Source organism: Aegilops tauschii, chromosome 3 (assembly GCF_002575655.3).
Source record: "Aegilops tauschii subsp. strangulata cultivar AL8/78 chromosome 3, Aet v6.0, whole genome shotgun sequence".
NCBI lineage: Eukaryota > Viridiplantae > Streptophyta > Magnoliopsida > Poales > Poaceae > Aegilops > Aegilops tauschii.
The window spans coordinates 495,316,740-495,388,828 of NC_053037.3; the positions used below are offsets into that span (position 1 = coordinate 495,316,740).

At 44.8% G+C, this 72,089-nt stretch overlaps 1 protein-coding gene, 10 non-coding genes and 1 pseudogene across 11 annotated transcripts; 10 read left to right on the forward strand and 2 right to left on the reverse strand.

Annotated features, from left to right (window-relative positions):
- Nucleotides 1-6,397: 6,397 nt before the first annotated feature.
- LOC141043048 (uncharacterized) lies at nt 6,398-13,554 on the reverse strand. The gene is made up of 8 exons (XM_073511965.1): nt 12,660-13,554; nt 10,632-11,377; nt 10,404-10,531; nt 10,212-10,313; nt 9,998-10,164; nt 9,837-9,952; nt 9,495-9,725; nt 6,398-6,712 (listed from the first exon to the last, which is right to left on the reverse strand). Exons 1-8 carry the CDS (start codon nt 13,552-13,554, stop codon nt 6,398-6,400), a joined length of 2,700 nt encoding a protein of 899 aa, XP_073368066.1.
- A 7,052-nt stretch (nt 13,555-20,606) lies between these two features.
- LOC109775168 (uncharacterized) lies at nt 20,607-40,082 on the reverse strand (annotated as a pseudogene).
- Nucleotides 23,128-23,199, forward strand: TRNAQ-UUG (transfer RNA glutamine (anticodon UUG)). The gene has a single exon. It is a non-coding gene; the product is annotated as a tRNA-Gln (tRNA).
- Nucleotides 24,174-24,245, forward strand: TRNAQ-UUG (transfer RNA glutamine (anticodon UUG)). The gene has a single exon. It is a non-coding gene; the product is annotated as a tRNA-Gln (tRNA).
- TRNAQ-UUG (transfer RNA glutamine (anticodon UUG)) lies at nt 25,113-25,184 on the forward strand. Its single transcript has one exon. It is a non-coding gene; the product is annotated as a tRNA-Gln (tRNA).
- TRNAQ-UUG (transfer RNA glutamine (anticodon UUG)) lies at nt 26,134-26,205 on the forward strand. The gene has a single exon. It is a non-coding gene; the product is annotated as a tRNA-Gln (tRNA).
- TRNAQ-UUG (transfer RNA glutamine (anticodon UUG)) lies at nt 27,110-27,181 on the forward strand. Its single transcript has one exon. It is a non-coding gene; the product is annotated as a tRNA-Gln (tRNA).
- TRNAQ-UUG (transfer RNA glutamine (anticodon UUG)) lies at nt 30,128-30,199 on the forward strand. Its single transcript has one exon. It is a non-coding gene; the product is annotated as a tRNA-Gln (tRNA).
- On the forward strand, nt 31,023-31,094 carry TRNAQ-UUG (transfer RNA glutamine (anticodon UUG)). Its single transcript has one exon. It is a non-coding gene; the product is annotated as a tRNA-Gln (tRNA).
- Nucleotides 32,375-32,446, forward strand: TRNAQ-UUG (transfer RNA glutamine (anticodon UUG)). Its single transcript has one exon. It is a non-coding gene; the product is annotated as a tRNA-Gln (tRNA).
- Nucleotides 36,079-36,150, forward strand: TRNAQ-UUG (transfer RNA glutamine (anticodon UUG)). Its single transcript has one exon. It is a non-coding gene; the product is annotated as a tRNA-Gln (tRNA).
- TRNAQ-UUG (transfer RNA glutamine (anticodon UUG)) lies at nt 37,088-37,159 on the forward strand. The gene has a single exon. It is a non-coding gene; the product is annotated as a tRNA-Gln (tRNA).
- Nucleotides 40,083-72,089: the final 32,007 nt, after the last annotated feature.

The window sequence follows — 72,089 nt, forward strand, 5'->3', positions numbered from 1 at the left end:
CCTCCTAAATGGCATAATTACCTAATTTAGATAAAAAAAATGAGCTATACTTAGCTTATTCAGTTCATTTATGACATACTTAGCATACTTAGGTAAAAAATGACATGATAATCTTTGTTAGCTCCAAAATGCTATAGACTTAGCTTATTTTACTCGAAAATGACATAATAACCTTACTAAGCTCCAAAATGACCTATTTACCTAGCTTAGCTCTAAAATGACCTACACTTAGCATTTTTACCTAGCTTAGCAATAAAATGGCATTTTTACCTACCTTAGTTAGAAGAAGAAGATAAAGAAGAGGAGAGGAGAAAAAGAAAGAGAAGAAAAAAAATCTTCTTCTTCTTCTTCTTCTTCTTCTTCTAACTTTCATCTTTCCCAATTTGCAGATTTGCTTTACATGAGGAAGCTTGGATTCATGGAGTGTACTATTCTTCTGGTGCTTCCTTGTTGTTTATGAAAACTTGTTTGGATATGTATGTCATATGTTGTTGGAAATTTGTTTCTGGTTATGTATATATGGATATGTTGGACTTTGTTGAACTATGTTGTTGGATATATATGTTGGATTTGATGAAATATGTTGTTGGACATGCTGTTATATGCTGTTGGATATGTTGGATATGTATGCATGTATATCTGTGTTTGAAACCATGTCTAATTAAATGGATTTAAATAAAAACAGGGGATATATAGCCTCTTTGTCGTCCGCTAGCAGACGGCAAAGAGCTTTGCCGTCTGCTTGCAGACGGCAAAGAGGACACGTGGCAGCTACCTGTGCAACCTGGGAACACTGGCTGCCTATTTGGTCATTTTGCCGTCTGCTAGCAGACGACAAAGAGGGCAATCTATGCCGTCCGCTGGCAGACGGCATAGCTTGCCACGTGGCAGCTTCCCGGTGCTGGCCTAGCTAAGCTCTTTGTCGTCTGTCAGCGGACGGCAAAGAGCCCCGTTAACCCCCTAACAGCTCTCACCCCACCCCACTGCCGTCCGTTATCTTTGCCGTCTGCTGGCCTCGGACGGCTGACGGCACAACCCTTTGCCGTCCGTTTCTAGGAAGCGGACGGCAAAGAAGGCCTTTGCTGGCATGCGTTCAACCGGACCTGTTGCCGTCCGCTGACGGACGGCAAAGGCCTTTGCCGTCCGCCGTGTATGCCTTTGCCGTCCGCCATGGCGGACGGCAAAGAAGCTGATTCCAGTAGTGGATGATGCTGAAAATGGCAATAAGGACACTACTACTGACAGATTCCAGACAGTGCCTAGGGCAGCCAGGTCCTCAGTTGTGCCAGTTGCAGACACCAGGACTACTCACTCAGCACCTGCCGCCACTGCTACAGTGCCACCCCCAGTATCGACACCACCAGCTCAACAGACATCCGCCGAAGCATTTTCAGAAGGAGTTCTCTCAAGCCATCTATGCACACCGGAGCAACAAGCCAGAAGACCCCTTCAGGAGCTCCCGGAGGTCGTGCCTAAAGTGTCGTATTGCACTATACTTTTTCAAGCTTTTTGGCAACTTGTTGCCAAATGGGAGAAAATGTATAGATCATGGGCTGGGAGAGAGAGAGAGAGAGAGAGAGAGAGTGTGTCTCGTTCGTTTGCTCGTTGGTTTTTTATTGCCAGTTGCTACTTTGTCTGTTTGGTTCGTGCTACTTATGGTCTTATGCTCGTGAAATACTTTGTGTGGTTGTGTGTTGGATCATACTATGCTTAATGTGTGACTCATGCTTATCTCTATGAGTTTTGTGTATGATCATTCACTCATGTATTTGGTGATGCGTGCATGTTATTTCACTCTTATCATTTTATGCGCTCCACCAAGATGTATGTGACATGGAAGAGTGACCCATGATCCTAATTGATTGTGCATTTTCATTCAAACACACATCTTAACTAATGCACAAATTTAGGGGGAGCTCTTGCTTATCACACACTTCTCAAAGCGATAATGTATTTCATTGATTTTATCATTTGTCGAAGCTTTGATCTATATGTTGACATCAATTACCAAAAAGGGGGAGACTGAAAGTGCAACTAATCCCTGGGTGGTTTTGGTAATTCATAACAACATATAGCTCATTGAACTAATATCCTTTCAAGATAAATATTTCAGGATGTTCACTCACTGCCCTAACATGGACTAGAGATGTGGACCCCTCAAAATGCTAAGGACAAAGATTGGCAAAAGCTCAAGACTCTTCATCTTTATTTTAGTGATCCATGATCACATTGAGTCCATAGGAAAGCCACTACTACTGAAAGGGGATGAGGTGTTGCTTAATGGTCTACTGCTTAAATGTTTAGTGATATTGCTCCAAAACCCTAAACCACTTTCTCCATCCAAATTTGTCCAAACCCAAAACTCCAACTCAGCCCCACCGATTCTTTTTATCCGGAGCCACCAAGTTCATATGACATAGCCACTTCCAGAAACCCTAACAGTTCGGTCTCATCGGTAGGATCTCGGTCTCACCGAGATGGCCTTGCCAGCGCTCTGTGACTTGTTGCATTCATTTCGGTCTCACCGAGTTATGCAATTGGTCTCACCGAGTTGGCTTGACAGACTCTCTGTTGCTTATTGCTTCACTTTGGTCTCACCGAGTTGATGCAATCGGTGCCATCGAGATGATGTTTTCCCTAAGCCCTAGCACATCGGTCCCACTGAGTTGTTCCAGTCGGTCCCACCGAGATTCCTAAAGTTCACATTTTTGAACTGATCGGTGCCACCGAGTTTAACCATTTGGTCTCACCGAGATGAGTCAAATGTGTGTAACGGTTGGATTTTTTGTGGAGGCTATATATACCCCTCCACCCCCCTTCTCCATTTGTGAGAGAGCCATCAGAACGTGCCTACACTTCCATCATTCATTTTCTAAGAGAGAACCACCTAGTCATGTGTTGAGATCAAGAGATTCCATTCCTACCATTTGAACCTTGATTTCTAGCCTTCCCGAGTTGCTTTCCACTCAAATCACTCTTCCACCATAGCCAAATCTGAGAGAGATAGTTGAGTGTTGGGGAGACTATCATTTGAAGCATAAGAGTGAGGAGTTCATCATCGACACACCGTCTATTACCTTTTGGAGAGTGGTGTCTCCTAGATTGATTAGGTGTGGCTTGGGAGCCTCCGACATGTTGTGGAGTTGAACTAAGAAGTTTGTAAGGGCAAGGAGGTCGCCTGCTTCGTGAAGATCTACCTGAGTGAGGCAAGTCTTTCGTGGGCGATGGCCATGGTGGGATAGACAAGGTTGCTTCTTCGTGGACCCTTCGTGGGTGGAGCCCTCCGTGGACTCGCGCAGTCGTTACCCTTCGTGGGTTGAAGTCTCCATCAACATGGACGTACGATAGCACCCCCAATCGGAACCACTCCAAAAATCTCCGTGTCTCCATTGCGTTTGCCTTCTTCAAACGCGTCCCTTTACCTTCATATGCAATGTTTTACTTTCCGCGCTATACTCTTAGAATTGCATGTGTAGGTTGATTGCTTGACTTGTGCTAATAGCTAAAATCTGCCCACAACTAAAATTAGGGATCGTTCGTGAGAGGTACGCGGGATCGTCCATCTACAGTTCGAGGGACTCCAATTATGATCTACACCAACTCGTCTACTTCCGCTGCACTCCGGAGTCGGTAACGATCGTGATCCAAACCTAATATGCATCTTCATATTGTTCCTAGTTGATCGTAGGGTGAATTTTTTTGTTTTCTACTACGTTTCCCAACAGGAGCCGCCGTCCCCGCTGCGGCGGCCCTACGCACCGCGTAGCATGAGGCGGAGCGACTCCTCTTCAAGCGGCAGCCTGTCGCCGGCAAGGTGTCGCGGCCCTCCGACGATGTACTGCCGTTGGAGGGATAACGACGACGGCACAGACAGCGATGGCGGTGCGGCATGCCAGGGGGCCACGCCTACGAGGTGGTCGTCCGTTATAGAGTTAGGTTTTTTTCTCTAGTTTCTTTAGTTAAACGGTCGAAATATCGACCTTTTTATGTAAATTATGACCGAACTTGAATGAAATCCGTCGTGTTTGCATGAATTTGGTCTGTTGAGTTCAAACAGTGGTTAAAATGTATACGGACAACGTTGGATGGCCGGCTCCCGCATCCGTGTCTGCGGACTGGCCCCCTCCTTTCCGCGGACGGATGCTGGAGCAAATTTGTGGGTCAGCGTTGGAGATGCCCTTGGGTTGTCATGTAGGCTTAGTGCTGGGAGGTGTGTCGGCTAAATATGTTTCTCCTTTTTTTGCTTGCAAAAGTTGCAGATACTGGTGTTTTATTTTTAAATTATATAAAAATTAACATGAAACGAACGCTTAAGTTTTTACTCGTGAGTAGCTGAGGCCGTTTTTGTCAAAAGTTTGACATATATGCATACTTCCGAGCATTTTCATAAAACATTCTAAAATATCACCTTATTTCTATCAGGCCAGTGGGTAGAGAGGGAAGTATTAGGTGACCCCAACTTTTTAAAAGTAAATTTGTACATTTCAAAAATTTATGATTTTTTTAGGGTTCACAAGATACTACTATGAGTTTACGACCTCTAAAAACTTCAGATTTTAATTTGAAATACACATGGCGAGACAAAATAGTGTCACGAAAGGACAAAAGCAAAAATGACAGTATTCACATATGGATTTGTCTTTGTTGTTTCTCAATGTTTATTTTGAATTTGGGTCTGAATTTTTTAGGGGTTCTGTGAGTGTTCCCATTTTTGGTCACTTTTTTTTGAAACATTTAAATTGGTCTTTTTTGAAATGGAATACGGGAGCATGTGGGAGTTGGTATCTTCGCTGGGGTGTAGACTAGTGTGTAGAACTGTAGAGACATACGAGTATGTATGTAGCCATCCATATCTTGTGGGCGTACGTGTGTCGGTGTGTTCCATGCCACATCTAGTATACCTGCTAATACAATTCCTTTATCCCGGAACGTGTTCCACGACGGTCATGTGTTTTTTGGATGCAAATCAGTTCTTCGCCTCCGACTCCGAGACAGTACCACAGCACTGCAGCTACAGGCGTGGTCACTCCCAAGAGGGCACGCACCATTTTTGATTTCCCATACACGAAGCCTGGATATGCAACTGTGGGATACGATACGGTGCAACGAATTTGGCAGAACGGGACAAAACGGAACACAAAGGACAATGATTCCACGGAAGATTTGATCTCCGATCCGCTCCCCTTCGGCACTCCTGCAGTGACAACTGATTGCATCGATCGGCCTGGCAAAAAAAGGCGGGAATCAAAGGATAGCTAGCAAGCAAAGTGACTTGCACATCATCATCATCATCGGAATTGGATATCTCAATGATTGCACGCGGCAGTACCACGGAATCATATGTGGAAGCGTACGCTTTAATTTCCTTATCCGAGGAGGGAGCCGATGATGCGTATCACATCAACACATTGGCGTGGATGAGATCAGATCAGTAGGCATCTCCACCACGAGCTTAGGATGAGTGGATCGCTAGGAATGCCCTGGGCGGGATAAAGGCGGCGATGAAATGGAAGACGGACGATCAAGGGGCCTACGGATCTGCGTGCCAATCTTAGTTTTGGCCACTTCCGGATGGTACCAACCTACTACTCACTGTCGATCTAGTCCTTTGTGAATTGTGATCGATGCGTATGCTGAGGGGCACTTGCGATTGCGGCGCACACATTCTCCTCGTGCGAGATCGACTCGTCGATCGTCCAGCATCACTGCACACAGATTAAGCGACCCACCGAACTGTAGCGGTATCCTCTTTCGGTAGGGCCCCGTCCTGGCCGTTTTTTCTTCCGAGGATTGTGATGCAAGCAAGGGCCAAGAGGCACGCGGGTGTTTGCGAATGGTCCCTACAATAGCTAGGGCATCTCTGACGGCGACTCGTAATTTTTTTTTTCCGCATCTGTCCGCGAACACGGATGCGGGAGACGGCCATCCAACGCTGTTTGCATATATTTCAACAACTTTTTGTATCAACCGGACAAAATTCACGCCAATATGATGGATTTCATATAAACCGGATGATATTCATTACATTTTGGACATTTTTAACTAAAAAATATACCGAACTAAGGTAAAACTAGTCTGCGGCTAGCGCCGACGGATATCCATGTGCACGACACAGACAACCTTGACTAGTCTACGCCCAGCCGCGACGGATCTCCAATGTCTTCCTCATGTCCGGCAGCCCGCTCGACGGAATGCCGTGAGCCCCGGAGGTATATACTTCAGCGCAAAGGGCGGCTCGTTTCCCCATGTTTGGCAGCGCCGCTCATCCGAGTGGAACCCCCGTGATGTGCTTCAACCGGAGGGGAAGGGGACGGCGATGGCTAGCGACCAGGCAAAACACCGGTTGTATACACTGGGTGGACTTCATGGGACCCAAGCGGTGATGGCCTCCCGTGTTCTACTTCTTCTCGATGATGGCGGCTGCCGCGGACGTGTTGGTCACCGTTTCGTCCATCTTCGCGAAGTCGACATCCTTCTCGGCGGGCAGGGCGTGGTTACACGTACGTTGACGGCGGATGGCGCGGTGCCGGGCACGAGAGGAGCGGCACAACACGGCGTTGCCCACGGCAGCCACGATGCCCGTGCCGCCGTGCTCCCCCGCGTGCCGGCCTAGAGCAAATCGCCACTCCTCGGCAAGTTGGCTTAGAGCAGTGAGTTGCTGAGCGACACGTAGTCTTGGAGTTTCTGCATCCGTGAGCTGGCATGTAGCGGCCTACATTGTCGAGGGTGGTGGAGCAGAGCATTGCCTGGATCGTATCCAGCGGGCTCGATGGGCCACCCAGCTGGCTTTTATGCCGGAGAACTCCTCTTCCTGCTCGCCGGATGACATGGGGATCGTGGAGAACCGTTGCAAGGAGGAGATGGGAGCGGAGTGTGGTGCGATTTTTGTCCGGCGTCTCACATCGTTTAAATAGCGGGCGAACAATCGAAGACAACAGGCGTTGTGTTTAATGACGGGCGGCTCGCGAACGGACATGTGACCGGCGTAGGTTTCTCGGTGCACACGCGAGTTTAGTGGTGGAAGGCGGGCAGTCCGTGGCCGTTTGAATGTGGTGAGGAGGCATGTTCAGTGGGGCGGCGATCTCTCGGTCGGCGCGCCGCTTCAATGCCGACAGTGAGAGGTCGTGTCCGTCTGCGCCGCCCTTCCGTCTAGTCAAATCACGGCATAAATGCGGCGCGGCGAATTTTTTTGTGGGCCAGCCAGACAGGGCAGTCAGACGCGGGCGCGAAAGCTATCCGGACACCCATTAAGCCTTATGTTTGTCTCTGATTTATGAAAGAAAATGCATCCGGATAACCTTGCATGTATAAGTCCGAAAACGTATGGCGATTTAAGGGTCGCGGCGTTGGAGATGGCCTTGGCTGGAGCAGGAGTATAGTATGCATGTAGTATCTGTGACAAATTCTCCACCCGTTTCCTTCCTTGTTTGGACTGCAACGGGGAAGTGGTCGCTACCGGTGACGGGGCATGGGGCGGTGGCGACGTACGGTCAAACGACGCCCACCGTCCTCTCCTCCTCGGATCAACGCAACGGCGACCGGCGAGGCGCATATCTTACTGCCTGTCTGACAGGGCACGCGTGCGGCGACGTTCGCGCCCCTCGCCCGCCCGCCGCCGCCCTATCTCAGCAGTGATGCGTGCATTGGATGGGACCTGCTCGCACCTGCACACGAGAGAAGCACATGGGCGTGAGAGAAAAAAAAACAAGCTTGGTGGAATGTCAGAGACGGCTTGACAGGTGGGAGTAGGACAATCATGGAGCGCTTCCGCTTTAATAAGTAGGAGCGCCGCTAATCATCACATGTGGATTTCTCAGTACTCCATCAACCAAAAAGAAGAAGCATGCACGTGGATTTCTTCCAGGAAATATTTCTTTTTTGTTCTACAATTCTTGTTTCGTTTGGTGGCAAAGCTGAACAGACCAGTCACCATCTCAGTCACTTTCACACGGGCAGATACTTTGTATGGGAAGGTCTCGTTTTTCAGTTTTTTGGGGTGCCCAAGTGAATTTCTAGGACGTTGGCATATATCGACTGATTCTATAAAACTTAGGGGGCAAAATAGATCAAAGTTTTGAAACGTACGGGGAAAACCCATGCTTGTCGTTATCAGGTAGAACTTATTCTTGTAAATTTTGGTTAAAAAACATGATTATTTGCGGGCTATGCAAAAATCACAAATAATTTACATTACAATATGTTATAGTACAAGTTGCGTAACTTACTGTACTGAAATTCATGTACCGATTTCTTCACAGGTTATTGTTTTGGAATTGTCATGTTTTTATTTTGAAAAGCTCTGGTGAAGTTTGAAATACGCAAATTTCATTTGAAAAGTATGTGTACTCATATTTTTTTTATATCTAAAAATGATTTTCTTTCAAACCATGCAAGAGAACTGCATGTCATTCATCAAGAAGGAGAGCACAACGCTGAAAACGACATGACCATTACACTGCAACCCTAACATCACCAAAAATGGCGAGACGCAAACAACACAACACAACTAGTACAAAACCGTCTATATATAAAACATTTAAGTTAAATAAAATGTGTAACTAATTTACAGGCTAGGTTGGGAATGCAGCTTGTAGGGAATGGAGTTAGGTTGGGCTAGGTTGAGAATGGAGTTTACATGTCAGGATTTCTGAAGCCCGACCCGAGAGCCAGTCTGACACAAGGTATGAAATGATCAAATCTGCCCATGCCCCAATCCCAAAGCTTTTAAAGCTCAGTTATTTTGGCAGCATAAAAAATATGTCGTCTTTTTTATTCATTTGGTCTTCTAAACTATAGTTATGAGATAACTAATTTAAAAGTCTCAACAATTTTGAGGGGACCGGGAGGGGGGGGGGGGGGTGGGCTTACTTTTAAAGCATGGGAAAGGCAACTTGTTTTTAAGCCGTCCAAAAATACTGACCTTTAAATATGATACTTTTTCTAAGTTATAGCAATCATTTCACTCATAGGGATCCCAACCTATTGTTCTTCAACTAAGGGCTCCGAAAACAATCAAGCAAGGGCCTTGACGATTGAAAAATTGTGCTGCTCTCGGAAAAGAGAGGAAGGAAAATGCTCTCTGTTAGACAAAACTAGGGCTTCGAACAATGCTCGATGTCCTTGGTGGGCACGGCTGTCATATATTTATAAGAGGGAACCGTACAAATACAGGTTATGTTACAACACGTATATCTAATATATACTTAGTCTAACACCCTCCCTCAATCTTAATTATGTCCTGAAACACTCAGAAGGTTAAGATTGCGTCGACATCCTTCAAAAGAAGGAAAGGAAAAGGGTTTAGTGAAAATATCAGCAAGCTGATCCTTAGAAGGAACAAACTTGATCTGAAGAAACTTCCGAGCAACACGTTCCCTCACAAAGTGATAGTCAACTTCGATGTGCTTCGTTCGGGCATGAAACACTGGATTGGATGAAAGATATGTAGCACCGATGTTATCACACCAAAGAACGGGCGGCTGAGTTGGAGAGACCTTCAACTCCCGAAGCAATGACTGCACCCACATGATCTCAGTTGTGGCATTAGCAACCGCCTTGTACTCAGCTTCAGTACTACTCCGAGACACCGTAGCTTGCTTGCGAGCTTGCCAGGCGATCAAGTTAGGTCCAAAGAACACATCATGTCCCCCCGTGGATCGCCTGTCATCAGGACTACCAGCCCAGTCGGCATCAGAAAATGCAGAGATCAGTCCAGAAGGCGCCGACTGAAGATGAAGCCCATATGAACCAGTGTGACGAACATAGCGCAAGATGCGCTTAACAGCTCACCAGTGAGAATCACGCGGCGCATGAAGATACTGGCACACACGGTTTACTGCAAACGATATGTCTGGTCGAGTGATCAGCAAGTACTGCAACCCACCAACAATGTTGCGGTACTCAGTGGCATCCTCAGAAGATAGCAAGTCACCAGCAAGAGCGGTCAGTTTGTCTGTGACAGACATGGGAGTCGTAGCGGGCTTGCACTGCAACATACCTGCACGACGTAGGAGATCCTGGGAGTACTTCTTCTGAGAAAGAGTCAAGCCACCATCAAAAGGAAGAACCTCCAGACCCAGAAAATAATGCAGTCTCCCAAGATCCTTAACAGCAAACTCAGCACCAAGAGAGGACACAAGCCGGTCCGTAGCAGCAGCAGACGAACTAACAAGGATGATGTCATCAACATAGACCAGAATGTACATAGTCACCTCCGGTCGCTGAGAGATGAACAAAGACGTGTCCGCTGCAGAAGGCACAAACCCATGAGCACGAAGAGCGGCGCCAAGACGTGCATGCCACGCACGAGGGGCCTGTTTCAGTCCATACAGAGCTTTGACAAGACGACACAAATGATGTGGCTGAGAAGGATCAACAAAACCGGGTGGCTGACGCATATAAACCTCTTCCTCCAGAACTCCATGGAGGAAAGCATTCTGAACGCCAAGCTGTCGAAGCGACCATCCTCGAGTAACAGCCAAGGAGAGAAGAACACGAATAGTGGTTGGTTTAATAATAGGACTGAATGTGTCTGCATAATCAATGCCATACCGTTGTTTGAAACCCTTGGCAACGAGACGTGCCTTCTATCTCTCAATGGAACCATCAGCATGTTTCTTCACCTTGAATACCCATTTAGAGTCAATGATATTAACACCAGACGGAGGTGGAACTAGACGCCAAGTGTTGTTTCGTTGAAGTGCATGAATCTCCTCCTCCATCGCAGCACGCCAGTGTGGAATGCCAAGTGCTGCCTGAAAATGTCGTGGTTCAGTTGTAGGATCGGCCTCAGTATGCGCCATACAGGCGGCAAGCCACGCAACAATGCCATCAGTCCGCTTCTTCGGTTGGAAGATGCCACTTTTGTTGCGAGTATGAGGACGCAGGACGACAGGCGGAGGTGACGGTGGAGCAGCCACCACAGAGGAGCCACTATCCAGCAGCGGTGAAGAAGACGCGCCTGGAATGGTCGGCGAAGACGAGCCAGAAGAGGACGACCCAGTCGACGCAACAGTCGGCGAGGCCTCCTGCCCAGGCGACAGTGTCGCTGGTGCTGCCGGCCCATGGGGCAACGCCGCGGGGTCGGCCGGCCCAGGCGCCAACACTGCGGGGTCAGCCGGCCCAGGCAGCAGCGAGGCCACGGACGCAGGCGACCCAGGCGGCAACGCCGCGGGCTCGGCCGGCCCAGGTGACAACGGGGCCACGGACACAGGCGACATGGGTGCCTCGTCGAGTCCACCTGCATGTCCCATGCACTCGTGGTCGACGTCGTGAGCAGCCTGCGTAGCAGCAGGCGCAACCGGCGTAGTGGTCGCTGGCTTAGGTGGGGCCTCATTATCATCCTCAAGAAGCTCAAGTCGCGCACCTCGTCCAGTCCCTGCACCATGGTTAGGCAACAACAGAGGAGAATATGCAGCATCCACAAATTGATCAGGCAAAACTGGAAAAGAGTGCAACTCAGTGACGGGGGTATCAGTGGATGATGTAAGCGTGGAAAAAGGGAAGACAGTCTCATCGAACACAACGTCACGGGAAATGTAAACGCAATTCGTCGGAATGTGGAGACACTTGTAACCTTTGTGGAGAGGACTGTACCCAAGGAATACACACTTTTTTGATCGATACTCAAGTTTATGCTTGTTGTATGGACGAAGATGTGGCCAACATGCACAACCGAACACTTTGAGAAAAGAGTAATCTGGAGTTTCATGAAGCAACACCTCTAGAGGAGACTTCATGTGAAGAAGTCGTGTGGGAGTCCTGTTTATCAGAAAACAAGCAGTGACAAAAGCATCGCTCCAGAACTGAAAAGGAACAGAGGCATGTGCAAGAAGTGTTAGACCAGTTTCAAGTATGTGACGGTGCTTGCGCTCAGCTGCACCATTCTGCTGATGTGTATGAGGACAAGACACATGGTGTGAGATGCCAAGCTTCTGAAGGAAGGTGTTGAGATTACGATATTCACCCCCCCCCCCCCAGTCGGATTGCACATGGATAATTTTTTGCTTAAGCAAACGCTCTACATGTGCTTGGAATTGCATAAAGACATGAAACACATCAAATTTGCGTTTAATAAGATAAATCCAAGTAGAGCGACTGAAAGCATCGCTGAAACTGACATAATAGTTGTGACCACTGACAGAAGTTTGGGCATAGCCCCACACATCTGAAAACACAAGTTCGAGAGGAGCCTTGACAACACGACTCGATACAGAAAAAGGCAACTGATGACTTTTGCCTTGTTGACAGGCATCACACACTAAAAACTCCTTATTTCTCGACTCAACAGGAAGACTATGACGACGAAGCACATGGCGCACAATGGGAGTGGCAGGATGGCCAAGGCGAGAGTGCCACTGCGACGATGACACCCGAACACCACTGAAAACTTGAGGAACTCGTGCATGGGCTCGGGGCACATCAAGCGCATATAATCCATCGCGAGCTCGACCACTAAGTAGAACGTCCCTCGTGTCCCGGTCCTTAACAAAAAAAATGGAAAGGGTGAAACTCAACAAACACATTGTTGTCACGAGTTAATTTAGGAACCGAGAGTAAACTACGTGTGACTGAAGGAACACGAAGGACATCAAGAAGATGCAAGGTTTTAGTGGTACGCGAAAGAAGAGATGCCTGACCAACATGTGAGATGGGCATACCTGATCCATTGGCAGTGCGGACCTGATCATGACCGGTGTAGGCCTGTCGAGCGGCCAGCTTGTCAAGCTGGCTCGTCAAGTGGTCCGTGGCACCTATGTCCATGTACCATGCAGGGTCCACCGAATACGAAGGAGTGAATCCAGGCTCCTGTGTAGCAAGAGCAGCTTGCTTCTCGTTACCTTTCCCATTGTTCCCAATGCCAAGGAAATCACGTTTAAAACGACGATGACAGCGAGACGCCAAGTGCCCCTCAATGCCGCAAAGCTGACACTCAACCCCACCACCACAGGCCTCGCAGTGTAGCCGCTTGCGGCCAGTCGTTGGAGGAGGCGGAGCGGGAGCGGGTGGACGAGGCTGGTTCTCGGCGGACGACGGCGCTTTCTGCTTGGCACCACGGGCACCCCCGCGGAGAGCAGCGATGGCAGACGGACCCTCCGTATAGACGTCGATGGAGCGGCGGGCAGCAAGCCGCTGTTCGGTGTTGAGGAGGCGCGCGTAGAGGTCGGGAGGCGGCATCGGTGTGTCACGTCCATTGATGTTTTCAACGAGAGAATCATAGTCCTCATCAAGCCCATTGAGAATGAACGAAGTAAACTCCTCATCACGGAGCGGCTTCCCAATAGACGACAGTGTATCAGCCAGACTTTTGACCTTGTTAAAGTAGGCCGTGACGGAGAGATCATGTTTCTTGACCTCACCCAGCTGGTTACGAATGGCAGAAGAACGGGCCAGCGGCTGCGAGGAGAAGCTGGAGTCGAGGGTAGCCCATGCATCCCTCGACGTCGTGGCAAAGACCACCATGCCAGCCACGGAAGGAGTGAACGAGGACTGGATAGCACCCAGAATAGCCTGATCCTGAGCAATCCACCGACGATGAGCAGGGTTGGGCACCATGACGGAGCCACGCCGAGGGCAACACGTATATCTAATATATAGATTATGTTACAACACGTATATCTAATATATATTTAGTCTAGCACTCTCGAAAAAGAGAGGAAGGAGAATTCAACTTTGCTACGGTGTAGATAAGCCTGTGTGGTAAGAGGAGAGACATGGCAAGCAAACGCCTCGGCAGATGCGAAATTCAGTTCGTAAGGTCAAATCTCCTTTGCCGAGGAACCAGCAGGGGAGGCCTGCAAAGCAGCCACACTCGTCAAACTGTTTGACATTTTCTGGCCATGCTGGTACATAAATATGCTACTCAAAGCGTACAGAGCAGGCCATGGCAATTAGTAAAACACGAAGAGAGAGAACAATTCAAGAGTTGTTTCCAAAAGACGAGGCAGCGGTTTGGTTTGGCCAAACACATTGCCGACGTATGAACCCAAAAGAAAAGACATGAATCTGTTTGATTACTGCAGCTTGTGCTGAACTAAGCTTATAAAATACTGCCTGGGAGATTGAGAGTTGAGACACTTTGAAGCAATCGTTGGTCGTCAAACTCCTAACCTTTTTGGTCGTCAAACCTTCTGCCAAACACGCACACTCGCATTACAAAAATCATCCGTCGATCGACACCATGAACGGGGAGACAAAGAGGGGTGTTGTTGGTCAGTAGTAGTTATTAATTCGTGTGAGCACCAGTACTACTGTTGGGATTCGAGAGTTGAAAGCTCGGGTTCATGGCCATGCCTCAAACTTCAACGTTCCATGCTGGGTGGATTTGAAGTCCCAAGAAACGGAAATGATAAAAGCCCTTGCATGCATGCCAGAGATGCTTGCTGCTACAGCGATGCTCCGTTTTTTCTTCGTCTCCTCCTTTTTGCATGCATGGCACACACGTCTCCTTTTTGACATTTTGCCAAGACTCCTGTTGCGTCGCATGCTTGTCCTCGAATCTAGTACGTACACGTTTTTTCTTCTTCATTGGAGTACTGTTTTTCCGTCAACAGAAAAGAATCTTGTACTATTCTTTCCTCTGAAATAGTACTGCAGGCGTGCCTTGTCACTGACACATGTACATGTTTGCTGGGACCCACCCGGGTGCGCCTGTCAGGAACGAAGACTTTGTGAGCACGAAAAACACCACGCCCCAGCCCCAGGTCAGTACTCAATAGGAGGACTACTCGAGTGCATGCCCGAGGCTGGCATGGCAGAGCGCCATGTTGGTGCATGCGCGCCTGCATGAACGGCTGGAAAGATGTACTGTTCATATTAGAACTAGCCAACTGGAAGCCCGGGGACATGATGGACGATGGTCTGCCATTCTAGAACTTGCCTCATGCACTTGCAAGTTTCTCCTTTCCTTTCACCGCAAGAAATGGATTATTTTGGGCTGTCCTCGTTAACACGCATTGACACGGTCAGTTATGCATTCAGAGCATCTAGAGCAAGTATCTGGAAAACGAAAACGAACTTGCACTACTACCCCTTTCTTTTTACTTCCCATATAAGATTTGTTTGAAGTCAAACTTGATAAAATATGATCAAATTTATGTTAAAAATATCAACATCTGCTTTAGAAAAGTTATATAATATATAAATGATTTTCATGATGCATCTATATAATTTCAATTTCGTATTGTGAATGTTGATAAGTTTTTTTATAAAGTCCGTCAAACTTTACAACGTTCACTTTAGACAAATCTTACATGCAGAGTTAAGAAAAGAAGGAAGTACTACTCCGTCCCACAATGTAGACGTTTTTGCAAGATTATTAAGAAACTTGCATTTTGGCATGGAAGTATTTGAGAATTAACTTAATCTTTACAAATTGAAAATTGTATTGACAACTCATTGCCATACTTATCTTTTTAGGGTGTTTCCATTTTTATCCTGGGCCACTCTATTTTGTTACTGGGCCTCCCGGGTCATTTAAAGACTGAAATATATGGGAAAAACAGCAACAATAAAATGACATTTTGAAGGTTTGATGTTTTTATAGTCTGTCATGTAAGTGTAGCTTGATACTATATAAATATCAATTTATTTTCTTTAAAATGTTTTCATTTCTGCATGAGTATAGCATGATTTGTATTTATGGGACACATCTTACATCTCTAGTCTGAATTTGCTTTCTGACGCGGCAATTTTTCATTAACCGACTAAAAGTAGTTGTTCCTTAAAAATAGCAACATCTAAATATTTTTAAACACAGTGCCTCAGTTTTACAACAACAAAAAATCATGAACAAAAAATCATCAAATTTCAAGTTGAATTCAGTTCTTGTAAAAGAATTGAACATAAATCCTAATAATTGCCTCTATACCCGACCATGCGTAGCACGGGCATGGAAGGCCAGGTCAAGGTGTGAAAATGAAGCAACGAGCTTACTGATAAAATTAACTCAAAAAAACATAGATGATTTAACGGTTTTATGAGAAAATTGTTTGTCTTATAGTAGTTCTTAGATATTTTTTTTGAGAAACACCGTACAAACATATAAGTTCACATATACGCAGTAAGCTACAAACATATACAAATTGAAATTATATAGATACATACCCCTATAAATGCGCACACACATCATACCTCTATGAGCACCTTCAAGATGTTGAACCTGTGAATCTTGACATTGACGAAGTAAAATTTACTCTGTACTCTGTTATGGATAAACATGTATGAAGTACAACAAGGTTTTTTTTTTTTGACGGGAGGAGGTACAACATGTTAACAAACAAATGATAAAATTTTATTCGCACGGCAATAAATAATAACATATCCACTACCTGCATAGATATCGTTTTTTTGTTGATCATGTCCATGTGACCTTAGGTATTTAACCAGCATGACCATGTTCATGTGTCTAGATACTTAATTAGTTAGCTAATTAGGCAGTGGTTAAGCTCTACGACAACATACGGCTTCAAATGATGGTCAACCGATCTGACCTGCAGCGCCGCCCAGCTAGCGCCGTCGCCTACTCCGTGGTCAATGCATATGCCAAGCTAGTTTGATCAACGCACGGCTGTAGGAATAATCATTCGATGTATGTGATCCGCAATATGAACAGGTTCAGTTTCTTGCATTAACTCAAACCGGTGGGAGTGTTATCAATAAATGATGGTGCGCGAGAACCTACTCAACATTAACACTAGAGATTCTACGGTGTTCCGTTGGGAGAAATTATTATTTCAGTGGATGTTTTGACGATCTCACATATAAGGGCATCTTCAATGCTGAACCGTAAATTTACTTGACATCCGTCCACGGATAATAAAAGGATCAATCCGCCGACACGAATATGAGAGCCGTCCATCCAACGTCGTTCACATACATTTCGACTGTTGTTTGAACTAAATGGATGAAATTCATACAAACATGGCGTATTTCATATAAACTGGATGAAATTCATTACATTTTGGATATTTTTAACTAAAAACTATAACAAACTAAAGTTAAAACCAGTCTATTGTCGGCGCCAGCGGATATCCATTCCCACAACACGGATACCCTTGACTAGTCTACGGCCTGCCGTGGCGGATCTTCATTGTGTTCCTCATGTCCGGTAGCCTGCTCGTCGGACTGCCGTGAGAGTATATGTTTCAGCGCAAAGGGCGGCTCACTTCCCCTTGTTCGGCAGCGCCGCTCATTGGAGTGGCACCACCGGGATATGCTTCAGCCGGAGGGGAAGGGTGCCCTCTACTTCCGTGAAATGCGGATCAAGGTTAGTTTTTTGGGCGGGGGACGACAGTGGCCTGTGACCGGGCAAGACATTGGTTGTGTATGCCGGCGTCACCTCGACGGTGGCCTTCATGGGACCCAAGTGGTGGTGCCCTCCCATGTTCTATTTCTCCTTGATGATGGCAGCGGGCGCGGACTTGCTGGCCGCCGCCTTGTCGATCTCCGCAAAACCAACTTCTTTCTCCGCCAGCAAGGCTCGATTACGCGAATGTTGACGACGAATGGCACGATCGCAGGCACGGGAGGAGCGTACGACACGGCGTCGTCCATGGCAGCCACGACAGTCGTGCTCCCCGGCATGCCAGCCTGGAGCAACTCGCCACTCCTCGGCGAGCTGGGTTAGAGCGGCGAGTTGCTGAACATCGCGCCGGCTTGGAGCTTCTGCTTCCGCGAGCTGGCTTGCAGTGGCCTCGAACATCCAGTTACTAGTACTTGATACTATGTTTCAAACATATCCATGAATCTAGTTGTCAATATCTAAAATACCAAAATGTTAACACACTTTTCTATAAATTTGATCAAACTTTGCAGAGTTTGATCATAAAGGAAATACATTGTGCATTATATTTTAAGACAGATGGCGGCAGGAGTAAACAAAATCATGGTGCTAATATGCCCCTAGTTTTAAGGCATGACTGACATGATTTAGGAAACAAAAGTGGAAGCAGGGCAGGACTATGGCGGCACAGACTCACCCCTATGAACGCACGTACACAAACCCTACCTTCATGAGCACCTCCGAGAGACTGAGCCGGCACATTATTTTGAGATTGAAGAAGTCGCCACAAACGACTTCGTAGTCGACGGGAACATCTCCTCCCACTGAATGCACATCGCCGGAAGGCTGATATAAATCCAAAAAAATGCGAGCACCAATGTCTAAGTCTGTGACTTGAACTCTGATGGGCAAGGTATACCATTGTCCTCGTAACTATCCAACCACAGTTTATTTAGCTTAATATTACATGTTACTCCCTCCGTTCCTTTATGTAAGGTGTATTATTTGCGGTACGGTTACCAAGGCACATAATTATAGACCTGTTAGGACGAAATTACCCTTGGCAAATCTATTTGTTAGTGGCAAGTAAATCAATTAGTCGAGGAAAGTATGAGATACATGCAATCGACAGAGAGATAGTTTTCTTCTTTTGCTACAAGGAGAGATACAGACAATCAGGAGAGAGATACTTTCCCTTTTTCTGAAGGGCTAACAAGGGAATTATGAGGAATTAGAAGAAATGCACCTTACATTCTGGAATTTTATCAAAAAACAATACACCTTATATAAAAGAATGGAGGAAGTATAACATAAACATTTGCCAAAATTTTTTGCACATGACATACTATATGTTGTCCATAAAAACCGAACTAATAGTAATACGTCTTACATATCATTTTGCTATAAAGTTGTATACATACTAAAAAAATGTTAAAATGTGCCAATATAATACACCACAAAAATAGATAGTACCATTTAAAATATGGCATATGATCGAAAGCTTTCACGTAAAATAAATAAATACAAATTTTGTCTGTTAAATTGCTGATCTAGGCGTGGTGAAAGGACATGGTTTGTTGCTAGTCGATTTTACCCCCCTCTCGAGGACACGAGTCGGCACGCATGACGAAGCCGCAGCCATCAGCTAGCTAGTCACTAATCCTAAACCCTATGGAAAGCTAGGTGCAAGTTGGAGACGTCCGATCAAGCGAAGATTGCCTGAAAGCGGACCGGGGACGGAGAGCATGCATGGAAACCGACCTGCGAAGACCGGCGATCGCGCTCACGCTCACGCTCATCACCGCCGTCAAATGGCATCTTCCCGGCCAATGGCATGCTACCCAGGCCGCCACCACCACCGTCGTCCATCGGCGTGGTGCGGTTGTCAACGGCCCAGCAGGGGTCACGGCTGACCCAAGCGCGTGAAACGGCGCAGCGAGACAAGCGACGGGTAAAAGGGCGGTGGATGATCACTGCAACTTGAGAGGCGACTGATGAGTGATGGAGGACGACGGGTTAGCCAGTTCACACCCGGGTCACGGGCGGGGGTCAAAGCTGCCTGCCGCTCTGAGACCCTGGCACGGCCACGGCGCGCGCTGGGAGCTCTCCCGTCGTCGTCGTCGTCGTCGGAGGCATCGTGAGTCGCCGTCGTCGGGCTCGAAACCTAGGGGCGGGAAATGGTTTTGTTTCCGGGCGCGCATTGCTGCTTGTTCGGTAGCGTCACGAAGATATCGCCAAGGTCAGAGGCAAAACGCCGGGGAGAAAATTGCGCTGCAGATAGCCAGGAAAATGCTGAGACCATGCAACGCCGCATTTTCTCCGGACCATGTAGGTCTACTAAGTTCAGAGCAGACAATTCTGAGGTCTCCGGGAACGTTGGCGTCTACTGACTGAAACATAAGGTCCAAAGCAGAATTCTGAATCTGTGGCCAACCAGGAACGTTGACATAACACTGAAAGCGGAAGGCTGGTGCCCGGTAAAACAGCGCCCCAATCAGCGGTCAGGCACAACTATTGCTAGAGTCGACAGAATAAGCTAACACCAGTATGATATCCGGATGTAACGACAGACATCATGGGTCCTCAAGGCCATACACCTCATACACCGGGACGACTCGTGAGTTAGGTTTCAGCGCTGAACGTCAACTGCAAGCGATCGGAGGCCCCTTTTTTAAGACTACAGCCACGCGTTCGCCTGATAAGGCCAAAACCCTTGCACAAAACTGCAGACGACCATGAAAATGCTGAGACCATACAACACCGGATTTTCGCTGGACCATGCAAATCCACTCAGTTCAGAGCGGACGATTTTGAGGTCTTCAGAGTCTGGAATGTACTGGGAGTCTGGGACGCAACGTCCAGCGCAGAGTTCCGAATCCAGAAGCCCAGCCAGGAACGCTGACGGAGACACGATCAGCAGTCAACCACGGATATGCATCTGGCGCCGATCGCGACATGAATGAAGTTCATGTCGGCAGCACAACCCAACAAATAGTATGATCTCTGTATGTGGTCAGTTGAGGTAGAAAATGCTTCATGGCCTGACCACTTTTGTGACACGATGTGAGAATGTAAATTCAGCAGTAACAATATTCAGGACCAATGTTGTACGAGTGAGATCTGCATCAGAGTCAAATTTGAATGCCTTTGGGAAGTCGGAAGGATGCAATGGAGATTGGGTGATAATTCATGCTGAGCAGTGACTGAAATGAACACGGGAGAACCTGAAAGCAGGGGCAGGGGAATTACAGGTCGCATCATAAGTATTCCACATCATCGAGTCACAAAATGAATCATACAAACATCATCATAAGACTAGCAAAAAGAAACCCAAATGAGACACCCATGAACAAATTGGTGGAAAACACCCATGGAAGCAGCATTCAGTTCCTGTCATCAGCTTAGCTATCCATATTGGTAGCATCTATCCGAAACAAAATAGCACCCAAAAAATCCAGACGAGGTAGGGTGCCGCACCAATTCATTAAAAAAGAACTGCGGACACAAAATGGTGGAAAGCACTGATGGAAGCAGTTCAGTTCAAGAAGCATGAAAGGCATTTTGTTCATGCCTCTCCAGATTTGGTCTGAATTAATCAGCTCATCAGCTTAGCTATCCACAAAAAAATATCACCGGCATCTATCTGATCATGCACTGACTACTGAGAGCTTCTCTACGAGATGGCAGTGCGTGTTTTAAAGCTGACACACTTCTTATGCCTAACAATGAGATATGCAATTTCGCAGTTCTTCGGCCCTGACTCAAGTGTCATACTAGTGTCTTCGGCCCCGACTCTAGTGTCATACCACTTCTCTTAACTACCGGAACCTGTCCATCTGTATTCGCTGTATGTCTAGAAACGAAGGCTGTCCCATCCATCGGCTGTCCCTTCCATCTCATCGCTGCCACTGCCCCCCGTTTCAATATCAATGTCTTCATAATCATATCGACGTGAGAATGAGATCTTCGTAAGATCAACACCAGTATCCGGTCATCTTCCACTTTTGCATGGCGAGCACCAGCTGGTTCATCTTCTACCTCCCCGACACGGTTGGCTAGTGGAGCTCTCACTTCCTCTTGTATGTATGTCTGGAACTTGTGCTTGGAAGCCTGTACCTTGGTGCAGAAGACTTCTAGAAAGTTACTCAGACATCCTTGATCATAGAAGTTAGGCCTACCACCTGACGGAGATTCTCGTACGTGGTCTGAAATACCAAAGTATCTATATCAGACATTAGGATTTAGGAGCGGTGCACTGAAAGAAAACTACAGTTATTAACTTCAGACTGAAGGAGCCACTGTGCAAGAACTCAAAATATTCTACACTTTCAAAAAGGCACATTCAGGACCTACAGTTACTAACTTCAGATTAGTAGCTCCAACCAAATGTACCCCTTCGCCACTGCTTACGGTGGAGATTGAACTGAACTACCTATTTCCATAGATGCGTATAGCCGTATACCCTAGTTCTTAAAAAGAGACATCAATGCCACATTAATATTCTATTCTAGCAATGTGAGTGAACATGAAGAAGCAACTGCAATGGCCACTAGCGAGTCAGGCTGAATGTGGATGTCGGCTGTCCGTGGTGCCCATGTCCAAGCCCACATAATGTGTGTGCATGGACACCCACGGGTTGAGCGCCCAAAGATGTGGGATATGTGGGCTGTTCGGCGGGCGCTCGCGTGGAACCCACTTTTCACAGCCGCGACAATGATGCAGCCGTGTAGATCTGGCCGCAACGCTTCGGTCCAGCTCCAATGCTCCACCATGGCTGCCGCAGCGCCGCCTTCTACCTCCGGGTTGGCCGTCGCAGTGTTGCCATCTAACGCCACCATGGCTGCTGCAGCGCTGGCGTCTACCTCTGCCATGGCCTGCGCCGCCATTACCTCCGCCATGGCCTCCACTGGGCCACCGTCTACCTCCGCATGTGAGAGCGTGAATAGAAGAAAAGGATCAATCATGTCAGATGTGAGTTGTATCCTCGAAACTAAGTTGTGTCTGTCAGTATGAAACCACGGCATGGCCTAGAACTGAAGGCAGACAGTATAGCAGTAATTATTCCCATGTTATTCCTCACTATTCAATTAGGGCTTCCCATGTTATCCTGCAGAATAGATTTGTTCAGTTAAAATCCTAGTGCATAAGTCATCTACCATTAGTACATGGATAAGTAGTCCTGGTGATAGTTGGAGTCTGACAAGAGGAAAGTTAGGACCAGCAGAGTATAAGTCATAGCAGGCAGGAGAGCTCACCGGCGGTGCATCTTTATACTACTCAAGTTATAGCCTATGGACACTCTTCTGTACTGCGACTAGCTTGCAACTGCTGTTCACATCGCTGTGGAGTAAGTGGGTATGCGGCAGCTGCCGCGTAGTCCCGCATAAATTATGTGGGTAGCCTACTTAATCCCACATAAATTATGTGGGTAGATGCGGCGTCACATGGGACGCCCGCAGGTCGTCCCACTTACAGCGTGACTAGCGAGTGGTCGAAAGTACAGCTGGCCCATCAACACAATAATCTTTCAAGGTCATACTGAATGGATCAACCACATTACTTTTTTCCAAATTAACGTACCTCAAACACCTAGTAAATCCTAATAGCAACCCAATGAGACAAAAAGATCGTACCCACGCAATGGAGCCTTTGGCTAAAATAAAATGAAAAGAAAAAAGAAAATAAGTCATTCATCGGATATTCCTTGCGCCAATTAGCTGCCAAGTGGCAACCAGAAGCAAGTCCAAAAAGACAGTAGGACATTTAATAAGCATGTAAAGAAACAATATTTTGTCTGTAAGCCAAATGACAGATATATAATCACCAGTGGGTCACACTCAACAAATGGTTTCGTAGTGTAGTGGTTAGCACTCCAGACTTTGAATCTGGCGACCTGGGTTCGAATCCCGGCGAGACCTACTTTTTTAGCTGGCATTTTAGTTTTTCCATGGTAGAATGTACTCACATGTTTATGGCATTTACTACTGCAGAAAAATATTGCTCACAATATTTTAGCTGACATTTAGTGTTTCCAGGGTAGAATGTACTCCTATTTTTGCCGACATTTAGTATTTCCCTGGTACAATGTACCCAGACCATCCATGGTACAGATACTCACAGTTTAGGGGCTAATAACACTTGAAACATACCTCTGTCTTCTGATTTACATTGGTGTGACTATAGCCTCGCCAAAACTTACATTTCACTATCAAGAAAGGCAAATTCCCTGGACCCTGCGCAAGCAGGAGTTACATGCACCGAGCTGCCCTTTTATCAAGAAAGGCAAATTCAGTACCTATAGTCACTAACTTCGGATTAGTAGTTGCAACCGAATGTACCCCTTCCCCGCTACTTACGCTGGAGACTGAACTGAACTACTTATTTCCCTAGATGCGCGTACCCTTGTTCTTAAAATGGGACATCAATGCCTCATTAATATTCTATTCTAGCAGTGTGACACAGACCCATACTCAAAATCTTGTATTCTAGCAATGTGAGTGAGCATGAAGAAGGAACTGCAATGGCCACTAACGAGTAGTTGAAAGCACACCTGGCCAATCAAAACAATTATCCTTCAAGGTCATACTGAATGGACCGACTATTACTTGTTCCAAATTATCATACCTCGGACACCTAGTAAATCCTATAGCAATCAACGAGACAAAATGACGTACCCATGCAATTAAGTATTTAGCTAAAATGAATTGAAAAGAAAAGAGAAAATAAGTCACTCATTGGATATTCCTTGCTCCATTTAGCTGCCAAGTGGCAACCGGAACTAGTCCAAAAAGGCAGAAGGAAATTTAACAGGAAGCATTGAGTAAGGAAACAATATTTTGTCTGTAACCCAAATGACAGATATATAACCATCAGTGGATCACACTCAACAAATGGTTTCGTAGTATAGTGGTTAGCACTCCAGACTTTGAATCTAGCGACCTGGGTTTGAATCCCGGCGAGACCTACTTTTTTACCTGGCATTTTAGTATTTCCATGTATAATGTACTCACATTTGTTTATGACATTTAGTATTGGGGAAACATATCGGCTCACAATTTTTTTTGCTGACATTTAGTGTTTCCACGGTAGAATGTACCCAAACCTTCCATGGTACAAATACTCAGTCTAGAGACCAATAACACTTAAAACATCCCTATCTTCTGATTTATATTGGTGTCAACATAACCTTACAATACACTATCAATAAAGGCACATTCAGTACCTATAGCCACAAACTTCAGATTGGTCACTGCAACCGAACGTATTCCTTCCCCACTCTTATGGTGGAGACCCAACTGAACTACTTATTCCCATAGATAGATGCGCATACCCATGTTCTTAAGACGGAACATCAATGGCTTATTAGTATTTTATTCTAGCAATGTGTTGCAGACCCATACAAGAACTCAAAATATTGTATTCTAGCAATGTGATTGAACATGAAGAAGGAACTGCAATGGCCACTAGTGAGTGGTTGAAAGCACATCTGGCAATCAAAACAATTATCTTCAAGGCCATATAGAATGTATCAACCATACTACTTTTTCCAAATTATTGTACCGCATACACCTAGTAAATCCTAATAGCAACTCACTGACACAAAATGATCGTACCCACGCAATGGAGCCTTTGGCTAAAATGAATTGAAAAGAGAAGAGAAATAAGCCATTCACTGGATATTTCTTGCTCCATTTAGCTAACAAGTGGCAACCGGAAGCAAATTCAAAAAAACAGAAGGAAATTTAAGAGGAAGCATCGAGTAAAGGAACAATATTTTGTCTGCAAACCAAATGACAGAAATATAACCATCAGTGAGTCACACTCAACAAATGGTTTCGTAGTGTAGTGGTTAGCACTCCAGACTTTGAATCTGGCGACCTGGGTTCGAATCCCGGCGAGACCTACTTTTTTAGCTGGCATTGTATGTTTCCATGGTCCAATGTACTCACTTTTTTTTATGACATTTAGTATTTGGGAAAAATATTGACTCTCAAATTTTGCTGGCATTTATTGTTTCCAGTGTAGAATGTACTCCTATTTTTGCTGACATTTAGTATTTCCCTGGTACAATGTACTCAGAGCTTCCATGGTACAAATACTCACAGCCTAGAGGCTAATAACACTTGAAACATACCTCTGTCTTCTGATTTACATTGGTGTGACTATAACCTCGCCAAAATTTACATTTCACTATCAAGAAAGGCAAATTCCCCGAACCCTGCGCAAGCGGGAGCTATGTGCACCGAGCTGCCCTTTTATCAAGGCAAATTCAGTACCTGTAGTTACTAACTGCAGATTAGTAGCTGCAACCGAACGTACCCCTTCCCAACTACTTGCGCTGGAGACTGAACTGAACTACTTATTTCCCTAGATGTGCGTACCCTTGTTCTTAAAATGGGACATCAATGCCTCACTAATATTCTATTCTAGCAATGTGATGCAGACCCGTACAGTCAAAATGAGCATGAAGAAGGAACTGCAATGGCCACTAGCGAGTGGTTGAAAGCACAGCTGGCCAATCAAAACAATTATCCCTCAAGGTCATACTGAATGGACCAACTATAACTTGTTCCAAATTATCATACCTCAAACACCTAGTAAATCCTATAGCAATCAACGAGAGAAAATGACATACCCATGCAATGAAGTATTTAGCTAAATGAATTGAAAAGAGAAGAGAAAATAAGTCATTCATCGGGTATTCCTTGCTCCATTTAACTGCCAAGTAGCGATCAGAACTAGTCCAACAAGGCAGAAGGAAATTTAACAGGAAGCATCGAGTAAAGAAACAATATTTCGTCTGTAAGCTAAATGACAGAAATATAATCATCGGTGGATCAAACCCATCAATTGGTTTCGTAGTGTAGTGGTTAGCACTCCAGACTTTGAATCTGGCGACCTGGGTTCGAATCCCTGCGAGACCTACTTTTTTAGCTGGCATTTTAGTATTTCCATGTACAATGTACTCACATTTTTTTATGACATTTAGTATTGGGGAAAAATATCGGCTCACAGTTTTTCTTTCTGAAATTTAGTGTTTCCACGGTAGAATGTACCACTCCCGATATTTAGTATTTCCCTGGTACAATGTACCCAGACCTTCCATGGTACAAATACTCAGTCTAGAGGCTAATATCACTTAAAACACCCGTCTTCTGATTTAAATTGGTATGACTACAACCTTGCCAGAATTTACAGTACACTATCAATAAAGGCAGTCAGGACCTATAGCCACAAACTTCAGGTTAATCACTGCAACCAAACGTATCCCGCCCACTTCTTATGGTGAAGGCCGAACTGAACTACTTATTTCCATAGATGTGTATACTCATTTTCTTAAGATGGAAAATCAATGGCTTATTAATTTTCTATTCTAGCAATGTGTTGCAGTCCCGTTCCAAAACTCAAAATATTGTATTCTAGCAATGTGATTGAACATGAAGAAGGAACTGCAATGGCCACTAGTGAGTGGTTGAAAGCACATCTGGCAATCAAAACAATTATCCTTCAAGGCCACACAGAATGTATCGACCATATTACTTTTTCCAACTTATTGTACCTCATACCTGGTAAAGCCTAATAGCAACTCAATGACACAAAATGATCATACCCACGCAATGGAGCCTTTGGCTAAAATGAATTGAAAAGGAAAGAGAAATAAGTCATTCATTGGATATTCCTTGTTCCATTTAGCTGCCAAGTGGCAACCGGAAGCAAATCCAAAAAAACAGAAGGAAATTTAAGGGTAAGCGTCGAGTAAAGAAAAAATATTTTGTCTGCAAGCCAAATGACAGAAATATGACCATCAGTGAGTCACACTCAACAAATGGTTTCGTAGTGTAGTGGTTAGCACTCCAGACTTTGAATCTGGCGACCTGGGTTCGAATCCCGGCGAGACCTACTTTTTGAGCTGGCCTTTTAGTGTTTCCATGGTACAATATACTCACATTTTTTATGACATTTAGTAGTTGGGAAAAATATTGACTCACAATTTTTAGCTGACATTTCGTGCTTCCAGGGTAGAACGTACTCCTATTTTTGCTGACATTTAGTACTTCCCTGGTATACAATGTACTCAGAGCTTCCATGGTACAAATACTCAGTCTAGAGGCTAATAACACTTGAAACATACTCTGTCTTCTGATTTACATTGGTGTGACTATAACCTCGCCAAAATTTACAGTACACTATCTAGAAAGGAGCATTCAGTGCCTATGCTTGCTAACTTCAGATTAGACACTGCAACCAAATGTGCCACTTCCCCACTGCTTAGAGCATCTCCAATAGATGGTCCAAAATTTGGCGGTCCAAAACCGGAGATGTAAAATTTGGACCGCCAAAAAGTGCGTTTTGGAGCTCCGAAAAAAGCTCATCTCCAACAGATGGTCCAAATTGATGGTCCAAAAGAGCAACTCCAATAGATGGTCCAAAATGAAGATGTAAAAACGACATACTACTAGTCCATTCAACATAGTTCAAACATCAAATTCAACATAGTTTCATACATCAACTTCAACTACTACTTATTCAAACTGCTAGATAAACTACTCCTCATCGGAGCTACGGAACTGCTCCCAGAACTCCTCCTTCGTTGGGTCGTCGCACCCCTCCTCCTCCTCCTCCTCCTCGAAGTCTGCCCAGTCCTCCTCGGAAGAGGACTCGATGGGGATCACCGTCGAGGGACCGGCCTCATCCTCCTTCTTCGGCCCCTTCTTCTTCTGCTCCGCCTCACGCTTCCAGTAGTACTCCAGCTCGGCCTGGACGTACTCCGGATGCTCCCGAGCAAACCTCGCCATCGCCTCCTCATCGGTCTCGCCAGCACTAACGACAACCGACGGCTTCTTCATCTTCTTCTTCTTCTTCGTCGTGATCTCCTTCATGTTGATGCCCTGCGGCACAAGCATCTCCGCTACCGCCCGACTCTCGATCTCTGGAAAGTTGAGGTGCGACCGAGGCCTCTCGGCACGCCACACCGCCACGTCGTAGGCACACGCGGCCTCGTGGGCGGAGGGGTACGTGCCGATCCACCAACGCCTTCCGGCGCCAGAGAACTCCACACCCCAGTTGCCGGAGGGCTTCTACCTCACGCCGAAGAAGCCTGACTTGCCCTTCGGCGTCTTCTTCGGCGCCATCTAGAGCGCATGCGGCCGGGGCGGTGGCGGACGGAGCCAGGCGGGGCGGTGCTGCGGGGCGGCGGTGGCGGGCGGGGCGGTGGCGGACGGAGCCGGGCGGGGTGGATCAGCGGGGCGGCGACGGCATGCGGGGCGGAGCTGCGGGTCGGCGGTCGGCGGGCGGGGCAGTGGCGGAGCTGCGGGGCGGCGGTCGGGGGGCTGCGGGGCGGGCGGGCGGCGTGGAAACAGCGGCGGGCGGCGGGGCCGGATTCGCGGCGGGCGGGCGGCGGGGCGGCGTGGAAACAGCGGCGGGCGGCGGGGCGGGGCGGTGTGGAAACAGCGGCGGGGGGCGGGGCGGCGTGGAAACAGCGGCGGGGGGCGGGGCGGCGCCGGATCTGATGCAGGCGGCGTGCGGCGGGGTGTGGAGGCGGCGGGGCGGCGGCGGACGGGCGGGAGGTCGCGGGCGGGCGGGAACGGAAATGAAGTGGCGGTTGGGCGTTCGCGGGCGGCGGCTGGTTTTGGACCAGATGCATCTCGTGATGTATATTTGCATCGCGAGGTGTTGCATTTTACATCACGAGGAGGCCGCGGTCCAAATTTTTTTGCATATGGACCGTCTGTTGGAACAGCGTTTTTTGCCCCAGACGGTCCAAAAGTTAGTTATTTTTACATTTGGACCATCTATTGGAGATGCTCTTATGGTGGAAACTGAACTGAACTACTTATTTCAATAGATGCTCATACCCTTTTTCTTAAAATGGGACATCAATGCCTCATTAACATTCTATTCTAGCAATGTGATGCAGATACGTACAAGAGCTCAAAATCTTGTATTCTAGCGATGTGTGTGAACATGAAAAACGAACTGCAAAGGCCAATAGTTAGTGGTTGAAAGCCAAGATGGACAATCAAAACAATTAACCTTCAAGGTCATACTGAATGCCGAACACGTGTTCCAAATTGTAAGGAACTAAGGATAGGAAATGTCTTCACTATGTTCTCCATGTATCATCATTCCGGCAACAGGTTTACTGCAATAAAGTTTGGGCTACAACTTAGTTGCTAGGTCGGAATTACCTCTGTCGTAAAATTGATGAAGGGGGTGGACCAGTTAAGCGCAGATTCAGTCCTAGGATGGTCAGAGCGGTAAGATGAGATGATAGCGGCAGGCAATGAGCTAGATGGAAGAGGTGCAGGGGGGGATATGGTTACAACTACTGACCATAGAAGTGAGATATCGGAGACATTAAGGGCGACTCAACCACGACGACAATGGTGCTAATACAAACAATGCCTTTGCCATGTGCTTATGTTTTAAGGTGCTATAGAATAAGTTGTGGAAAATCCACTATTGGCTAATCATGTTGAAGCTATATACATTTTGTTATCCAATGGTTGTCCCAATGCATCTCCTCTCATATGTTGTGTGTTCTTAAGTGCATGATATATATATTGAAGCTTAATAAGAAGAGAAAAACACCATACAAACACTTAACACCTAATAGCAGCTCAATGAGACAAAATTATCGTACCCACACAATGGAGCTTTTGGCTAAAATAAATTGAAAAAATAAAATAAGGTATTTGTCGGATACATTTAGCTGCCAAGTGGAAAATGGAAGTAAGTCCAAAAAAAGGGAAGGAAATTTAACAGGAACCATCAAGTAAAGGAAAATATTCTAGCTGTATGCCAAATGACAGAAATATAACCAGCAGTGTACACCACTCGACAAATGGTTTCGTAGTGTAGTGGTTAGCACTCCAGACTTTGAATCTGGCGACCTGGGTTCGAATCCCGGCGAGACCTACTTTTTTAGCTGACATTTAAGTATTTCCATGGTACAATGCACTCACATTTTTTTCTGGACATTTAGTATTCGGAAAAAATATCGACTAACGATTTTCCAGCTGACATTTAGTGTTCCGGGGTAGAATGTACTCCTATTTTTGCTGACATTTAGTATTTCCTTGGTAGAAGGTAACATACAAATACTCACAAGTGAAAGAGAAGTGTATACCTACTAACTTCCGATTAGTTGCTGCAACCTAATGTACACCTTCCCCACTTATTACGGTGGAGACTGAACTGAACTACTTCTTTCGGTACCGTTCTTAAAATGAGACATGGATGCCTCATTGATATTCTATAGTCTAGCAATGTGATGCGCCGACCCGTGCAAGAACTCAAAATATTGTATTCTAGCAATGTTAGTGAACATGAAGAAGGAACTGCAATGGCCATCATCGAGTGGTTTAAGGCCCAGCTGGGCCATCAAAACAGTTAACCTTCAAGGTCATACTGAATGGACCGACCACATTACTTTTTCCAAATTATCGTACATCAAACACCTAGAAAACCCTTATAGCAACCCAAAGAGACAAAAAAGACCGTACTCACGCAATCGAGCCCTTGGCTAAAATTTATTGAAAAAAAATTATTGAAAATAAAATAAAATAAAATAAGTCATTCATCAGATATGCCTTGCTCCATTTAGCTGCCAAGTGGCAACCGGAAGGAAGTACAAAAAGACAGAAGGAAATTTAACATTAAGCATCGCCTAAAGAGACAATATTTTGTCTGTAAGCCAAATGAAACAAATATAACGATTGGTGGATCACACTCAACAAATGGTTTCGTAGTGTAGTGGTTAGCACTCCAGACTTTGAATCTGGCGACCTGGGTTCAAATCCCGGCGAGACCTACTTTTTTAGCTGCAATTTAGTTTTCCATGGTACAATATACTCACATTTTTTGTGGCATTTAGTATTTGAGAAAATATTGACTCGCAATTTTTTAGCTGACATTTAGTGTTTCCAGGGTAGAATGTACTCCTATTTTTGCTGATATTTAATATTTCCCTGGTACAATGTACCCAGACCATCCATGGTACAGATACTCAGGTTAGAGGCTAATAACACTTGAAACGTATCTCTGCCTTATGATTTACATTGGTATGACTATAACCTCACCAAAATTTACAGTACACTATCAAGAAAGGGACATTACCTATACTTGCTAACTTCAGATTAGACGCTGCAACCAAATGTACCACTTCCCGACTGCTTACGGTCGAGACTGAACTGAACTACTTGTTTCAATAGATGCTTATACCCTTGTTCTTAAAATGGGACATCAATGCCTCATTAATATTTTGTTCTAGCAATGTGATGCAGAAATGTACAAAAACTCCAAATCTTGTATTCTAGCAATGTGCGTGGACATGACGAAGAAACTGCAATGGCCAATAACGAGTGATCGAAAGCCAAGATGGACAATCAAAACAATTAGCCTTCAAGGTCATATTGAATGCTGACCACATTACTTGTAAGGATAAAGGTTAATGTCTTCTCTATGTTCTCTATGTATCATCGTTCCGGAAACAGGTTTACTGCAACAAAGTTTGGGCTACAACATAGTAGTTGGTAAGTCGGCATTACCTCTGTTGTGAAATTGTCAAAGGCGCGGACAAGTTGAACGCAGATTTGATCCTAGGATAGTCAGAGAGCGGTAAGATCCACGACGAGGATGGTGCTAATAGTAACAATGCTTTTGCCATGTGCTTATTTTTTTAGATGCTATAGAACAAGTTGTGGAAAATCCACCACTGGCTAATCATGTTGAAGCTTTATACATTTTGTTATCCAATTTTTGTCCCAATGCATCTTCTCTCATACGTTGTGTGTTCTTAAGTGCATAATATATATCCTTCAAGCGTAATAAAGAACACCAAACAAACACTAAAAACCTAGTAAATCCTTATAGCAGCTCAATGAGACAAAATTATCATACCCATGCAATTGAGCCTTTGGCTAAAATGAATTGAAAAAAATAAATAAAATAAGTTATTTGTCGGATATTAATTGCTACATGTAAAAAAAAGAGAAGGAAATTTAACAGGAGCCATCGAGTAAAGGAAAATAATATTTTGGATGTAAGCCAAATGACAGAAATATAACCATCAGTGTACCACACTCAATAAATGGTTTCGTAGTGTAGTGGTTAGCACTCCAGACTTTGAATCTGGCGACCTGGGTTCGAATCCCGGCGAGACCTACTTATTTAGCTGACATTTTAGTATTCCCATGGTACAATGTACTCGCAGTTTTTTTCCGCCTTTTTGTATTCAGGAAAATATATCTACTCGTGATTTTTCAGTTGACATTTAGTGTTTCTAGGGTAGAATGTACTCCTATTTTTGCTGATTAGTATTTCCTTGGTAAAATATACGCAGACCATACAAATACTCGCAAGTGAAAGAAAAGTGTATACTCCAAATGTACACCTACCCACTGATTACGGTGGAGACTGAACTGAACTAATTATTTCGATACCGTGTTCTTAAAGCAAGACATGATTGCCTCAGTAATATTCAATTCTAGCGATGTGATGCGCTGACCCGTGCAAGACCTCAAAATATTGTATTCTAGCAATGTTAGTGAACACGAAGAAGGAACTGCAATGGCCACTATCGAGTGGTTTAAATCCCAGCTGGGCAATCAAAACAGTTAGCCTTCAAGGTCATACTGAATGGACCTACCATGTCATTTGTTTCAAATTGTACTCAAGGATTACGAGTCGACGAGTCGTGACGAGGTTGAGACTCATAGACTAATCGGACTAGTCTTAGACTAGTGCTAGACTAGTCGACATAGTACTGTAGTACTCAACTACTAATACCTAGTAGTAGTACGTAGTAGTATGTAGTAAACTGTACAGCACATTACAGTATATACATAATAAAACCAGCAGTGCTAGTCAACACTTGTCAGGCCCAGCCCAGCCCAGCACCGTGCAGCACGCCCCCCCCCCCCCCCCACCAGCTGGCCCATTTGGCCCAAGTGGCCAGCCTACTTAGTCCCCCAACCACTGGAACCCTAGCTCTCGATCTACCCAATCGCCGCCGCCAGCGCCATCACGCACAGAGCACGCGACCCGCGCCTCCTGCCGCCTTCCGCCGGCGAGCCCGCCGACCACCGCCATGCCTCCTCCTTTCCTCTCCCCTCTCTCTCTCTCTTCCTCCTCTCTCGTCTCAAGGCCGCGCGCGCCTACGGGTCACGGCCATGGCCGCCGCCTGAGCACGAGCTCCGCCCGGCTGCCGCACTTGGCTGCGCCATCCGCCATCCCAGCGGTGGGTGGCGGCGGCAGTGGCAGGCCAGTGGGTGCTGGCGGCGCCTCATCCCAGCTGAGGCAGCTCTCTCTGGAGCAAGCCTGGATTTTTTTTTAGTCGAACGACTCAAGATGCACGACTAGTCCAGACTAGTCGTCGATTAGTCCTTCGACGGCTCGACTCGTATTTGTAGTCTACACGAGAAAAGGAGTCGACAGCTGGAGTGCGACTCGTAGACTAGTCGAGCGACTAGCCTAGACTAGTCGTTCGACTCGTAATCCATGATTGTACTGATAAAGTGAAAGGTCTTCTGTACGTTCTCTTTGTATTATCATTTGCAAAAGGTTTACTGCAATAAAGTTTGGGCTACAACTTATTAATGTGGCCATCTACCGACTATGGACATGCTTGTGACAGCAGCTCGCAATCCTGAGTTGGAAAGGCAATGCTAGTGTACTGATTTACATCACAGACCACTAAGATGGTCTATTGGTCACAATTTAGGTGCAACACAATTTATAAGTGCAAGAAAAGGATTCTCTCTTGAGTACACACCTATTCCTCAAATGACAACTGGGTAAATAATAGCCCCATGGCAAATGATAACACAAAAAACTATTTGAAGTGACCAAGTAAACCAACTTTTTCAACAAAATTAAATGCCAGAAGATATGAGAAGAGACATATGTACCTCGCATAGAAGAGTGAAAATTAAGTAGTTGATTGTCACATTCCGATGCAGAGCTAGCGTAAAGCAAATGAGCAGAATAAGGTGATGCAGCAGAATTCCAGGAATCCATCCACTGTATAGTCGGTAGCGGAGCATATCCAATTGGCCATAAGCAACGTGGCCACACGAAAAGCACAGAGCAGAATATGCTCCAATCCAACTGCTACCAACTAATTCTTCATGTTGAAACATGTTCTCATGGCCCTTGTACGCCATTGGCACAACAGAACAAAGATAACTGCAAATCGAGATAGGAGTGAGATAAAGTCGATCAACAAGCCTAAGAATTAATAACATATGGCAGCATCAATGGAACAAACAAGAGAGATAAATGTTTACCAAAAAGAGACATAGTAAGCTTTCGAGAATATGCAGTACACCTACGAGTCATCCATTTAAAAGAAGGATCAACAATTTTACATACTGCAGAGGGAAGGTTCTACAACTTCCTAACTATCTTGAGAGAAAGAACAGCACCTCTAAATCTAATGGCACATATCCGACCGTCTAGGACATAAAATTTCCATTTCTATCCTTTTGCTTAATCGTTGTCAATTCTGTGCGACAGATTTACTGGTAATAAGTACTCCCTCTGTCACAAAATATAAGATGTTTTTTGATACTCCCTTTGTATCAAAAAACGTCTTACATTTTGAGACAGAGTGAGTACCTGCAAAGTGGTGGTACATGAGAAGTAATGTTGTGAGAAAGGTAGTGCTCTAAAAGTCAGGCACCTAGTGCACCTAGAGGGCCCCCAGGCACTAGGTGGCACCCTTACTGCTAGCCAATTTGTCCCTCCTAGATCCACCTAATTGGTGTTTAGGCACTAGGCCCAACTAGAAGACAAAATGGAGATATTTGCCGTCCAACCTCTACACACACTTTATACCATTACCATTCTTTTGAAGGGTTGGCAATTTTGTATGAAAAACATGGAAGTATCTGCACGCAAGGCCATTGCATGGTTGCCACATTACTTGGAAGTTGGAACCAGACAACCTCTAGAAGCCGAACATGCTATAAACTAGCAAGCAATATGGGCTTTGAGAAATCTTGCACAATTTCAACCAATCAAAGCTCAAATGGAGACAATTCTCGACAGCACAAGGAAGCAGTATCGCAGTAACTAACAAGACTAACTCTGAGTAAATAACTCATGCTGCTCCCTTTTGTCCAGGACTCCAGGGTCGAACAAATTCCATCAAGCATCAACAAGTTTACCAACTGATTAATCTGCCGCACCCTATCTATCCTCAAATTCGCAAAATGCTTGAAGTCAACTGCCATACGCTTTCTTCTAGTCGATTAACCCAAAGCGCATGTATGGGAAAAGCTACAGGGCGAAATGTGAGGATTCGGAGAGGGGGTGAAACAGAGAGAGGGGCCAGACCTGAGGCCGAAGTGAGGGGGGAGTGGAGGAGCGGGAAGCGGTGTTGACGAAGAGCGGCGGACGGCCGTGTTGGCGGCCTGGAAGAAGGCGAAGCCGGCGGCCACGGCCGCCAGCTCACGATGGCCCCACACGCCAATCTAAAACCCCACCGACATGGCCCACAGCACTAGTGTCACAGCGAAGAAGGTGCTCGTGTCACCCACGCCGGCGTGACGGGGCGGCATCCCGTCTTCCGTCATGGCGAGCCGAGGGCCGCACCTGTCCACACGCAAGCCGGCTAGCCCCTCCTCTCCTCTTCGTCGGATATTCCTTTCTCCATTTAGCTGCCAAGTGCCAAACAGAAGCAAGTCCGGAAAAAGAGAAGGAAAGTTAACAGGAATCATCGAGCAAAGAAACAATATTTTGTCTGTAACCCAAATTACATAAATATAACCATCAGTGCATCACACTCAACAAATGGTTTCGTAGTGTAGTGGTTAGCACTCCAGACTTTGAATCTGGCGACCTGGGTTCAAATCCCGGCGAGACCTACTTTTTTAGCTGGCATTTTAGTATTTCCATGGTACAATGTACTCACATTTTTTATGACATATGGTATTCAGGAAAAAATATTGACTTGAAATTTTTGCTGACATTTAATGTTTCCAGGTAGAATATACATTTATTTTTGCTGACATTTAGTATTTCCCTTGTACAATGTATCAAGACCTTCCATGGTACAAATACTCAGTCTAGAGGCTAATAGCACTTGAAACATACCTCTTGTCTTCTGATTTACATTGGTGTGACTATAACCTTGACAAAATTTACAGTAAACTATCAAGAAAGGCACATCCAGTACCTATATTACTAACTTCAGATTAGTCGCTGGACGTTGCAACCAAATGTACCCCTTCCGCGTGCTTACAGTGAAGGCTGAACTGAACTGATCCACAGAAGTGAGATATCTGAGATGCGTAAAAAGGGCGACCCTACCACGACGAGGGTGGTGCTAAAACTGCCAATAGTAACAGTATTTTTCCATGTGCTTATTTCTTAAGGTCCATAGAACAAATTGTGGAAAACCCACTACTGACTAATCATGATGAAGCTAGATAAATTTTGTTATCCAATGGTTCTCCCAATGCATCTCCTCTCGTATGTTGTGTGTTCTTAAGTGCATAATATATATCCTTGAAGCTTAATGATGAAGAAGAGAAAAAACACCAAACAAACACTAAACACCTAGAAAATCCTAATAGCAGCTCAATAACCACGCTATGGAAGTATGGAGCCTTCGGCTAAAATTTATTGGAAAAAGAAGGTAGTCGTCAGGTGTTCCTCGCTCCATTTAGCTGCCAAGTGGCAAATGGAATAAGTCCAAAAAAAGGGAAGGAAAATTAACAGGAACCATCAAGTTAAGGCAAATATTCTGGCTGTAAACCACATGACAGAAATATAACAATCAGTGTACCACACTCAACAAATGGTTTCGTAGTGTAGTGGTTAGCACTCCAGACTTTGAATCTGGCAACCTGGGTTCAAATCCCGGCGAGACCTACTTTTTTAACTGACATTTTAGTATTTCCAATGGTACAATGTAGTCAACTTTTTTTCTGAAATTTAGTATTGGGTAAAATATCAACTCACAATTTTTTAGCTGAAATTAGTGCTTCCAGGGTAGAATGTACTCCTACTTTTGCTGACATTTCGTATTTCCTTGGTACAATGTACCCAGACCTTCCATAGTACAAATACTCACAAGTGAAAGAAAAGTGTATACCTACCAACTTCAGATTAGTTGCTGCAACCAAATGTACACCTTGCCCACTGATTACAGTGGAACTGAACTACTTATTTTGATACCGATGTTCTTAAAATGAGACATCAATGCCTCATTAATATTCTATTCTAGCAATGTGATGCGTCGACCTGTGCAAGACCTCCAAATATTGTATTCTAGCAATGTTAGTGAACTTGAAGAAGGAACTGCAATGGCCACTGGTTCAAAGCCCAGCTGGGCAATCAAAACAGTTAATCTCACAAGGTCATACGGAATGGACTGACCATATTTATTTGTTCTAAATTGTGATGAATTGATAAAGTGTAAGGTCTTCGGTACGTTCTCTTTGTATCCTCATTTACTTCAATAAAGTTTGGGCTGCAACTTATTAATGTGGCCATCTACCGGCTATGGACATGCTTGTGCCAGCAGCTCGCAATCCTGAGTTGGAAAGCAATGCTAGTTTACTGATTTACATCAAAGGCCACTAAGATGGTCTGTTGGTCACAATTTAGGTGCAATGCAACTTATAAGTGCAAGGAAAGGATTCTCTTGAGGAGTATACACACTTATTCCTCAAATGAAAACTGGGTAAACAGTAACCCCATGGCAAATGATAAGACAAAACTATATGAAGTGACCAAGTAAACCAACTTTGTCAACAAAATAAAATGCCAGGAAATATGAGAAGATATATATGTACCTCGCACAGAAGAGTGAGAATCAGGTAGTTGATTGTCTCATTCCGATACAGAGCCAGCGTAAAGCAAATGAGCAGAAAAAGGTGAAGCATTAGAATTCCAGGAATCCATCCACTGTATAGCCGGTAGCGGAGCGTATCCAATTGGTCATAAGCAAAGTAGCCACATGAAAAGCACTTAGCAGAATTTGCTGCAATCCAACTGCTATCAACTAATTCTTCATGCTGAAACATGTTCTCAAGGCCCTTGGTACACCCTTGGCACAAGAGAACAAAGATAACTGCAAATCGAGATAGGAGTGAAATAAAGTCGATCAACAAGCCTAATAAGAATTAAATAACATATTGCAGCATCGATGGAACATACTGAAGAGATAAAAATTAACCAAAAAAAGACAGAGTAAGCTTTCGAGAATATCCATTACACCTACGAGCCATTACATTTAAAAGAAGGGTCAGCAATTTTACATACTGCAGAGGGAAGGCCCTACAACTTCCTAACTATCTTGAGATAAAGAACAGCACCTCTAAATCTAATGGCACATATCCAACCATCTAGGACATAAAATTCCATTTCTATCTTTTTTTTCTTAGCCATTGTCAATTATGTGCGACAGATTTACTGGCAATAAGTACATGAAAAGTAATGTTGTGAGAAAGGTAGTGTTCTAAAAGTCATCCACCTAGTCCACCTAGAGGGCCACCAGGCACTAGATGACACCCTTCCTGGTAGCCAATTTATCCCTCCTAGGCCCACCTAATTGGCGTTTAGGCACTAGGTGCTCATTTGCCGCCCAACTAGCAGACAAAATAGAGATATTAGCCACCCAACTAGTGAACTCCTCTAAACACACGTTATACCATTACCACTCTTTGAAGGGTTGACAATTTCGTATGAAAATACATGGAAGTATTTGCACGCAAGGCCATTGCATGGTTGCCACATTTACTTGGAAACTGGAACTATACAACCTCCATAAACAGCAAGGTAGCAAGCAGTATGGTCTCTGAGAAATCTTGCACAATTTCAACCAATCAAAGCTCAAATGGAGACAATTTTCAACAGCACAAGGAAGCAGTGCCGCAGTAACTAACAAGACTAACACTAATAGTGCATAGCTCATGCTGCTCCCTTTTGTCCAGGGCCGAATAGATTGCATCGAGCGTCAACGAGTTTAACTCATGATGTGCCCTCTCTATCCCCAAATTCGTGAATCGCTGGAGGTCAACTAGGCGTACGCTTTCTTCTACTCAAAGCACGGAACGAATGCGGGGTTCGGGAAGGGGGGGGGGGGGGGGGGGGGGGGGGGGGAGGCCGGACCTGAGGCGGAGGTGAGGGAGGAGTGGAGGAGCGAGACGGCAGTGTTGACGAAGAGCGGGTCGCGGGAGACGGCGGCGGTGTTGGCGGCCTGGAAGAAGGCGCAGCCGGCGGCCACGGGCCACCAGCTCGCGGCGGCCCCGGGCGCCGATCTCGAACCCCACCGACACGGCCCATGGCACCAGCGTCGCCACGAAGAAGGCGCTCGTGTCGCCCGCGGCGCGACGGGGCGGCGGCATGGGGGCGGCGTGGCGAGCCGAGAGCCCCACCCGTCCACACGCTAGCCGGCTAGCCCCCTCTCCTCTTCGTCGGCCGCTTGGATTGGACCGCCTGCTTGTTGCTTTCCGATCCTTCGAAATCTGAAACGAACATAATTCGATCTAGAAGAAAAAGAGGAAAAGAAATTGCCCGTGAGTAACGTCGAGCATATTGATTTGGTGTCAAAAAATAGGCAGACAAATATTATTTTTAAGGTAGGCAGAGTTGAATGAAAAAGGATGAAGAGGGTTAACGTGAAGAAAAGAACACATGACTTGATCATCTCTAACTTCTTGAAGAAAAAGAAGGTGAGAGGGTGGGGAAAAGTTAATGCTCCAGACGGATGAAAAGAATAACGGTTGAAAAGCTGAGGACTGGTCTTGCAAACGATGAAGAGGATTAGAACTATCTCAAATAGAAGCACATCGTTGAAGAACAATTGGTTGATCAAAAGGATTGGCACTCCCATAGAAAATATGAGAACACTATTTAGAAAGATATGAAATCAACACTTGACATCGAAGTCACTCGAATACCATAACAAAGGACCTAGGTGTACTACTTGAATTCGCACCTATGATGTTCTAAAATCTTGATTATGCAATTTGGCATAATTGATACAAGGAGCGAAACTACATAAATAAAAGCAACTTAATATCACACTACTGCTCCATTGTAACAACCCATCAACACATAACCGAAACTTCGCAAACTTGTCTACCTCATACTTTAAAAAATGCAACGATACTAGATATGGCAGTAGCCCTAGAGACTCTCCCAGTACCGAGGTCACGCCTAAATCTTCTCAGCACCAAGAGTATTGAAACAATTTTGAAAACTCGTGTCCTTGATACGTCCATTTTGCATCATGTTTACCTATTGTTATTTATAATGTTTGTATGCATAATAATGCTTTTTGGAGTAATTCTAATGCCTTTTTTCTCATAATATGCAAGGTACACACAAAGAGGGAGATTTCCGGCAGCTGGAAATCTGGACCTGAAAAAGCTACGTCAGGCTACCTATTCTGCAAAACTCCAAATGAGCTGAAACTTCACGAGGATTTTTTATGGAATAAATAAGAAATACTGGAGCAAAATAACCACCGGAGGGGGGCAACCTGGTGAGCAGAAGACACCAGGGCGCGCCTGGGCCTCGTGGGTTGTGCTCAGCCCAGCCCACCTCTGGTGCCCATCTTCTGGTATATAAGTCATTTTGACCTAGAAAAAAAATAAGGAGAGGACTTTCGGGACAGAGCGCCGCCGTCTCGAGGCGGAACTTGGACAGGAGCACTTTTGCCCTCCAGCGGAGCGATTCCGCCGGGGGAACTTCCCTCCCGGAGGGGGAAATCATCGTCATCATCATCACCAACAACTCTCCCTTTTTTTGGGGGGGGGGGATCTCCATCAATGTCTTCAACAACACCATCTCCTCTCAAACCCTAGTTCATCTCTTGTGTTCAATCTTTGTACCGAAACTATAGATTGGTGCTTGTGGATGACTAGTAGTGTTGATTACATCTTGTAGTTGATTACTATATGGTTTATTTGGTGGAAGATTATATGTTCAGATCCAATATGCTATTTAATACCCCTCTGATCTTGAGCATGATTATCATTTGTGAGTAGTTACTTTTGTTCTTGAGGTCACGGGAGAAATCATGTTGCAAGTAATCATGTGAACTTGATAAGTGTTCGATATTTTGATAGTATATATGTTGTGATTCCCTTAGTGGTGTCATCTGAACGTCGACTACATGACACTTCACCATATTTGGGCCTAAGGGAATGCATTGTGGAGTAGTTATTAGATGATGGGTTGCGAGAGTGACAGAAGCTTAAACCCTAGTTTATGCGCTATTCCGTAAGGGACCGATTGGATCCAAAAGTTTAATGTTATGGTTAGAATTTATTCTTAATACTTGTCTCGTAGTTGCGGATGCTTGCGAGGGGGTTAATCATAAGTAGGAGGTTTGTTCAAGTAAGAACAACACCTAAGCACCGGTCCACCCACATATCAAATTATCAAAGTAGCGAACACGAATCGAACATGATGAAAGTGACTAGATGAAATTCCCGTGTACCCTCAAAAACGCTTTGCTTATTATAAGAGACCGTTTTGGCCTGTCCTTTGCCTAAAAAGGATTGGGCTACCTTGTTGCACTTTTGTTACCGTTACCATTACTTGCTCGTTACAAATTATCTTGCTATCAAACTACTCTGCTACTTACAATTTCAGCACTTGCAGACATTACCTTGCTGAAAACCACTTGTCATTTCCTTCTGCTCCTCGTTGGGTTCGACACTCTTACTTATTGAAAAGGATACAATTGATTTCATATAATTGTGGGTCATCAGGGCTCTTTTCTGGCGTCGTTGCTGGGGAGTGAAGCGCTCTTGGTAAGTGGAAATTGGTAAGGAAAAATTATTACTACGTGCTGAAATTTATTGTCACTTGTTACTATGGAAAACAATCCTTTGAGGGGTTTGGTCGGGGTATCTTCACCTTGACCGGAACCACAATTAGTTACCCCTCAACCTACTGCACCTACTGAAAATATTGAATATGAAATTCCTTCGGGTATGATAGAACAACTGCTAGCTAATCCTTATGCAAGAGATGGAACAGAACATCCTGATATGCACTTAATATATGTAGAACAAAATTGTGGATTGTTTAAGCTTGCAGGTATACCCGGAGATGAAGTTAAGAAGAAGGTTTTCCCTTTATCTTTGAAGGGAAAAGCATTGGCATGGTATAGGCTATGCGATGCTATTGGATCTTGGAATTGGAATCGATTGAATTGGAGTTTCACCAAAAAAATTATCCTATGCATCTAGTTCATCGTGATCGGAATTACACATATAATTTTTGGCCTCGTGAAGGAGAAAGTATCGCTCTATCTTGGGGGAGGCTTAAGTCAATGTTATATCCATGCCCCAATCATGAGCTCTCAAGAGAAATTATTATCCAGAATTTTTATGCTCGGCTTTCTCATAATGATCGATCCATGCTTGATACTTCTCGTGCTGGTTCTTTTATGAAGAAGACTATTGAATTCCGGTGGGATCTTTTGGAAAGAATTAAACGCAACTATGAAGATTGGGAACTCGACGAAGGTTAAAAAATCAGGTATTAAACTTAAGTATGATTGTGTTAAATCTTTTATGAATACCGATGCTTTTCAAAAGTTTAGCACTAAATATGGACTTGACTCCGAGATAGTAGCCTCCTTTTGTGAATCATTTGCTACTCATGTTGATCTCCCTAAGGAGAAGTGGTTTAAATATCACCCACCTTTTAAAGAAGAAATCAAAGAACTGGTACTAGCTAAAGAGGAAACTATTTATTATAATGTTGATCCAGTTGTTCCTACTGCTTATATCGAGAAACCACCTTTCCCTGTTAGGATGAAGGAACATGCTAAAGTTTCAACTGTGGTCATCAAAAGTTATATTAGAACACCTAAGCCTAATGAACAAATCAAAGTAGAACCTAGTGTTGCTATGGTTAAGGATCTCCTGGAAGAAAATATAGATGGGCATGTTATTTACTTGTGTAATGAAGCTACCATAATTACCAAACCTGAAAAGGGGGATAAACATAGACCCGTTGTTGGAATGCCTGTTGTCTCAATTAAAATAGGAGATCACTATTATCATGGTTTATGTGACATAGGTGCTAGCGTGAGTGCTATTCCCTTTACCTTATATCAAGAAATTATGAATGACATAGCACCCGCTGAAATAGAAGAAATAGATGCTACTATTAAACTTGCTAATAGAGACACCATCACACCACTTGGAATTGTTAGAGATGTTGAAGTCTTGTGTGGGAAAATAAAATATCCTACTGATTTTCTTGTTCTTGGTTCCCCGCAAGATGATTTTTGTCCCATTATCTTTGGTAGACCTTTCTTGAACACCGTTAATGTTGGATATATGCCCTTGAGAGAGGGAGTGCATCTTCATACCCTTGAATATCGCTAAGCGGAAGCGTTACAAGAACGCGGTTGATGGAGTCGTACTCGCGGCGATTCAAATCGCGGAAGATCCGATCCAAGCGACGAACGGACGGCGCCTCCGCGTTCAACACACGTACAGCCCGGGGACGTCTCCTCCTTCTTGATCCGGCAAGGGGGGAGGAGAAGTTGAGGGAGAACTCCGGCAGCACGACGGCGTGGTGGTGGAGCTCGTGGTTCTCCGGCAGAGCTTTGCTAAGCTCAACGGAGGAGGGGGAGGAGGAGTTGGAGGGGGAGGGCTACGCCAGAGGCAAGGGGTGCAGCTCCCATGCACCTCCCCACTATATATAGGGGTGGAGGGGGCTGGTTTCTTGCCCTCCAAGTCCATTGGGGCGTTGGCAAAGGTGGGAGGAAAGAAATACCATCCTTTCCCTTCCCCACCGATTGTTATCCCCCCTTTTTAGGGATCTTGATCTTATCCCTTTGGGATATGATCTTATTCCTTCTAAGGGGGGATCTTGCTGCGCCTTGACCAGGGGTGTGGGGCCTTGCCCCCACTACCCACGTTCATGTGGGTCCCTACGTCTCCAATGTATCTATAATTTTTTATTGTTCCATGTTGTTATATTATTAATCTTGGATGTTTTATAATCATTTTATAGTCATTTTATATCATTTTTGGTACTAACCTATTGACATAGTGCCAAGTGCCAATTGCTGTTTTCTGCATGTCTTTTACATCGCAGGGAATCAATATCAGACGGAGTCCAAATGCAACAAAACTTCACAGAGATTTTTTTGGTCCAAAAGACACATAATGGGCCCTGGCTGCGCCTGGGGGATGCTCCAAGGAGAGCACAACCCACCAGGGCGCGCCAGGAGGCCCAGGCGCGCCCTGGTGTGTTGTGCCCACCTTGGGTGCCCCCGGACCGCCTCTTTGCTCTATAAATACCCCCAATATTCCCGAAACCCTAGGGGAGTCGACGAAATATTGATCCAGCCGCCGCAGAGTCCAGAACCACCGGATCCAGTCTAGACACCATCTCGGATGGGGTTCGCCACCTCCATTGGTGCCTCTCCGATGATGCGTGAGTAGTTCTTTGTAGACCTTTGGGTCCGTAGTTAGTAGATAGATGGCTTCCTCTCTCTCACTGAATTCTCAATACAATGGTCTCTTGGAGATCCATATGATGTAACTCTTTTTGCGGTGTGTTTGTTGGGATCTGATGAACTTTGAGTTTATGATCAGTTATATCTTTTTATATCCATGAAAGTATTCGAGTTTCTTTGATCTCTTTTATGCATGATCTCTTATAGCCTCGTATTTCTTCTCTGATATTTGGATTTTGTTTGGCCAACTTGATCTATTTATCTTGCAATGGGAAGAGGTGCTTTGTAGTGGGTTCGATCTTACGGTGCTTGATCCCAGTGACAAAAGGGGAACCGACACGTATGTATCATTGCTACGAAGGATAAAACGATGGGTTCTATCTCTACATAGATAGATCTTGTCTACATCATGTCATCGTTCTTATTGCATTACTCCGTTTTTCCATGAACTTAATACACTAGATGCATGCTGGATAGCGGTCGATGTGTGGAGTAATAGTAGTAGATGCAGGCAGGAGTCGGTCTACTAATCTTGGACGTGATGCCTATATAATGATCATTGCCTGGATATCGTCATGATTATTTGAAGTTCTATCAAATGCCCAACAGTAATTTGTTCACCCACCGTTTGCTATTTTTCTCGAGAGAAGCCACTAGTGAAACCTACGGCCCCGGGTCTCTTTCTCATATATTTGCCTTTGCGATCTACTTTTTCCTTGCATTTATTTTCAGATCTATTAAAGCAAAAATACAAAAATACTTTGCTGCACTTTATTTTATTTGTGATCTATTTATTTAATCTATTACAACTTTCTCCCGTCCACGCACCAATTTCTAGCGCCGAATACTCGAAAGGGATTGACAACCCCTTTAACACGTCGGGTTGCGAGTGGTTGTTATTTGTGTGCAGGGGTTGTTTACGTTGTGTTGCTTGGTTCTCCTACTGGTTTGATAACCTTGGTTTCATATCTGAGGGAAAATACCTACCGCCGCTGTGCTGCATCATCCCTTCCTCTTTGGGGAAATACCAACGTAGCTTCAAGCGACATCAAAAGGAATTTCTGGCGCCGTTGCCGGGGAGAATCAAGTAAAGATAGCCTCCCGTCAACACACCATTTCTGGCGCCGTTGCCGCGGAGGATCTTCAACATATACCAGGTTCCTAATCACAAATCTCATCTCCTCGCAATTTACATTATTTGCCATTTTCCTCTCGTTTTCCTCTCCCCCACTTCACAAAATTCGTCGTTTTGTTCGCCCCTCTTTTTCCATTCGCGGTTCTCTTGCCGGATCTATTTTTGCATGCGTTCTTGGTTGCGTAGTCATGATGCCTCAAAGAAAATATTATGATGTTCCTTACCCAAATATTTTGCTTGAAATTGAGAAAAGTACTAAGGAATATATGACTACACAATTTGAGCATAATAAGTATTTTACTGAAGAACTTAAAGAGCACTCCGTAGTGTTGGATGCTATCACAAAACAACTTGATGATATTAGTAGAGAAGTTTGTAATCTCCAATCTAAGTATGCTTTTGCTAAAAGTTTGCTAGGAAAAATATCCGATGCACAAGCTACCTTAGTAAATCAAATGGCCGCTAAATCAATCTCGCTAGAAGATAAAAATGATGAAAATCTTAAAGTGGTTTGTGTTTCCTCTATTGATTCCTTGTTTATTAATGTTAAGATTGATGAAAAAGGGACTGGAGAAGAGTCAACTTTAGCTAGAAGGCGTCCCGATAATTCGGAGGGTGAAAATCTTATTGAGAAAATTGATGAAAGTGGGTTTGAAGAGGTCAAAACTTTAGCTAGTGATGCGCCCACTCTTTTGGATTACAAAGACTTAATTATGATAGTTGCTCTTTGATTGATTGTATTTCTTTGTTGCAATCCATGATAAATTCACCCCATGCCAATGAACAAAATAAAGCCTTTACTAAACATATTGTTGATGCTATGATGAAAACTTTTGAAGAAAAATTGGAATTAGAAGTATCAATTCCTAGAAAATTGCATGATGAATGGGAACCTACTATCAAAGTCAAGATTAAAAATTATGAGTGTTTTGCTTTGTGTGACTTGGGTGCTAGTGTTTCTACAATTCCGAAATCTTTATGTGATGCGCTTGGTCTTACCGATCTTGAAGAATGTTCTTTGAATTTGCACTTGGTGGATTCTACTATTAAAAAACCTATGGGAAGAATTACTGATCACTACTGGAATTAGCTAATTTGCCGTCTGCCAAGTCTTTGCCGTCCGCTAGCTGACGGCAAAGAAGGTCTTTGTCGTCCGCTTGCAGAAAATGGACGACAAAGAGTAGGCAGATGGCAAAGAACGGTCTTTGCCATCTGCCTACTCTTTGCCGTCAGCTAGCGGACGACAATGAATCTTTGCCGTCAGCTAGCAGACGGCAAAGAGGGTGGTGGTCCCCACTAACAAGCTAATTAAAAAAACTTAACGTCCCCCCTCTTTGCCGTCAGCTAGCGGACGACAAAGAGGAAAAAAGCTGACGGCAAAGGTTTGGCGGACGGCAAAGAACTAACCTACCTAACGGCGAGACCCACCCCGCCCTGGATCCATCTCTCTGTTTCTTTCCTCTCTCCTTCCCGAGCCACCACGCCGCCGCCCCGCCGCCCGCCGCCGCCCCCACCCCCTGTCGCCGCCCCCGCCACCCGCCGCCGCCCCCACCCCGTGCCGCCGCCCCCGCCACCCGCCGCCACCCCACCAGCCGCCCCCACCACCTGCCGCCGCCCCCGCCACCCACCAGCCGCCCCCGCCACCCGCCGCCACCCCCACCACCCGCCGCCGCCCCCACCCCGTGCCGTTGCCCCACCACCCCACCGCCCCGGCGCCCCACCACCCCGGCGTCGTCGCCGCCGCCACCCGCCACCGCGGTCCGGTGAGTTATTTTTTTTTTCTTTTTTTGCTGTTTAATTGTTAGTGTTAGGTTTAGTGCTAGATATATATGTGTTAGTGTTAGATTTAGTGCATGGGTTTTAGATAATTAGTCATATAATTAAAAGAAGTAGAAAAAGATGAAAAAAGAAGAAGAAGAAAAGAAGAATATGTAGAAGGGGAAGAAGAAGAAGAAGAAGAAGAAGAAGAGGGAAGAAGAAGAAGAAAGTGTAGGAGAAGAAGAGGAGGGGAGAAGAAGAAGAAGAAAGTGTAGGAGAAGAAGAGGAGGGGAGAAGAAGAAGAAGAAGAAAGTGTAGGTGTAGGAGAAGAAGAGGAGGGGAGAAGAAGAAGAAGAAGAAGAAGAAGAAGAAAAGAAGAAAAGAAGAATATGTAGAAGGTGCTCTTTGGCCTTCCAGAGGCCGGCGGGGTCATATATTTGTGAATTATGAGTTAGGTCGTATATTTTTCGATTTTGTTATGCAAAAAATCATACATATTTGTGTTTATCGGGTGGATTCAAATGTGCAGTTGTTTCGTCGCTGCGAGGGTGGGGTGTTTGACGACCTCCCCGTGCGTTCGACGAGCTCCGCCCCTGCGTTCATTGGTGAGCACAAATGACATCTCCTCCTCCCCCTTCATTTGCTCTGTTTCGGTCTTCGTGCCGATGAAACTTGCTCGCTATAGGTGTCAATCATCAGTATGCGTAACCAATATGTGTCTCCCATTCGAAAGTGTTATAGTTATAAATATGCATGCATTTGCATATTTATAACTGTGATTCTTCGAATTGTCCAACGCTATCCATGGACAGCCCGAGTATGTGTAGATTGGGTTCGTTTTCCCATATGCTTTGCTCCGGATCCGACGCATAAATTTTGTCAATGCCCCCCTGTTGTTCTCCGGGTACACATCCTCTCTGTTTATTGCAGAGACGTGTATCAGGAGAACAGCGGGGAGGTGCTGCCGAAATTTTGCGTCGGATCCGGAGCATAGCATGGGAAAATGAACCCAATCTACACATACTCGGGTGGGATTAGGACCTATCATTACCTATTAGAGTGTAGGTTGCATGGACGTAATAAAATTGACAAAGTAGATCAACTGATGAATATATACATGGTGAATTATATATATATATATATATATATATATATATATATATATATATATATATTTGTTGTGTGTCCAGTAGCTCTGAAAGTCAAGATGAGTGATCGTGCGTGGATGTACACCGGTCACACTGGTCAGAAAAAATGGAGCACTGAATGGTTCACAAAAACCAAGGGGTTTGTGCAAGCCGCATTTGCAAATGGCCAGAGGAAAACCTGGTGCCCCTGTTTACGGTGCGGCAATTGGGAAAAGAGGACATAGGCTGAAATGGGCAAACACCTGCAGAAGAGTGGTTTTACGCCCGATTATACGGTGTGGACATATCATGGTGAGTCTGCCCAACGTGACCGAGCTGAGGTGGATCGTCGTCGCACCGACGAGCATGGTACCGGGATGGAAAACATGGTGCAAGACTTCGATGATGCTCAGGATTCAGACGAGGAGATGGAGGAATCTGCAAAGGCCTTCAATGAAATGTTGGAGTCTTCAAAACGTCCGCTCCACGAGCACACTGAGCTTTGTCAGTTGGATGCCATCTCACAAGTAATGGCTCTGAAGGCTCAGTTCAACTTGGGCAGAGAATGCTACGACGCAATGATGACAGTATTTGGACGCTTTCTACCCAAAGGCCATGTAATGCCTGCAAACCTGTACCAGTCGGACAAAATCCTCCGTGCACTGAAGATGCCCTATGAGAAGATACATGCCTGTGAGAAAGGATGTGTCTTATTTAGGCTTGACTATGCGGACTTGAACTATTGTCCCATTTGCAAGTCTTCCAGGTATGTTGTGGTAGACAACGGTATGGGTGAGAAGACACAGACCAAAATCCCCGTTAGTGTTCTTCGGTATATGCCTATCGTACCAAGACTTCAGCATCTTTTCATGGTCGAAGAGACGGCCAGACAGATGACATGGCACAAAACGGGCAAAAGAACCGAACTAGATGCAGATGGGAATCGGATGATCGTACACACATCAGATGGTGTTGTGTGGAAAAAGTTTGATGAAATACATGCTGACAAAGCGGCAGATCTGAGGCATCCTCGAGTCGGCATCAGCACGGATGGGTTCAGTGTGTTTGGTCTGGCGGCAGCCCAATACAGTTGTTGGCCCGTATTTGTCTTTCCACTCAATCTCCCCCCTGGACAGATTATGCAAAGAAAGAACATTTTCCTAACGTTGATAATTCCAGGGCCCAACTATCCGGGGAAAAATATGAATGTGTACATGCAGCCGCTTAAGGACGAATTGCAAGAAGCCTGGGATAATGGGTTCAAGACATACGACGCCTATAGCAAACGGAACTTCATAATGCGTGTATGGTACATGTACTCGACGCATGACTTGTCGGCGTATGCGCTATTCGTTGGCTGGTGTGTGCATGGAAGGTTCCCGTGCCCCACATGCAAGGGAGCTCTTGAGTTTCGTTGGCTTCAGGCCGGTTGCAAGTTTTCTTGCTTCGACATGCATAGACAGTTCCTGGATCCTCGCCATAAGTTCAGGAAAGACAAGAAGAACTTCATCAGAGGTAGAGTTGTAAAAAACTCTGCACCACCTGCGTTGACAGGCCAATAGACCCTGGATCAGTTAAACGCTCTCGAGCCAGATCCAGAGCGTCCAGGGTACTTCAAGGGGTATAATTCTAAGCACGCCTGGACTCACAAGACATGCTTATGGGATCTGCCTTACTTCAAAGACCTCCTTTGCCCACACAACATCGACGTGATGCACACAGAGAAGAATATCGCCGAGGCACTTTTTGGTACATTGTTCGGCATAGATGGGAAGTCAAAGGATAATGCTAAGGCTAGAGTCGATCTGGAGGCGCTATGTGATAGGCCATTACAAAACATGAAATAACCGAAAGGAAAGCAGAACTGGACGAAGCCAAAGGCATGGTTCAATCTTGGAAGGCCAACTATGAGGGAAATTATCTTGTGGGTGAAAATGCAGTTGATGTTCCCCGATGGGTATGCAGCGAATCTAAAGAGGGGAGCGAGTCTTGATAAATTGAAGATATTTGGTCTCAAGAGTCATGATTGGCACATATGGATTGAGCAGGTAATGCCGGTGATGTTGCGTGGCTTCATCCCTGAGGATGAATGGCTAGTACTGGCAGAACTCAGCTATTTCTTCCGTGTTCTTTGTGCGAAAGAACTATCGCCTGGCGTGCTAGAAGAAATGGAAGAGTTGGCGCCGGAGTTGATCTGCAAGTTAGAGAAGATATTTCCACCGGGCTTCTTTAATCCAATGCAGCATTTGATTTTGCATCTCCTGACCGAGGCAAGATTGGGGGGCCCGTGCAAAATCGTTGGTGCTACCCAATTGAGAGGATGCAGAAGACGCTTCGATAAAAATGTAAAAATAAACGTAGAATTGAAGCATCGATGGCTGAGGCATTCATCACTGAGGAGGCGGCAAACTTCGTGACAGCACATTACGAAGCCAAAAATCATCATTTGCATAATCCGAAGCCTCGGTACAATGCTGACGAACCTCAAAAGGGTGGATCCAACCTCAGCCTATTCAAAGGGAATCTCGCACCAGCCAGTGGTTCGAAACCAGTATCTTTGGATAACGAAGAATGGCGGACCATTACGTTGTATATCTTCAACAACCTGACAGAAGTGCGGCCGTACATCGAGTAAGTTCTCGGTACATTGTTTCGCAACTTCTATTTCCTTCGAACTGCTCTTATTCCTGGATATTTCATACAGTCGATACGTCGCCATATTCTCGTATGGAGCGGTGATCCAAAAGGATTCCGTCGAAGAGTATGAGCTTCTCGCAAAGCAAGGAGGCAGCTATCCCGGTTTCATCTCTTGGTTCAAACAAACGGTAATTTCTATTAGACCATTTCATTTCATTCGCTAATTTCTGCCTAATGCAACAATCCTTTCGTATTAAACTTGTAGGCTAATTCAGAGTCTATGGACGCCGATTTAAGACAAGTCGCTAATGGTTTTGACTATAAGGTCCGTTCATTTGACAAATACGACATCAACGGGTATCGTTTTCGTACCTATGGCAAAGAGCTATCTATGGCCGACCGACAGTCTACAAATTGTTGTGTATCTGCTATCGGCGAAGGAGGTACCGAGTATTATGGGAGAGTTGAAGCAATTTATGAACTTCTATTCTATGGTGACAACCCACCGAATGTCGTACTCTTCAAATGTTATTGGTTTCAGCCGAAGGAGACTAGAAGGACTCATGAACATATAGGGCTAGTTGAAATCAAACAAAGCACCCATTTAGATGTTCCTGATGTCTATATTATGGCTCAACAGGCGACCCAAGTATTCTATCTACCGTGGGCCTGCCAAACTAATCCAAATCTGAAAGGTTGGGATGTCGTTTATGAAGTGCCGCCACGTGCTAGACTATCTCCCCCAAAGGAAGAGGATTATGAACCTCACATTAACCCAGACACATATGAAGGAGAATTCTTCCAAGAGACACGTCTTTCCAAAAAGCGTTTCAAGAACCGCTATACTTCACCCCAAAACATTGAAGTAGATAGCGATAGTGAATCCGACATCAACCCAGAGGAGGAACAAGAAGAGCCAGAACAAGAAGAGGTTACTGCTGCGGATGACCTGTCAATGCTTGACCGATTACGTCAAGGTGGCCTTCCACATGTTGATGCCACTGAACCCTATGAGCCCGTCATTGATTATAGTGATGATGATGATTATGCATTTATTGATGATAGTGATCAAGATTATTAGTAGTGTCAGGTATTCAATTTTTTTATGTTGTACTTGATGATGATACACTTAAGTGATATACATATTATTATTCATGTTGGTATTTTTTTATGTTGTACTAATTTCGTTTACTCTTTGTCATGGCAGGTGTTGAAAGATGGTGGGCGCTGGTAAGTTTCTTCTAGTGTTTTGCTTAACAAATGCATAAAGACCTAGACTTAGCCTTATTTCCTCCAATATGCTTACTACAATGACCTAGAGTTAGCTTCTTTTCCTCCAAAATGACTTAATAAGCTTACTGACCTCCAAAACCATCCATTTTACCTAAGTTAGCTCTAAAACGATCTATACTTAGCTTTGTTTCCTCCAAAATGACCTAAGTTAGCTCTAGTATGCTTAGTTAACTAGGTTTGCTCAATAATGACATGTACTTAGCTTACTTATGTCAAAAATGGCATAATTAGCTTAGTTAGCTCATAAACAATCCATTTTACCTAAGTTAGCTCTAAAATGACCCATTATACCTTAGTTAGCTCATAAATGATCCATTTTACCCAAGTTAGCTCTAAAATGACCCATCTTACCTAGGTTAGCTCTAAAATGATGCATTATACCTAAGTTAGCTCATAAATGATCTATTTCACCTAGGTTAGCTCATAAACGATCCATTTCAACTAAGTTAGCTCATAAATGATCCATTTCACCTAAGTTAGCTCATAAATGGCATATACTTCTTCTTCTAGTCACCTTTTTCTAACTTTCTTATTTGCCTTTTTGCAGATTTCATTCACTTCACGGAAGCTAGCTTGCTATGATGGAGTGCTTGTTTTTTCTTTCATTCTCCTCTAGTATTCTTCTAGCTTGCTATGATGGAACTTGCTATCTTGATGAAACTTTGCATTGTAATATGTATGGATGGAACAATGTGTATGTGCAACTTGCTATGTATGAATGGATGGAACTATATATGTATGCATGATGAAACTTATGTGCTGGATATGTCATATGTTTGCTGTTAAATAGCCCTGTGAAATATATATATATGTCATATATTTGCTGTGAAAATTGCTGGATAAAAAAAAAACAGAAAAAAGAGGCACCTTTGCCGTCAGCCGCTGATGGCAAAGGCGCCTTTGCCGTGTGCCGCGGACGGCAAAGAAGCCATGCGGCGGCCACCTGTGCTCCCTGGGAGCCGACCCATTTGGTCAGTTTGCCTACAACGGCGGACGACAAAGGCTTTGCCTACAGTGGCAGACGACAAAGGCTTGTCCCGCAGTGACGTCCAGCTGACATCATTCGGCGGACGGCAAAGGCCGGATGCTCTTTGCCGTCAGCGGCGGACGGCAAAGGCTGCCGTTAGCCGCCTAACGGACTAACAACACATTTATTGCCGTCGGCTTTCTTTTCCGTCAGCCGTTGATGGCAAAGGCCCCTTTGCCGTCCGCTTCAGAAAGCAGACAGCAAAGAAGCTCTTTACCGTAGCCTACTTTGCCGGAGCCTTTTGCCGTCCGCGCAGACGGCAAAGGCCTTTGCTGTCCGCCATCCTTGCCTTTGCCGTTTGCCATGGCAGATGGCAAATAAGCAAATTCCAGTAGTGGATGTTCTTATTCTTGCAAGTAGGAATTATGTGCCCATAGATTTTATTGTTCTTGATATTGATTGCAATCCGTCTTGTCCAATTATTCTTGGTAGACCGTTTTTGTGCACTATCGGTGCCGTGATTGATATGAAAGAAGGCAATATTAAGTTCCAATTTCCCTTGAGGAAGGGTATGGAACACTTTCCTAGAATAAGAATTAGGCCACCATATGAATCAATGAGGGCATCTTATGGATCTCAAACCAAAGATGACAAAACTTAGATCCATTGCTTTATGCCTAGCTAAGGGCGTAAAACTATAGCGCTTGTTGGGAGGCAACCCAATGAATAAAATTTATCTTTACTTTTTGCTTTCTGTTCTTGAGTGTTTACACAATTATGCTACTGTTATGATTGTGGTTTTTGTGTTTTAATTAGCGTTTGTGCCAAGTAAAGCCTTTAGGATCTTCTTGGGTGATGGTTGTTTGATCTTGCTGAAAACAGAAATTTTGCGCTCACAAAAACAATTGTTAAAAATCACCATAATGTGATAAAATGCCAATTTTTTGCAGTAGATTAATATACAAATTACCAAGGTCGTCCTGATTTTTCAGAATGTTTGGAGTTCCAGAAGTATTCGAACAAATCAGATTGCTACAAACTGTTCTGTTTTGACAAATTCTGTTTTCTTTGCGTTGTGTGCTTATTTTGATGGCTCTATGGTTTTCTTTGATGAGTTTTTGCCATAGAAAAGTTGGAATACGGTAGATATAATGCAAAATTAAAATATGAATTAGTTTGATACATCACTTATAGTAGTGATTTATTTTTCTTACACTAACGGATCTCACGAAGGTTTTGTTGAGTTTTGTGTGATTGAAGTTTTCAAGTTTTGGGTTATCTTACGATGGATGAAGGAATAAGGAGCAGAAGAAGCTAAGCTTGGGGATGCCCCGGCATCCCAAGCTATTATCCAAAAATGAGCAAACAACTAAGCTTGGGGATGCCCCCGAGTGGCATCCCCTCTTTCTTCTAACGACCATCGGTATTTTACTCGAAGCTATATTTTTATTCGTTACATATTATGTGTTTTGCTTGGAGCGTCTTATATGATATGAGTCTTTGCTTGTTTTATTTTGTGTTTTTAAGTCTTGATCCCTTGCTGGACACACCTATTTGAGAGAGCCAACATTATGTCATGACTTGTTAGAATTGCTCTCTATGCTTCACTTAAATCTTTTATGAGCTATGGACTTTTGCTCTAGCGCTTCACTTATATCTTTTTGAGCATGGTGTGCTTTAGTATTTTTTGAAGAAATGCTCTCTTGCTTCACTTAGATTTATTTGAGAGTAGGTAAAATTTTCAAGTAGTTCTCTCTTGCTTCACTTAAATTAATTTGAGAGAAAGAAAAAAAATTACGCTCATGATCTTCACTTATATTTGTTTGAGCTTGTCAAAAGCAACATATGAAAATTAGTCCCAAAGTGATAGATATCCAAGAAGGAAATAATAAAAAACTTTCATGAAGAAAATTGGACAAAATAAACTTAATTCTTAGTAATAGTTTTGAGATATGATGATGTGATGAGTTATGTTGATGAGTAATTATGCTTTAGTAAGAATATTGGTGTTAAGGTTTGTGATTCCCTATGCAAGCATGAAAGTCAATAGTCATGCAATGAAATTATATCCTACTTGTGGTGCATTATTCGGTGTTAATTATGCTTAATGCTCGCTTATGATATTATCCGTTTCTTGGTTGGTCGCTTCTCAATCTTTTGCTAGCCTTCATTTTGCACTAAGTATGATCTCTACTTGTGCATCCAAAAACCTTTAAACCAGTTTAGCCACATGAGTCCACTATATCTACCTATATGCGGTATTCTTTTGCCGTTCTAAGCAAATTTGTATGTGCCATCTCTAATTTTCAAAATAAACTTCTCTTTTGTGTGTTCGTTCCGCTCTCGGAGCGGTGAGGGGTGGCTAATATTTTCCATGCTAGATGTGTTATTCTCACGATGAGTGTTTATTCACTTGTCATTGCACGAGAGTAAGGCAAAGGTTTTAGGGATGCCCAGTCCCGAAATGAAAAATGAATTTACTTTATGTTGTCAAATAATAAGTTCCTTAGAAAGTGTTGGTATGGAGGGCAACCGTGGATACGGCTAGCCATGGACAGTGAAAGTATGGTGGAAAAAGGGATAAACTTTATTTTCTGTTTGGGAACCGCCTATGATATATCTACCATGGAACGTGTTGGGAACTCTAAGTCATTTTCGTTGGTGGGAAGGATACACCTCCCAAAATGTTTTTATCTCTAAGTTTTTCGCTTTGAGCTCTGTCACCTCTACAAATCCCTACTTCCCTCTGTGAAGGGCCTTTCTTTTACTTTATGAAATTTTTATTTTGAATTTGAGTCTCTATTTTCTCTTATAAAAGCACCAACTAAGAGACAATATGATCATACTTGAGTATTGGGTGTAGCTAATATGCGAGTGTGTTCCATGAATGGATCAATGGTTGAGCATGATGGGCTAGGGATAACTTATTTTAGCATTGATATTTTGAAAGACATGGTTGCTTGTTGATATGCTTGAGTATTTAAATTATCATGTCAAAACTAGACTATTGCTTTGAATCACGTAAAATTCCAAATGTCCATGCTATAAAGAAAAGAATATGATATGACATGTTAGGCAGCATTCCACATCAAAAATTTCGTTTTTATCACTTACCTACTCGAGGACGAGTAGGAGTTAAGCTTGGGGATGCTGATACGTCTCCAACGTATCTATAATTTTTGATTGTTCCATGTTGTTATATTATCAATCTTGGATGTTTTATAATCAATTTATAGTCATTTTATATCATTTTTTGGTACTAACCTATTGACATAGTGCCAAGTGCCAGTTGTTGTTTTCTGCATGTTGTTTACATCGCAGGAAATCAATATCATACGGAGTCCAAATGCAACGAAAGTTCACGGAGATTTTGTTTGGACCCGAAGACACGTAATGGGCCCTAGCTGTGCCTGGGGGGGGGGGTGCTCCGAGGAGAGCACAACCCACCAGGGCGCACCAGGAGGCCCAGGCGCGCCCTGGTGGGTTGTGCCCACCTCGGGTGCCCCCCGAACCGCATCTTTGCTCTTAAATACCCCAATATTCCCAAAACCCTAGGGGAGTCGACGAAATATTGATCCAGCCACCGCAGAGTCTAGAACCACAAGATCCAATCTAGACACCATCTCGAATGGGGTTCACCACCTCCATTGGTGCCTCTCCGATGATGCGTGAGTAGTTCTTTGTAGACCTTCGGGTCCGTAGTTAGTAGCTAGATGGCTTCCTCTCTCTCGCTGAATTCTCAATACAATGGTCTCTTGGAGATCCATATGATGTGACTCTTTTTGAGGTGTGTTTGTTGGGATCTGATGAACTTTGAGTTTATGATCAGTTATATCTTTTTATATCCATGAAAGTATTTGAGTTTCTTTGATCTCTTTTATGCATGATCTCTTATAGCCTCGTATTTCTTCTCCGATATTTGGGTTTTGTTTGGCCAACTTGTGAAGGAAATATGCCCTAGAGGCAATAATAAAGTTATTATTTATTTCTTATTTCATGATAAATGTTTATTATTCATGCTAGAATTGTATTAACCGGAAACTTGATACATGTGTGATACATAGACAAACATAGTGTCACTAGTATGCCTCTACTTGACTAGCTCGTTAATCAAAGATGGTTGAGTTTCCTAACCATAGACATGAGTTGTCATTTGATTAACGGGATCACATCATTAGGAGAATGATATGATTGACTTGACCCATTCCGTTAGCTTAGCACTCGATCGTTTAGTATGTTGCTATTGCTTTCTTCATGACATACATGTTCCTATGACTATGAGATTATGCAACTCCCGTTTACCGGAGGAACACTTTGTGTGCTACCAAACGTCACAACGTAACTGGGTGATTATAAAGGTGCTCTACAGGTGTCTCCAAAGGTACTTGTTGGGTTGGCGTATTTTGAGATTAGGATTTGTCACTCCGATTGTCGGAGAGGTATCTCTGGGCCCTCTCTGTAATGCATATCACTTAAGCCTTGCAAGCATTGCAACTAATGAGTTTGTTGCGGGATGATGTATTACGGAACGAGTAAAGAGACTTGCCGGTAACGAGATTGAACTAGGTATTGAGATACCGACGATCGAATCTCGGGCAAGTAACATACCGATGACAAAGGGAACAACGTATGTTGTTATGCGATCTGACCGATAAAGATCTTCGTAGAATATGTGGGAGCCAATATGAGCATCCAGGTTCCGCTATTGGTTATTGACCGGAGACGTGTCTCGGTCATGTCTACATAGTTCTCGAACCCGTAGGGTCCGCACGCTTAAAGTTCGATGACGATTATATTATGAGTTTATGTGTTTTGATGTACCGAAGGTAGTTCGGAGTCTCGGATGAGATCGGGGACATGACGAGGAGTCTCGAAATGGCCGAGACGTAAAGATCGATATATTGGACGACTATATTCGGACTTCGGAAAGGTTCTGAGTGATTCGGGTATTTATCGGAGTACCGGAGAGTTACGGGAATTCGCCGGGGAGAAGTATTGGGCCTTATTGGGCCATACGGGAATAGAGGAGAGAGGCCAAAAGGAAGGAGGCGCGCATCCCCCCTCTGGTCCGAATTGGACAAGGGGTGCAGCCCCCTTTTCCTTCTCCCTCTCCCCCTCTTTCCTTCTCTCCTACTCCAACAAGGAAAGGAGGAGTCCTACTCCCGGTGGGAGTAGGACTCCCCCCTTGGCGCGCCCTCCTCCTAGGCCGGCCGCCTCCCCCTTGCTCCTTTATATATGGGGGCAGGGGGCACCCCAAAGACACAACAATTGATCATTGATCTCTTAGCCGTGTGCGGTGCCCCCCTCCACCATATTACACCTCGATAATATCGTAGCGGTGCTTAGGCGAAGCCCTGCGTCGGTAGAACATCATCATCGTCACCACGCCGTCGTGCTAATGAAACTCTCCCTTAACACTCGGCTGGATCGGAGTTCGAGGGACGTCATCGAGATGAACGTGTGCTGAACTCGGATGTGCCGTGCGTTCGGTACTTGATCGGTCGGATCGTGAAGACGTATGACTACATCAACCGCGTTGTGTTAACGCTTCCGCTTTCTGTCTACGAGGGTACGTGGACAACACTCTCCCCTCTCGTTGGTATGCATCACCATGATCTTGCGTGTGCATAGGAAATTTTTGAAATTACTACGTTCCCCAACAGTGGTATCAGAGCCTGGTTTTATGCGTAGATGTCATATGCACGAGTAGAACACAAGTGAGTTGTGGGCGATGTAAGTCATACTGCTTACCAGCATGTCATACTTTGGTTCGGCGGTATTGTTGGATGAAGCGGCCCGGACCGACATTACGCGTACGCTTACGCGAGACTGGTTCTTCCGACGTGCTTTGCACAGAGGTGGCTGGCGGGTGTCAGTTTCTCCAACTTTAGTTGAACCGAGTGTGGCTCGCCCGGTCCTTGCGAAGGTTAAAACAACACCAACTTGACAAACTATCGTCGTGGTTTTGATGCGTAGGTAAGAACGGTTCTTGCTAAGCCCGTAACAGCCACGTAAAACTTGCAACAACAAAGTAGAGGACGTCTAACTTGTTTTTGCAGGGCATGTTGTGATGTGATATGGTCAAGACATGATGCTAAATTTTATTGTATGAGATGATCATGTTTTGTAACCGAGTTATCGGCAACTGGCAGGAGCCATATGGTTGTCGCTTTATTGTATGCAATGCAATCGCCCTGTAATGCTTTACTTTATCACTAAGTGGTAGCGATAGTCATAGAAGCATAAGATTGGCGAGACGACAACGATGCTACGATGGAGATCAAGGTGTCGCGCCGGTGACGATGGTGATCATGACGGTGCTTCGGAGATGGAGATCACAAGCACGAGATGATGATGGCCATATCATATCACTTATATTGATTGCATGTGATGTTTATCTTTTATGCATCTTATCTTGCTTTGATTGACGGTAGCATTATAAGATGATCTCTCACTAAATTATCAAGGTATAAGTGTTCTCCCTGAGTATGCACCGTTGCGAAAGTTCTTCGTGCTGAGACACCACGTGATGATCGGGTGTGATAGACTCTACGTTCAAATACAACGGGTGCAAAACAGTTGCACACGCGGAATACTCAGGTTAAGCTTGACGAGCCTAGCATATAACAGATATGGCCTCGGAACACGGAGACCGAAAGGTCGAGCGTGAATCATATAGTAGATATGATCAACATAGTGATGTTCACCGTTGAAACTACTCCATCTCACGTGATGATCGGACATGGTTTAGTTGATATGGATCACGTGATCACTTAGAGGATTAGAGGGATGTCTATCTAAGTGGGAGTTCTTAAGTAATATGATTAATTGAACTTAAATTTATCATGAACTTAGTCCTGATAGTATTTTTGCAAATTATGTTGTAGATCAATAGCTCGCGTTGTTGCTTCCCTGTGTTTATTTTTGATATGTTCCTAGAGAAAATTATGTTGAAAGATGTTAGTAGCAAAGATGCGGATTGGATCCGTGATCTGAGGATTATCCTGATTGCTGCACAGAAGAATTATGTCCTTGATGCACCGCTAGGTGACAGAACTATTGCAGGAGCAGATGCAGACGTTATGAACGTTTGGCTAGCTCAATATGATGACTACTTGATAGTTTAGTGCACCATGCTTAACGGCTTAGAATCGGGACTTCAAAGACGTTTTGAACGTCATGGACCATATGAGATGTTCCAGGAGTTCAAGTTAATATTTCAAGAAAATACCTGAGTTGAGAGATATGAAGTCTCCAACAAGTTCTATAGCTAAAAGATGGAGGAGAATAGCTCAAGCAGTGAGCATGTGCTCAGATTGTCTGGGTACTACAATCGCTTGAATCAAGTGGGAGTTAATCTTCCAGATAAAATAGTGATTGACAAAATTCTCTAGTCACCATCACCAAGTTAGTAGAACTTCATGATGAACTATAGTATGCAAGGGATGACGAAAGTAATTCCCGAGCCCTTCGTGATGCTGAAATCGACGAAGGTAGAAATCAAGAAAAACATCAAGTGTTGATGGTTAACAAGACCACTAGTTTCAAGAAAAGGGCAAAGGGATAGAAGGGGAACTTCAAGAAGAATGGAAAGCAAGTTGCTGCTCAAGTGAAGAAGCCCAAGTCTGGACCTAAGCCTGAGACTAAGTGCTTCTACTGCAAAGGGACTGGTCACTGGAAGCGGAACTGCCCCAAGTATTTGGTGGATAAGAAGGATGGCAAAGTGAACAAAGGTATATTTGATATACAGATTATTGATGTGTATTTTACTAGTGTTCGTAGCAACCCCTCGGTATTTGATACTGGTTCAGTTGCTAAAGAGTAGTAACTCGAAACGGGAGTTGCATAATGAACAGAAACTAGTTAAGGATGAAGTGACGATGTGTATTGGAAGTGGTTCCAAGATTGATATGATCATCATCGCACACTCCCTATACTTTCGGGATTAGTGTTGAACCTAAATAAGTGTTATTTGGTGTTTGCGTTGAGCATGAATATGATTTGATCATGTTTATTGCAATACGGTTATTCATTTAAGTTAGAGAATAATTGTTGTTCTATTTACATGAATAAAACCTTCTATGGTCATACACCCAATGAAAATGGTTTGTTGGATCTCGATCGTAGTGATACACATATTCATAATATTGAAGCCAAAAGATGCAAAGTTAATAATGATAGTGCAACTTATTTGTGGCACTGCCGTTTAGGTCATATTGGTGTAAAGCGCATGAAGAAACTCCATGCTGATGGGATTTTGGAATCACTTGATTATGAATCACTTGATGCTTTTGAACCATGCCTCTTGGGCAAGATGACTAAAACGCCGTTCTCCAGAACAATGGAGCAAGCAACAGATTTGTTGGAAATCATACATACTGATGTATGTGGTCCGATGAATATTGAGGCTCGTAGCGGGTATCATTATTTTCTGACCTTCACAGATGATTTGAGCAGATATGGGTATATCTACTTAATGAAACAGAAGTCTGAAACATTTGAAAAGTTCATATAATTTCAGAGTGAAGTGGAAAATCATCGTAACAAGAAAATAAAGTTTCTACGATCTAATCGTGGAGAAGAGTATTTGAGTTACGAGGTTGGTCTTCAGTTAAAACAATGAGAAATAGTTTCACTGCTCGCGCCACCTGGAACACCACAGTGTAATGATGTGTCCGAACATCGTAACCGTACTTTATTAGATACGGTGCAATCTATGATGTCTCTTACCGATTTACCACTATCGTTTTGGGGTTATGCATTAAAGACAGCTGCATCCACGTTAAAAAGGGCACCGTCTAAGTCCGTTGAGATGACACAATATGAACTGTGGTTTGGCAAGAAACCAAAGTTGTTGTTTCTTAAAGTTTGGGTTTGTGATGCTTATGTGAAAAAGCTTCAACCTGATAAGCTCGAACCCAAATCGGAGAAATGTGTCTTCATAGGATACCCAAAGGAGACTATTGGGTACACCTTCTATCACAGATCCGAAGGCAAGACTTTTGTTGCTAAATTCGGAATCTTTCTGGAGAAGGAGTTTCTCTCGAAAGAAGTGAGTGGGAGGAAAGTAGAACTTGATGAGGTAACTGTACCTGCTCCCTTATTGGAAAGTAGTTCATCACAGAAATCTGTTCCTGTGATTACTACACCAACTAGTGAGGAAGCTAATGATGATGATCATGTAACTTCAGATCAAGTTACTACCGAACCTTGTAGGTAAACCAGAGTGAGATCCGCACCAGAGTGGTACGATAATCCTGTTCTGGAGGTCATGTTACTTGACCATGACGAACCTACGAACTATGAGGAAGCGATGATGAGCCCAGATTCCGCAAAAATGGCTTGAGGCCATGAAATCTGAGATGGGATCCATGCATAAGAACAAAGTATGGACTTTGGTTGACTTGCCCGATGATTGGCAAGCCATAAAAATAAATGGATCTTCAAGAGGAAGACGAACGCTGATAGTAGTGTTACTATCTACAAAGCTAGACTTGTCGAAAAAAAGGTTTTTGACAAAGTTCAAGGTGTTGACTACGATGAGATTTTCTCACTCGTAGCGATGCTTAAGTCTGTCCGAATCATGTTAGCAAATTACCACATTTTATAAAATCTGGCAAATGGAGGTCAAAACTATATTCCTTAATGGATTTCTTAAAGAAGAGTTGTATATGATGCAACCAGAAGGTTTTGTCGATCCTAAAGGTGCTAACAAAATGTGCAAGCTCCAGTGATCCATCTATGGACTGGTGCAAGCATCTCGGAGTTGGAATATACACTTTGATGAGTTGATCAAAGCATATAGTTTTATACAGACTTGCGGTGAAGCCTGTATTCACAAGAAAGTGAGTGGGAGCACTACAACATTTCTGATAAGTATATGTGAATGACATACTGTTGATCGGAAATAATGTAGAATTATTCTGCAAAGCATAAAGGAGTGTTTGAAAGGAGTTTTTCAAAGAAAGACCTCGGTGAAGCTGCTTACATATTGAGCATCAAGATTTATAGAGATAAATCAAGACGCTTGATAAGTTCTTTCAATGAGTACATACCTTGACAAGATTTTGAAGTAGTTCAAAATGGAACAGTCAAAGAAAGAGTTCTTGCCTGTATTGCAAAGTATAAAGTTGAGTAAAGACTCAAAACCCGACCACAGCAAAAAATAGAAAAGAGAATGAAAGTCATTTCCTATGCCTCAGTCATAGGTTCTATAAAGTATGTTATGCTGTGTACCAGACCTATTGTGTACCTCACCATGATTTTGGCAAGAGGGTACAATAGTGATCTAGGAGTAGGTCACTGGAAGCGGTCAAAATTATCCTTAGTGGAATAAGGAAATATTTCTCGGTTATGGAGGTGACAAAAGGTTCGTCGTAAAGAGTTACGTCGATGCAAGTTTTGACACAGATCTGGATGACTCTAAGTCTCGATCTAGATACATATTGAAAGTGGGAGCAATTAGCTAGAGTAGCTCCGTGCAGAGCATTGTAGACATAGAAATTTGCAAAATACTTACGGATCTGAATGTGACAGACCCGTTGACTAAAATTATCTCACAAGCAAAACATGATCACACCTTAGTACTCTTTGGGTGTTAATCACATAGCGATGTGAACTAGATTATTGACTCTAGTAAACCCTTTGGGTGTTGGTCACATGACGATGTGAACCATGGGTGTTAATCACATGGTGATGTGAACTATTTATGTTAAATCACATGGCAATGTGAACTAGATTATTGACTCTAGTGCAAGTGGGAGACTGAAGGAAATATGCCCTAGAGGCAATAATAAAGTTATTATTTATTTCCTTATTTCATGATAAATATTTATTATTCATGCTAGAATTGTATTAACCGGAACTTGATACATGTGTGAATACATAGACAAACATAGTGTCACTAGTATGCCTCTACTTGACTAGCTCGTTAATCAAAGATGGTTGAGTTTCCTAGCCATAGACATGAGTTGTCATTTGATTAACGGGATCACATCATTAGGAGAATGATATGATTGACTTGACCCATTCCGTTAGCTTAGCACTCGATCGTTTAGTATGTTGCTATTGCTTTCTTCATGACATACATGTTCCTATGACTATGAGATTATGCAACTCCCGTTTACCGGAGGAACACTTTGTGTGCTACCAAACGTCACAACGTAACTGGGTGATTATAAAGGTGCTCTACAAGTGTCTCCAAAGGTACTTGTTGGGTTGGCGTATTTCGAGATTAGGATTTGTCACTCCGATTGTCGAAGAGGTATCTCTGGGCCCTCTCGGTAATGCATATCACTTAAGCCTTGCACGCATTGCAACTAATGAGTTTGTTGCGGGCTGATGTATTACGGAACGAGTAAAGAGACTTGCCGGTAATGAGATTGAACTAGGTATTGAGATACCGACGATCGAATCTCGGGCAAGTAACATACCGATGACAAAGGGAACAACATATGTTGTTATGCGATCTGACCGATAAAGATCTTCGTAGAATATGTGGGAGCCAATATGAGCATCCAGGTTCCGCTATTGGTTATTGACCGGAGACGTGTCTCGGTCATGTCTACATAGTTCTCGAACCCGTAGGGTCCACACGCTTAAAGTTCGATGACGATTATATTATGAGTTTATGTGTTTTGATGTACCGAAGGTAGTTCGGAGTCCCGGATGAGATCGGGGACATGACGAGGAGTCTCAAAATGGCCGAGACGTAAAGATCGATATATTGGACGACTATATTCGGACTTCGGAAAGGTTCCGAGTGATTCGGGTATTTATCGGAGTACCGGAGAGTTACGGGAATTCGCCGGGGAGAAGTATTGGGCCTTATTGGGCCATACGGGAATAGAGGAGAGAGGCCAAAAGGAAGGAGGCGCGCACCCCCCTCTGGTCCGAATTGGACAAGGGGTGCAGCCCCCTTTTCCTTCTCCCTCTCCCCCTCTTTCCTTCTCTCCTACTCCAACAAGGAAAGGAGGAGTCCTACTCCCACCGGGAGTAGGACTCCCCCCTTGGCGCACCCTCCTCCTAGGTCGGCCGCCTCCCCCCTTGCTCCTTTATATACGGGGGCAGGGGGCACCCCAAAGACACAACAATTGATCATTGATCTCTTAGCCGTGTGCGGTGCCCCCCTCCACCATATTACACCTCGATAATATCGTAGCGGTGCTTAGGCGAAGCCCTGCGTCGGTAGAACATCATCATCGTCACCACGCCGTCGTGCTGATGAAACTCTCCCTCAACACTCGGCTGGATCGGAGTTCGAGGGACGTCATCGAGCTGAACGTGTGCTGAACTCGGAGGTGCCGTGCGTTCGGTACTTGATCGGTCGGATCGTGAAGACGTACGACTACATCAACCGCGCTGTGTTAACGCTTCCGCTTTCTGTCTACGAGGGTACGTGGACAACACTCTCCCCTCTCGTTGCTATGCATCACCATGATCTTGCGTGTGTGTAGGAAATTTTTGAAATTATTACGTTCCCCAACAACTTGATCTATTTATCTTGCAATGGGAAGAGGTGCTTTGTAGTGGGTTCGATCTTACGGTGCTTGATCCCAGTGACAGAAGGGGAACCGACACGTATGTATCGTTGCTACTAAGGATAAAACGATGGGGTCTATCTCTATATAGATAGATCTTGTCTACATCATGTCATCGTTCTTATTGCATTACTCCATTTTTCCATGAACTTAATACACTAGATGCATGCTGGATAGCGGTCGATGTGTGGAGTAATAGTAGTAGATGCAGGCAGGAGTCGGTCTACTAATCTTGGACGTGATGCCTATATAAAGATCATTGCCTGGATATCATCATGATTATTTAAAGCTCTATCAATTGCCCAACAGTAATTTGTTCACCCACCATTTGCTATTTTTCTCGAGAGAAGCCACTAGTGAAACCTACGGCCCCCGGGTCTCTTTCTCATATATTTGCCTTTGCGGTCTACTTTTCCTTTGCATTTATTTTTAGATCTATTAAACCAAAAATACAAAAAATACTTTGCTGCACTTTATTTTATGCGATCTATTTATTCAATCTATTACAACTTTCTCCCGTCCACGCACCAATTTCTGGCGCCGTTATCTGAAAGTGATTGACAACCCCTTTAACACATCGGGTTGCGAGTGGTTGTTATTTGTGTGCATGGGCTGTTTACGTTTTGTTGCTTGGTTCTCCTACTGGTTCGATAACCTTGGTTTCATATCTAAGGAAATACCTACCGCCGCTGTGCTGCATCATCCCTTCCTCTTTGGGGAAATACCGACGTAGCTTCAAGCAACATCAGTCCCCCTATGCAGGTGGGCCCCACTGCGGAACCTTCTAGAAACTTTCCGGTACAATACCGAAAAATCCTGAACATTTTCCGATGGCCAAAATAGGACTTCCCATATATAAATCTTTACCTCTGGACCATTCCGGAACTCCTCGTGACGTCCGGGATCTCATCCGAGACTCCAAACAACTTTCGGTAACCACATACAATTCCCATTACACCTCTAGCGTCACCGAACCTTAAGTGTGTAGACTCTACGGGTTCGGGAACCATGCAGACATGACCGAGATGCCTCTCCGACCAATAACCAATAGCGGGATCTGGATACCCATATTGGCTCGCACATGTTCCACGATGATCTCATCGGATGAACCACGATGTCGGGGATTCAATCAATCCCATATACAATTCCCTTTGTCCATCCGTATGTTACTTGCCCGAGATTCGATCGTCGGTGTCCCTATACCTTATTCAATCTCGTTACTGGCAAGTCTCTTTACTCGTTCCGTAATGCATGATCCCTTGACTAACTCCTTAGTCACATTGAGCTCCTTATGATGATGCATTACCGAGTGGGCCCAGAGATACCTCTCCGCCATACGGAGTGACAAATCCTAGTCTCGATTCGTGCCAACCCAACAGATACTTTCGGAGATACCTGTAGTGCACCTTTATAGTTGATGTCGCTTGAAGCTACGTTGGTATTTCCCCAAAGAGGAAGGGATGATGCAGCACAGCGGCGGTTGAGGGAGTCTTGGACTAAGGGGTCCTCGGGCGTCCGGCCTGTTATCCATTGGGCCGGACTGATGGGCTATGAAGACGTGAAAGCCGAAGACTGTACCCGTGTCCGAATTGGACTCTCCTTGGCGTGGAAGGCAAGCTTGGCGACCAAACTATGAAGATTCCTTCTTATGTAACCGACTCTATGTAACCCTAGATTCCCCCGGTGTCTATATAAACCGGAGGAGTTAGTCCGGAAAGGATATACACATTACCATAGTCATACAGGCAAGACTTCTAGGGTTTAGCCATTACGATCTCATGGTAGATCAACTCTTGTAATACTCATATTCATCAAGATCAATCAAGCAGGAAGTAGGGTATTACCTCCATAGAGAGGGCCCGAACCTGGGTAAACATCGTGTCCCCTGTCTCCTGTTACCATCGATCCTAGACGCACAGTTCGGGACCCCCTACCCGAGATCCGCCGGTTTTGACACCAACATTGGTGCTTTCATTGAGAGTTCCACTGTGCCGTCGACGAAAGGTTCGATGGCCCCTTCGATCGCCTATGGTCACGCTGTCCAAGGAGAAACCTTCCTCCCCGGATAGATTTTCGTATTCAGCGGCTTCGTACTGCGGGCCAACTCGCTTGGCCATCTGGAGCAGATCGATAGCTACGCCCCTGGCCACCAGGTCAGATTTGGAAACTTGAACTATGTCGCGGATATCCGTGGAGACTTGATCTTCAATGGATTTGAGACCGCGGCGATCGCTCCCCTCACTCCGATGAACATGACTTAAATCTGTCATCGGACCAAATTCTGGAGACAGTTCCTGTAACTGCTACGACCATTGATCCGGAGCAGTTTGCACCATCCGAAGCCACAGAGTCCGCGGCATTGGAACCGCACACAGACTCAATACCAGGCAATATCAGCGTCAACGTAATTCCGGACTCGTCTCCGGCTATAAGTTCCGAACCTCGCACGCCCCCGGACACCGAGTTGGATCGGTTATCAATCTTCGAGTTCAGCGCCGCATATATCTTCCAACACTCGCCCTTTGGCGATGTGCTAAATTCATTGAAAAACCTGTCCCTGATGGGGGACTCGCGGCCGAACTATGTCCGGTTTTCGAGCTAGAGGCTGATAATGGAGAATTTCCCTTCCCACCCGCCACCCACTTCATAGCCACTGTCGAGGACTTAACCGACAGGCCTGCTTATGGCTCCGAAGACATTGACGGTATAGATGACGATGCCGACAAGGAGCAAGGCCAAGACCCGCCAGTCATCATGCGTGGGACGGCCACCCCTTCATACGACGTGTACATGGTCGATACACTTAAAAAAGTTCGCGGCAATGACAAGGGAGATCCAGTTGAGAATAAAACTCCTGAGACACAGTCTAAGTTCCGGCGCCCCAAACTCCGCTCCAAGTCACGCCACAGCAACGATGGCACCGGAGAAAATAGTGCTCCGGACGGCGCCGAAAGCAATGAAGACCCTGTTGGAGTAATATCCGAACAGGAGGAACAGGAAAACGGGCAAGTCAGCCCCGATGAACAGGCCCTGCCCAATGACAGTTCGGAGGACGACAACTACCTTCCGCTCTCCGAAGATGAGGAAACCCTCGGTGATGAAGACTTCATCGTACCTGAAGAGCCCCTCGAGCAAGAGCGCTTCAAGCGCAGGCTAATAGCTACGGTAAGGAGCTTGAAAAAGAAGTAGCAGCAACTTCAAGCTGACCAAGACCTACTCAACGACAGATGGACCGAAGTCCTGGTCGCCAAAGAATACGACCTTAGTGGCCTAGCCAAAAGCTACCCAAAGCACAGAAAGCTACCCAAAGCATAGATTGCTATACCAGTCCGATGACGGGGCGTTGGAGCCCGTACCATCATCACACAATGCGGCATGTCACCGACAACTCTGTCCGGATAAAGAGGCAACTCAAGCCAAACACCAGACCGCCCCACCTCGCCATAAAGGCAAGAACAACGCAGGTCACGATTACCCAGACAACCTGCAGAGGGACTTGGACAATAGAGCAGGACACGCAAGACCGATCTAAGGATCGCGAAAGCATGCCTTGACACGCGATGATGGCTACCTATTCGGGTGTGACAAACCTCGCCACGCCCGAGCTGAAAACCGTGAAGGGACTCCTTCGGAGTTACGTCGCAGTGTGGCCCAACATAGAGGCGCCGCACACCCGCTTTGCTTCACTGATGAAGTAATGGATCATGAATTCCCCGAAGGATTCAAACCCGTCAATATTGAATCATACGATGGAACAACCGATCCCGCGGTGTGGCAAGAAGATTTTATCCTCCACATCCATATGGCCCATGGAGACGACCTCCATGCCATTAAATACCTCCCAGTAAAGCTAAAAGGACCAGCTCGGCACTGGTTAAACAGCCTGCCTGAAAATTCCATGGGCAGCTGGGAGGACTTGGAAGAGGCTTTCCTCGATAACTTACGAGGAACATATGTCCGGCCGCCGGATGCCGATGACTTAAAGTCATATTGTCCAGCAGCCCGGAGAGTCAGCTAAGAAGCTCTGGACTCCGTTCTTAGTCAAAAAGAACCAAATTGTCGACTGTCCGGACGCGGAAGCCCTTGCGGCTTTCAGGCACAGTGTCCGGGACGAATGGCTTGCACGTCATCTCGGCCAAGAAGGACCTAAATCCATGACAGCCCTCACTGCTTTGATGACCCGCTTTTGCGCGGGAGAAGACAGCTGGCTCGCTCGTAGAAGCAATAGCACCAGCGACCCGGGCACTTCCGAAATCCGAGATGGCAATGTCAAGCCACGACGAATCAAACACAACAGTCGCAATGATAATGAAGGATCATGCGACACAGCGGTCAACGCCGGATTCAGCAACCCCAAGCCCGGTCAACGGAGGAAGCCATTCAAGGCGAATCGAGACGAACCTTCCAACCTAGACATGATATTGGACCGACCCTGCCAGATTCATGGCCACCTCGATAAACCAGCTAATCATACCAACAGAAACTGCTGGGTTTTTAAACAGGCCGGCAAGCTCAACGCCGAACACAAGGGGAGGAGGCTGTCAGGCGACAGGGATGACGGAGGCGTTCATCAACAAAATACCGGGGGCCAGAAGCAATTCTCATCTGTGGATCGACCACTCCCGGAGCGGAAATAGCAACCCGGCTTCCGCCGCCCACTCCGCACACCTGCAAAATTTGTACCGCGCATACATCATTACGCACTCAAGATACCATGGGCATTGGCGGAAGCACAATCCGGACAAGCCTGCAAGCATTCCAGTAACATTTTGTATTTATTTTCTTTTTATTTCTTCCTTCACTATCCTTTAAAAACAGGTGACGAACAGGATAAACATATGAAAACTGGCTCTATCGGAGTCTGGATCCGTACACTCACCTAAGGGGCTATTTCCATCAAGGATTCCCCCCCGCCAAGGACTGGTGGCGCAGACGTGCGACAGGAGGTCCAAAATAAATTTTTGTAGACCGCACTCTATTTTTTGAGCCTGTACTATGCCTGTTCCTCCGCCTCCGACCCCGAGCATGTCAAATAGCTGGGAGGACGGCTTTTATATATATCATAAGTAATCATTGGCATATCGCTCAGTTCCCAGTAAACAGTATCCGAACTAATCATCCGTATTGTTTCTCCAATAAATATGGCTCCTACGGTTATTTCACAGAAATACCTTGGCATAACCCGCCAGGGGCTCGGTGTGGGAACAAATGAGTTGCCAGTAAAAGTCCGAACAGCTCTATAGCGTACTTCGGCGTCGCAAGTTTGGCCTTATATGCATCAGCTCCGAATCATTGTCTTGGGTCAATAGTTGGGTTGCCCGGCTCCTGTGCTTGCTACCCTACGTTCCGCTCTATCGGCTAGGGTAGTAAAGGGAGAACTACTGCGATTGTGCCCTGGTCTAAACCGGATGAGCACCTCAGTAGAGAAAGCCGAAAACTGACCGTCATGATGCAGCGAGAGCTGGTCGACCACTTGACGAATTCTTGGAATCTTTAGCGATTCTCCGTGTCACACGAGGGATCTTTTTCAGATCAAATATGTAAGGCACCTTACGCCGCATACATACCAGGGGCTATGTCATAGCCCCACAATAAAACTCCTATGGCTAAGTGAAAGCGTTAACGACCCATAGTCCGATTGCCTGGTTCGCCGCATTATCACCTCCTTCATGGACCAAGACGTTGGATAAAGAGTGATTAAATGCTTTTCCGAACACCCTCGTACTTCCTACGAGGGGGCTGAAGCCGACGACTGGAAAACTTTCAGATTATATCAAAAACGGCCGCACAGGAGGAATTCAAGCTTTGAAGCAAAACATCAAAATAGATTAACTATAAAATTGTCTTTTACAATTTTCATACACCTCACTCGAACATTATGTCTTTCGAGCACTGACCCTCTAT

Excerpts from the sequence above, each read along its gene's own strand:
- LOC141043048 (XM_073511965.1), bottom strand. The coding sequence starts at position 13,554 with ATGGTGCCCAACCCTGCTCATCGTCGGTGGATTGCTCAGGATCAGGCT. Across the intron at positions 9,726-9,836 it reads GACCAGACATATCGTTTGCA|TCGGCGCCTTCTGGACTGAT; the intron begins GTAAACCGTGTG and ends CTTCATCTTCAG. Across the intron at positions 6,713-9,494 it reads CATTGCTTCGGGAGTTGAAG|GCCGCTACATGCCAGCTCAC; the intron begins GTCTCTCCAACT and ends TCGACAATGTAG.